Source organism: Denticeps clupeoides, chromosome 3, assembly GCF_900700375.1.
Source record: "Denticeps clupeoides chromosome 3, fDenClu1.1, whole genome shotgun sequence".
NCBI classification, from domain to species: Eukaryota; Metazoa; Chordata; class Actinopteri; order Clupeiformes; family Denticipitidae; genus Denticeps; species Denticeps clupeoides.
Genome location: NC_041709.1, coordinates 8,626,364 through 8,696,212, shown reverse-complemented (window position 1 = coordinate 8,696,212; position 69,849 = coordinate 8,626,364). Strand labels below are relative to the sequence as shown.

Below are 69,849 nucleotides of genomic sequence, written 5' to 3'. Positions count from 1 at the left end.
GGTGTGACTAAAAGATAGAAAAAGCCAAACAACCCAGGTCTGCCAAACGTCTGAGAACCACAGCCTGTAGTAATACTACCTCGCAACCAGGTTTGTGACCATGACCTAGGGGTTAGGTAACTAGCCCTAGGATGGGATTCAGGATAACTATGACTATGAGTAATATTAAAAACATGCAATAGCTTAATAACAGCTTAATCACACAAGAAACATATATTCTACAAATAGTGTTTATATCCTTTTCTCATGACCAATGCCCAATTTAATCGATATTAACTTTCAGGAATGAGCAGCGATCTCTCATTACAATTCATAATATGAACCCTGAACCCTAGTACATCTCATTTGACTAGCTAGTGCTTCTCTCTTCTCTTCTACTACACAGTTAAAATTATCATCATGACCGGGCCATCAAGCTGCTATCTGGGTGCTTGAAATTCCCAGTGGCTCTCAGCAACTCTAAGCCAGCATCAAACTGACAGCACCAGGAGAGACTGTGGACAAGCAGGGAGAGAACATCCTTAAAAAGCCGAGCTTTTGTTTAAAGAGGACAAGCACATCCACTACACAAATAAAGAACGAACTTGTCATGACCATCATCACTATTCAACCTTACATGGTGCCACATGAGGCCTGAGCTTCTGTGCTAATGTTGAATATTGCATATACTGTATATATTATGTTGTTTGCTTGAGAGACACCAATGGCCTGAACCAATTTTTTTGTGGGTGTGCTAACCTGCAATAAACACGATGATTCTGAATATGAGGCACATGAGGAAGTAATGTGGTCAGTAGCACAACTAGTAATACCACAGTACAATTCAATTAATATATATTGCTATAGTTCATGGAAATCATAGATTTCATAGCTGTGTTCATGGCCACAGCTTTTGTTTGACACATATAAACATCGATACACCCAAAATTGTTTTCATGCTCTTTGGTATATTGATCAGTGCATTAAAATGCAGATGCGCAGGTCATCAGTAGGACAGTGCCAGTTACCGTTGTCTGTTGAACATGACCTTGGAGCTGAAGGTCTTTCTAACAATGTCCATCCCTGACTGCACCTCAATGGATATTTAATTCCCCTGGACCACTGCAGTGGGCCTGGGCTCCAAGCTGTGGGAGGATCCTGTGCTGCCTAGATATTGATCTGAATGAGGAGAGAATGAAAAATGTGCTGAATGGCACACACCTGCTTAGCCACCAGTCTCAGAGCAGGGCCCTCATTCGTCTACACCATGTCATGATGCTGACACTGACACACATGCATTTTACAGCTTTGTGCTGGATCAACCAACACAGGCCAACCTGCAGTGCTTCAGTGTATCTGTGAGTCAAGACGTCCATTAATTCATCAGTTTTCCTTCCTTGGACCATTTTTGAAAGATCCTGACCACTGCAGATTGGGAACATCCCACAAGAGCTTTATTTGGGGGAATGTCAAGGCCCAGTTGTCTTGCCATCACAATTGGGTCCTTGTCAGTTTTGCTCCAATCATACACTTGCCAATTTTTCTGCTTGCTTCGCATAATCTTCTAGGACTAAATGTTCACTTGCTGCCGGAAATACCCAACACGCTGCCAGGTGCCATGGTAACCAGATAATCAATTCACTAGTCAGTGGTTGTAATGTTATTGTTGATTGGTATTTTCCCCAATCGTAGTAATGATAATAATGCTGCTAAATTAAAGCTGTAGAATGAACAGGGTTTTCCCCAGTCATGAGTTATCGTGTTTCCAGGATGCAGGGATTGTAGGCTGGTCATGCATAATTAATGAACTTTGGTCTTCAGGTCTGCCTGGCTTCTTATTTCCTGAATGCAGCAGTGGCAGAAGCACCAGACTGCTAAAAATTGCTAAGTCAGCAAATTTAATTAATAATGGCACACATCTTCACCAAATGACTGAAATCATTGGCCCTCGGCTGTCCATCGCAAAACCATGCTTGTGGGGGCTATTTCTCTTTCTGCTTGAATACGAAGAAGGGGGGAAAACAAGCAGCTGCAGGGGCAGCAGTGATCAATACAGATATGACACGTGTGGATGTAAGCATGATGCAGGTGCACAAAGTGCTTCTGAAGGAAAGGCTGAGAATCTTTTGAAAATAATAATTCATGACATCAACCAAGGACATCTTTGAAACTTTTAAAAAGCCCAAACTTATTTATGCTGATTGGAATCCCACAAATATAGCAATATATATTTTTTTCATATATATTTATTTGTACAGCCAAGTACTACATCATGTTGTAACTATATCAAACGTGATTGCAATCACAAGTTGATTGATGTTGATTTTATGATGCATAGTAATTTAGAGAACTTTTCCTTCCTCCAAATCTGCTGTTTGTTGCAGTGGAAATATGGTCAGGACTATGATGTATAGGAGAACCCTTCCATGTTAGCGCACACATTAAATGAAACTATGTACCAAGATGTAATCCAACAGAAATCAGATATAGGAGCTGAGGAGGAACAGCTACAGACTAGTCCCCAACCAGCTCATGCCACCTGACTTCATTGATACACACTTTGCCACAATCCTTATACCAAAAATCGAATTGGGAAAGCATGCACTCTGCTGGCAGTTGCCTTTGTGACTCACTGCTTGTTATGTAAGGGTCCTGAAAGTAGCATCAGAGTCTGATGATCAGAGCAAACACTTTAAATCAGTATGGTAAAACACTGGCCGAATGAAATAAATAAAGAAATCAGAGAAGGGGAAATGTATTTTTGCTGCATAAGATGGGAGATTTTCCAGATGTTTTGAGTCTGGTGTTTCTTCCACATGTTACAACAATGGTCACATAGTTCACATGCACACACCCCTTCTCTCTATCAATATTTTGCTACTGCCATCAGTCCTTTATGCTCCTTCAACCTACCATAGGCTAGGATGCACATAGCTTACTGCCATATGTCCATTCAGACAGGACAATATGAGGCAAAATAAACTCAAAAAAGATATTATTCACGGTTTTAAGCATGGGAACATGCACAACATGACAACATGACAACATGACAACATGCACAGTACAATAATTCAGCAAGAGCCAGTGTAAGCAGAAATGTAAAAATTTAATTAACTATTTAATTGGTCGCGTTCATTTTGTTGGACTGTATTAAGATTATTGTCATGGCTTGAACTGCAATTGTCTCCTTAATTGTCATCACCTGTAGTTGGTTATAAATGTGTGTAAGTAAGTGTTTCTAGTCTGCGTGCCAGTCATGTTTTCATTCTCTGGTATGTCTTCTTCCTGCTCTGTTTCCATGTCTTGCACCGGCCATGACTATTATTCCATGTGAACCTGGAGGAAATACGTTGTGCCACAGAGTTAAGTGCATGGCCCTTTTATTCATCTCATTGTACATGCTCTCTCTTGGAGTGTTAATTCAAATTCCATTTGACTACATCTCAGTTGAGCCAGATTAAATAAAACAATTGTCTAAAGAGTCAGAGCCTGGAGTTACCTGCGAATTCTCATGCTTGATTCAGATAAAGCTGAAATGCTGGTGAATGGTCCTGAATGAGCTAATCATGTATTCGCAGAACAAATATTGGATGTTTTGTCAGTTGTTCCTAGTGCCATGCTGATAATCAGAAGTAATTTACTATTTATATGCCTAAATGACTAATCAGTAATCCAATGGCTGATAATAGCATCTTTGTTTTTCTCGATAGATTTTCAAAGTTATCTCCTTCCTGGTAGTACAGTCACTAATTCAGTGTCACTAATGCAGAGCTGAAGCTGACACTGCAATTAACACTTTATAATGGAAACTACATGCCAGTGGTTGAATATATGGGGTCTGATACAGTCTCGACAGCAAGACTGCACTTGGCAACATGATCATCATGGGATGGATTAGGACAGGAAGGAGCTGGGGCTGACTGAAGCCCTGACAGGGCAGCAGATTTTAATCCCCCTAAACCAAAGGGGAGAGGTGGTGGCCTAGTGGGTAAGGAAACAGCATTGTAATCGGAAGGTTGCTGGTTCGAATCCTGAACAGCCAAGGTGCCACTGAGGTGCCACTGAGCAAAGCACCGTCCCCAAAAAACTGCTGTCCGATCACCTTTCATGGCTGCCCACTGCTCACCAAGGGTGATGGTTAAAAGCAGAGGACACATGTTGTTGTGTCACTTATTTTGCAAGAGGATTTTACAGCTGAAATTGACTAAACCTCCTCAACGCCTACAGAACATGAAAGGTTCTAAATATATAAACATAATGCTTGGGTCAAAATTACATTACAAACAAATAAAAACAGAACCAGATGGCACATTTTTATGATGGCCACTTGAAGTGACATTATTATTGAAGCAGTGGTGCATTGCAGGCTTGCTGCAGCAGAAGACAATTAGATAGCTGAGAAGGGGACATTTTGTCATCTGCTCAAGTTTTGACAGCCACAGCAGAGCAGCAGTGGGAAACTGCAGCCTGAAATCCCCGGACTAATGAAAAGAGGAGGAACAAAATGTGAACATTTGGGAAATAACCACCTTTGTGGCGTCCTTCTGAACTGATCTCAGCTACTCACTATTAATTGTCTGCAATGTGCACTAATTTAAAATTCGGCGCGCGGGTTAGGGGAGTGGTTTGGTTCTTCACCCGTCCACAACGCAAGCAGATACTGAGGGGCTGGAGAACATGTCAGCTGCAGGCAGTTTGTGATGGTCGGCAAGAGTGAAGAAAGTGGATTGCTTGAGACCTACTTAACACACATGGCCAAGTTCAACGGAATAAGGGCAATCCCTTCTTAAATGTCCTGGTCTATTAAAATTCAACACTGTGCAAGATCCTCCCTCTTGTCTTTGCCTTTTTGCTTGAAACTTGAATCGAATTGCTAATGCAAGCTTTCTTCTGGTGTGAGACCTCCTTTTGCATTTCTGGCAACATATCAAATTCTGTTTGTCTGGAATACATGATAAATGAAAGTGAGGTGGAGGACACACAGAACATTGCCAGGAGAAAAGGTGATTATTATAAGGAATCCTTGAAGTTCACAGCCAAACCCCAGGGCCTGTGTGTGTTCAGTCCTGAGGGAGTGTGATGCGCACACAGAAAAAAGTCGTTAGGCCTGTTATTCATGCAAGATTTCAGTGAGGCGGGGTTCTAGAAAAACCATGTGCTGCACTCTGTGGCGGTATCTCATCTTCACCACCCTGGGCAAGGGACAATCTCAAGGAGTGACATATCTGTGGGAGTTTCGTCCTTTCATGCCCTCCATCGTTCTGTGACCCATCTGACACAATCACGTCATTGTCAAATTGTTGAAAATATACTAGATGGCATATCTAGTCTCTCGCTACTGATCACATCCTTTTTATCTTACCTGCATTTAATATGCAGCCTTCCCTTCATTTGCAGACGTGCTCCTTCTCACTGTGGCCTGTTATGAGGCGATTGTGGGAGCGCAGGAGGGGGTGATGGGACAAGGGGGGCTAAGAGGGTCTGTTATAGCCTTGGGTCCGCTGGCTTTAAATAGACCAGGCGATGGGAATGACCAGAGAACGCCAGTGGGCTCAGTGCACGGGGTCTCCCTCCCCCTGCCTCATTATACCGCTGAGAGAAGCAGCACTGGCGAATCTCCATAACCACAGCTAAGTGGGTCCTAATGGCCGGCCTCATATTGAGATGAAACGTGCCGCAGCTAACATCAGATGCAAACTCGCACATCCAGAGAGCACTATGTTTTCACACACACACACACACACACATACACACACCATTGCAATTCAACCATCATCTCAAACAAAAACAAAAGAATGTTTAACAGTGTACTGCCTATGGTGGCAGATGCTGCTGTCTGCTGTACATCAGCCAGTGTGGGGAGGCGACCTAAAGGTCAGGAGAGTTAATGACTCCGCCTGGAATGACATTGCAACTCCGGGCACTGCGGTATGGGAGGTGCAGCATAAACATTTGATGGCAGCCCCTTCTGGGTACTTGTGAAAAGTCAACAGAAACATGCTCACTGTAGGGAAAGCTTGTGCAAAATGTCACAAGGTGGCATTCAGCTGTTCAGGAAGTGACATTCAGGATTTTGGCACATTTCTCTTATTGTCAGTATTATTCTGAACGTCCTCCTCATCAGTCGGGCAGTTGACTAAGTACATTTTGTCCAATATTTTTTGTCCCTTCATTTTTTGAGGATGTGTGAAAATATGACTTTTTAGTTAATATTCACACAAAAATCTTATGAGACCTTAAATGTATTGAAATTTATTTTACACACAACATGCATGCCAGTTAGCTTACACACAACAAAACGTACAATTCTCTTAAAAATTCTAAAATGACAGTGTTAATCCCCAAAAGTAACTGGGTGTTGCGTAGTTTAAACCATTTTTTTTTCTAAATATATTTTCAATTGTTCCAGTAGCAGTTTTTCATACCTCAGCCCCCTCCCCTCCAGTGAAATTCCTGCTCATGCTTCTCTTCAGGACGCATCATGAAAGCATGATTAGCAGCAAGGGAGACAGAAAGCGAAGGAGCACTCGCTCAGCCGCCTGCTTCGCTCGGCTGTGTGAAGATAATTAGCCTGTCTGGCGCGGAATAGTGACGGGAGGGGTGGTGCTGGTGGTGGTGGTGTTGGGGCAGGTTGAACGGCGACGGCTGTGCGCTTACTGGTGATGAAACAGCATATTTGTTTGATTTACCAATCCCAAAAATGAACGGTCTTCGATGGCATTTTGTGCCGTACTGGATCCTTTATAAAGTCACGGACAGATCGTAAAAGGGTAGAAAAACGAGAGACTGGAAGAGCGGAACGATTCTTCTCTTTTTTTTTCCAGAACAGCATGCTGGATTTTACCATCTACTGCACATTTCTCCAAAAAGAACGTTTTTCTAATATCGAGTGACAGCTTGTCCTTATCGCAGTCAAACTGTCAGTATGTGATTGCTTCAGTGGCACGCCAGAACAGATATGCGGTGAGTAATCTGGGGCCATTAAAACAGCTTTACATGAGGAAACAGGGCAGCCACAGAAGGCCATTGTGAGCGTTGAAGCTGTTTTGCCAGCAAGAACCGTCTGGTCCTTCTCTGTGATGTGCAGGAGATGAAGACTGATCTACTCGACGCTGTCTCTATGGCGATGCCTGCCAGTACTTTGTCACTGGAACATGAAGATGGAAAATTCTCAAAATAGCATTTTTCTTGCAGACAATGCAAGAAAAATTTCCATATATTAATACAGGTCCCTATTTTGTCTCCAAAACAGTCCTGATCCATCGAGGCATGGACTCCACTAGACATCTGAATGTATGTGTTTTTCCAACACATCCCACAGATGCTCGATTGGACTGAGATCTGGAGAAAGTCAACACCTCAAACTTGCTGTGTTCTTCAAACCATTCTTCAGACTTTTGGCTGTGTGGACACTGCCGTTAGGGAATTCCATTTTCATCAAGAGGTGTACTTGGTCCGTGACAGTAAGTATGTAATGTCCATATGAAAGCAGGACCCAAGGCTTCCCTGCAGAACAGTGCTCAAAGCCTCATATGGCCTCCATCAGCTCACAGTGCTGATGGTTTCCACCCACAGTGCATCCAATCTTCCACATGAAGGTAATTAATCAGACTGAGGAACCTCATTAATTTTCTCTGTGGTCCAGTTCCAACGCTGACTTGTTGGCGCTTTTCATGGTGGACACGTCAGCATGGGCACACTGACTGAGATCCGCAAAGCAATGTGTGTTCTGACACCTTCTACCAGAACCAGCATGACCATTGTCAGCTATCAGAGCTACGAAGGCTCCTCCGTTGATCTGAACAGCAGAAGTCAGGCTTGTCCACCCATGCTTTGGAGATTCTATGACCTGGCCCTCCAGATATGAGACATTTGTTGTTACACTTGTCATATTTTCTTGCTCATTATCCCACTAAAACTCCAATCAGAACGATACAATTCTAAAATTCAGTGTTGGTGCCTCTTTACACCACATGTAGTCTCGAAGGAGCCTTGAGGCTCATCAGGTTGTGTTATTTTTACCGGGGACCTGACTTGGCTCGCGTTGTCATGGTGCCATAATGACTCATCGCTTGTGTGGCATCAGACTGTGGCTTGCTGCTGGCCGCCCAGCCGACCCAGCCTGTGCCAAAACTGACCATCTGCTCACACCCTGCTCTCTAGCAGGACCCTGCCTGGGCGCTCCCCTGCGATGCTTTCCGACACACACGCACAACAGGTTAACAAGGCCATTTACTAACATCACCATGTTCAAGACCCCGGGCGCCCGTATGCTTAACACCAACCTAGTTCCTCATTAAGCTCATGTAGACGCTTTCAACCTCTGCTCCGCCGAACTAGGCACATGCACGGTACCCGACCGTACCAACGATAGACACGCATGGGGAAAAAAAACACTCCAGACAAGTGTGGCTGTGGTAGCCTGCCTACGAGGTGCCATCTTGTAGGGGCTTGTCAGCGTGTCTCTAATGAACTGGATCTTCAAAGCCTGTGAGGTAGTTAGGAAAGCAGCCCACTCACGGTCCATATGGTATGTTGACTAGACACACAGCGGCGGGTTCAGCATTATCCCCGGGGGAGTTTGCAGTGTGTTTTTAACATCTAGACGATTAACTCCTTTCTTCCAAATCGATTCCTTGTGCCTTTAAAAAAAAAAAAAAGAAAGAGCCTGCTCTTGTCTCCGATTTCTGTCTGAGCAGTAGCAGTGGATGGAGGCAAGAAGAACCTAGCTGATAAACTGTGTGAAAGACCTAAAGGAGATTAAAAGACATGGTGGTATAAACATGGTGACAACCTCATTAAGCAAGTGGGCAGTACATGGCCTACAGAATTATGCTGCGCTGTTTTTTTTCTCTAACTTAATAGGGGGGGGGGGGGGGGGGGGGGTTGACAATACACAGACTCTCAATTACACACACTAAAAAACACTGATCTGGGTTGGAATGATATTAAATCTACTTAAAGCTGGGTGGGAAAAAATATGTATAAAATAATGACAAATCTCGTGTTTATTATTTGGTTGCATTTTGCCTAAAGCCCCTAGTCGTGGTTCTTCTGTAACTGCACAGTTGTCTCTTATGTGGTGCAGTGAGTCACTGTGCACAGCAAAAGTGCTTCTAACTTCAGCTGATGCTGGGTTCTAATGCTGGTGATGTTTTTGCATCAGGCAGAGGTCTTCAGGCCAGGAGCTTCTGCCCTCTGGGGCAAAGTTGCATAACCAGGACGCCTCACGTACTGATTCTGATATTCTGATAGATTTCATTGATATAAAGTGCCTCATATTCTGTGTGCTTTAGAAAACCCCAGGTTGTCTGGCAGCAGGCCGAGTTGTGATCAGCCAGCGTTTGAAGGGGGGGATTAGGCATGCCCTGATCAAGTTCACGGTTATAGATGAAGAGATGAAAGGGGCATTTTACAGCTGTTGTGCTGAAACAAAAGCTCTCGTAACATTCCTAGAAGTTCTCCAACGTCACATATAATTCAAAAATTGTGCTTATTGAAGAGCTCCAAACCAAAAGCAGTCACTCTGGTGTCAGTTTGAATAATTTGAACATTTTGTATCAGAGCTTCATATCAGTTTGGCTGTTCTGTAAATGGTCTGGTGGATGTGGGAAATGTATATCAGAGACATGGAGGTGGCTGCATGAGATTCACCGCCTCGCCTCCTCTCAAAATCATACTGGCTCCCTCAGCTGCCTATCAGTATGTGCCGTTTCCCGGGCAACGGGCTTGCTTAGCCAATCACATTAAACTGAGACCTAAATAACTGAACCTCTGGCTACAGCAGATTCATAAATAAATAAAAAAACATGAAAAACTCACTCACTAAATAGTGCTATGAGAAACGTAAAAAGCAGCCAGAGATTAAACGGGGGCTTCATTAAAACGACACTGAATATATGTTCTTGCAGTGATAAATGAATGGCATGATAATTTTATCATAGAGAATTGACCTTGAAAAATATTTTTCCTCAGAAAACTATAATTAGATATATCAATTTCCGCATGTAAACATTAATCTATTGTATATGTTTCAAGACAGATTTCAGATGGACATTTTAAAATCTATAATATACTGAGATAATACAAACCAATTACATTTTTTTCCTTAACCTGTTGCCTGATATATGTTGATAATATAACCAATAACTCTAACAAATACAAGTTCAGAGAAGAACAGCAAGATCATGTGTTTACAGATGAAGGACTGTTCCAGTCAGTCCTGAAAAGACAAATTAGGCCAAAGATTTCTTCAATTAAATATTTATAGGAATTACGCAAAGCTTGTCAGCCTGTTACTACAGACTGTGTCACGATACAGCCTGCAATATTCATAGATTACGTAAGGAAATAGAAAAAAAAAAAAGAAGAGGGGAAAACCTGTAATGGGTGAAGGCTGACATCATCGAATGATTCCCTGATCACTTGTCCTTGCAGCAAAGTAACACACAGCACTACTGTTAAGGTGCCTAAGTACAGCGCCCCCATGTGTCTGACAGCCGCAACCAGCAGCTCTCGCCCTACTGCAAGGATCCATTCTGGTCTGATGTTCTTTTTGTCATTTGATGCAAATGATTTGTCTTCAGGCAATGAGGTCAGTCATGAACAAGGAAGGGAGAAAAATTGTATGTTTTTATTAGAACAATTTGAACAAACCACCACATACTCACAAATGTAGAAATGGAGGTATACCAAGGAATGTGAAAATAAATATATTTATATATATATATTCTTTCAGTCGTCATTTCTTTGAAAGATGATGTAAAACATAAACGTGCATCGTACAAGGATTAAAAAGGCATCCCGCTTTCAGACATGAAGTGTTACCATTTCCTTCATTCTGCTGCACCGTTGACACATTTCTATTTCACCCTGCAGCGGAAAGGTAAATTAAAGCACCACAGGCAGCCATATAATGTTTCCACACGCACTTGTAGTATCCAGTATAGTATCTAGGTACATGCAGGGTGAAGTTCATCTCACTGACCTGAGACCTACAGACAATCATCCATCCCAACCCTGAAACAGCAGGTGAACCCTATAGAGTGTTTGTTACCAATCCTCAGATAATCATTAATAAGCCCACAGCAATGCAACACAGATGGCAGCTGGGAAATAAGTCATGATGACTGATAAAATATGAACATTTCACTGAAAACACAACTAAAAACCATTGTGGGGGGTCCTTGAAGTAAGATTTGTCTACTGCATTAAATTAAGCTTGTCCAACAGAGATGCTCAAATTAAAAAACAAAACCCTACTGGACAAATCATGACTTCTGGCTAACTGGTCAAGTTAACTGAACTAATCCTGCTTTGCTGAACATGCTATGTAGCAGTCGATATTATAAAAAAAACAAAACAAAAAAAAAACTGTTGGATCATTTACGCTACGCTAAGTCAGAACGGCCCAGTAGGATTGCACCTCAGCTTACTGCTTACCCTGGTAACCCTGCATGGAGACAGACCTAGACCGGGGCCAGTGTGTACATAGAGCACTCCCACAACAAAATCAGAGGTCACATTTGTTTGGTGAAAGTGAGGTGTACTGGTTTCACACTCGTACCGAATTGGAGATACACACAGACAAAAAAATTAAAAAACAAGCATAACAACTGTCTGAATGTCAGGAAGATAAGATGTAGCCTGCGGGGTCATGTTCCTGTGCTGCTGTGACCCTCACAGTGAGCAGGCAGAAACCACAACTCTGTCTTCATTCAACAGATCTTAAGAAAAAGACCATGCCACCACCTTCTCAGAGTACAGAGGGCCCATGGCCAATGACATCAAGCCTACATTCATGGCAGAGTTCTCCATTCCTCCATGGCCTCCGAAGTGAGTGTGTCCAGCCGGGCCAGTCCAGCCTAATCGAGTTACGCTCCATTAAAGTCTAATGAGGGAAACGCTCAATGCCCCTGACCAGCCTGAAATGACACACACACACACACACACACACACACACACACACACACACACCTTTCCAGGCAGCTGCAGTAGCTGATGTTTGCATTATTTAAAAAGAAAAATTATGTGTGCGCAATAATTTTTTTTTACAACAAATACCCTCCAGCAAAGAAGGAAGGGGAAGAAAATGTGGGGTAAAACAAAGCTTGCAAAAATCTGTGCATATTTTGCATTTGTGAATATATTAATGCATAAAATTATATTATGTCCAAAATAGGTCTCAATGGCTCTAAATAAATACCATAAATACATACGAATGGTAGAAATGTGCATATTCAAAATTTGAACTTTAACATATTTTTATCAACTTCGGGGGACAGCCAAATTCTATAATGTTCTAGAAGGATGGTACAATCATTCATCTACCTGAAATAACTTGATTTGGTGATTTGGAGACATATTCAATAGACTAAAGCTCCCAGTCTGATCCAAGAAGAGAGTTTATAGAGTAGAGAATAGGGCTGGCTGATTTTGATGTTTGAATACATCGGTCATATAACAATCAGGAAAAATATTGGACATCATTGTCCAATACATATTGACATTAGCAAATATGGTCATATCACTCTTACAGTATATCAGCCAACCCTACTTCAGACATCAATATAAAAGTATTTATTGATAATAAACAGATGTGGATGCAGGTTCTGTTCTTCTCAGCTGTTATCAGCACTCCTCCTACAGAGTGTTTTGGTCAGTATATATGAGCCAAGCTTCAGTTAAGGCATTGATTAACTGGACAAAATGGAGGTAAATGCGAGTGCCTGTCAGTCACTGCTGCATGGGGAAGTATAGCTTTAGCGTCTTTGCCAGGAAAACCATACTTAAATCACAGTAATTAACATGGGAGCATGTGTTCGGAAGACCTTTTTTCATACATCTCATATTCTGTTTAAGATGCGCTATACATGGTCCTAATCCTTTTCAACATAAAAATACACCAACACACAAACGTCACTAGCAAATGATATTGAATTAGGACACTAAGCTACAAAATGACCACAAAGGGAACATACGTGAAAAATAGGATATGGTTTCTATGACGTATTGGTGGCTGTGTGTTGTGTAATGAAAGGATTTAAAATAGTAAAAGAACCCATGAAATAGGCACCACAAGTTAGGAAAGAACTGAAAACCAGCAATGATTCTGACTGTCGTGGCCACACCCCTGATGCAGAACGGCTTCGGAAAGCTTGAGCCCTGTTTGGATTCATGAAGTTCACAGCTCCTCGTAATCGCCACCTTCGGCTTTCCCTGGGCTGTTCCCTCCTGCCAAGAAAGCTTCCAGGTCATCCACGTTTGAAGGTTTTTTGCTCTTAGATTTCTTCTTTCTCTTCTCCTTTTCATCACCCGTCCCAGAATCCTCTTTCTCCTTCTTCTTGTGTTTGTGTCGTTTCTTGCTGCTTTTCTCATCCTGTTGAGAAGAGGGGTGGGAGACCGAAGCTGAGCCACATACTTCATTTTATACAGTGTCAGAGCTTCTTTTAAAATGGAGCTGGACCACATTAAAATTGCCAAAAAATTAAACTGCAATCAGACGGTGGAACAATATGCACTAAAAATATTCAGATTTTTAAGTTATATTTTGATGCACAATATGTATTTTGAAATATTGAAATTCTTATAAATCACTGTATAAATGCTAAATTCAGCTAAAATGACACCAATATAATTAATTTAACATCTTAAATTTCTGCTGGACACAGATCTGCAGTTGTTGAAAAGTGGGTTCCATTTGTTAACTGATCAGACACCTTTTATTTGACTGAAATGAAAGAATTCTTAAATCAGGAAAAAAATTGCGATCCGGCAGTTGATACTTTGGATGAAGTGATTTTTTTTCATTTGGAGATATGTTTGGTTAATGCAGCCGTGATCTTGTTCCATTTTGTAGTTTTTGGTCATATGGGATTAATTGAGCAATCAAAGGTTCCTTTATTATTTGGTGTAGGTGAACATCTTTGTTTTGCAGTGGATGGTTTAAATGTCACAAAAAGTCTTCTGGCTGAGCTGTTGGCGTTGACAGGACAGAGAAGTGAACCTCAAAAATAATATCCTGTCTGTTTAACAATAATGTCAGGATTTATCCTTAATGTTCACGATATAGTCATTTGCTACATTGCATGTGGAACAAATCATGATACATCGAGCATATTGGATATATATCACTCACCGCTAAAATCCTCATTAATCAATATTGCTACAGATCAGCTTAAAGTTCTTTCACTAAAAATCCATCTGAACAGACTCCTCTCCATACCTCTTTACTCTTCTTCTTTTTCTTTTTTTCTTTTGTGGAGTGTCTGCTCTCATTGTCTGCAGAAAGAAAAAAATACAACCAACAACCATGAACAAAGGCTCAGCTATTATTATCCAGGTTTACTTTTTCTTCGCTGCTACAGCTATGCGTGAACAGAAAGTGCTGATGCTGACCAACCTTCCTGGTCCTCACTGCTGTCCTTGCTCTTAGACACCTTGTCCTCAAAGCCCAATCCAAACAGGTCAATGTCGCTGTTCGTAAAGGCAGGGGCATTGGGCTTGGGCGGCTCAGGAAGCCCTGTGAAGACGAAGCCATCATCTGACCTGTCAGAGAGGTCATCTCTCACTACTAACGACTCCTGACCAAGGGAGGGGGTAGAAAGACAGAGGAAATTCAGTAAATGTGTGTGGTAGTGCAGTGGATGGCAAAGTCCAAGAAAGCAAAAGCACCTTTCGGATTGATCACCATCGGGTGAGGATTTATTTTTAGTTAGCTTTTATTTGAGGAGACCAGGGAATTTATTTAATTACAGAAATGTATTCTTTGCACTTAAAAGAGGTGCCAAGGAGAAATGTCTAACAGCACTGCATGGTTTGCTAGGCAGAATGAGAAGAAAGCTGCTTTGGAGACTGGCAAGATCACCTTCTTTGGCTTTGAAATTTCCTGGTCCTCACTTTCAAAATCAGGGTCATCTATGACAAACGAGAGCATCTGCTGAGCAACTGGCCCTTCCTGGTCAGAGTCTGATGATTCTGGCTCCACGATGCTGCCTGACTTCTTTCCATGTCTCTGGGGTTGCAATGGGGAGGAGGTCTTGGTTTTCAGGCTGACATGCCTCTCAGAAGCTTTGGACTTTGTTTGATGAGACTTCACAGAGTTTACTGTGACTCTAAAGAGGGAAAAATGTCACCATGGCATCATTAAAGTTAAGAATTGTTTTTTTTCAGACAAATAAAGACTAGTGTTACATTAGGGATAAACAAGTCATCTTTGAATGTCTTGGACAACATTTTACCGTTACCAAAGTAAGCAGTGAGGTTATGTATTTAGGATGAATGTTGCCCTATCCCTCCATAAGAAAATATAAGCATTAGGCATGTGTATTGGCAAGGATGATATGATAGGATAGGCATCTCAATATACAGGTCATTATACAATTATATCACGATACAGTGGTGGCCTAGTGGGTAAGAACTCCCACTCCCACTTCACTTTCAATTCACTTATTGTGTTACTGTACATATTGCATTGCGATATTCTACAGTTCACTGAAAATGTAAAAGCAGAGCTTAAATACAAGATGCTGTGATCAGTCTGTCATTGTGATTTCTCGCTGCCTGAAATGCCAGGCAGATATTCAAATTACCCAGCTGTACAGTGCCATCTTCAGGAGTGGAGGCTGAGCAACACAGATTCTCATCTCTGCTGATCTCACTAAAGAAACTAGTGGATTTGTATACAAAAATATCGCTATTTGATCCCTCTGTGTCAATACAATATAATCACTTAAAATATTGTGATGTATTGTTGTAGAGATATATTCTAACACCCCCTAATAATCAAACTTCTTTCTATTCAATATTAGGTCTTACGTATATCTGTTGTGCTCTATAATAGGAAGCCTGGAAGACCTGTAATTGCCAGTTCGAATCCCTAACCGCCAACGTGCCACTGAGTAAAGCACCGTCCCCACACACTGCTCCCCGGGCGTTTTTCATGGCTGCTCACAGCTCACTTAGGGTCCCAGGTTAAATGCAGCGATCACATTTCATTGTGCATCATAATGGCAATCACTTTCACTTTTTTATGATACCTACATCGTACTTCCTGCAATCGCACTGCAGTCACTTTTCCTTTGCACTATTTATTGCTTCTGGAGAGAGTTTGACCTATTGACTCCAACTCTGCCTGTTTATGTTCTCTTTAATAGTCAGCGCTCTATATGTTTGCACTGTCCTGTAAAACAACTCTTTACTCTTACCCTGAAGTGAATCCAAATTCCAGACCTTTGTCTTGGGAGTTTTTTTTGGGGGGCTTGCCTTCATCCTCCTCGTCACTGGTTAGTGTCACACCCATACTGGGCACTGTTGCTTTGGGAACTGGCTTTGACAATGTCGCTCTGTCATCAAGATCCAGGTCATCTTGGAAACTGGACACCAGAGGATTGCCCCCTCTTCCTTCCCCATCACTGCAGACAAAATAGGGGGTAATCTAATTTTGGTCAGAAGGTCCAAAGATTTTTTTTTTTTTTTAAATAATCAGTTTCTGGTGCAACCTGGTGAGGTTTTAAAAACCACTGGGCTAAAAAACACAAAGAACTAAGAGTCGTGAAGGTTCTGAGCATACATTCTTCACAGCTCAGATGACTGAGGTACCAGTATAAAGGTTCTTAAACATTTTTACAAAATAATTTCCATTACTTTTCAATACACAAATAGGCAAATTTTCATGACAATATGTTCCCTGAAATTTCTGTGAAAATGAGTGGAGAAAAAAGAAAATGTAAAATTTACCAGAAAATTGTTAAACTAAACTTATGACAAATCTGAAAAGCTTAACTTAAGCAACAGTATTTCATCCTTCAGGTTCACCTGAGCCCAAATAAAATGGGTCCCCATCATGTTCCAGTTGTAATTTACATGACTTAAAATGAGACGTGTTATCTATGGATGTGCTGGACTATGTAGGGCCCTATGATTTCGGCAATGCGGAAAACGAGGACTGAATCACAGAATCCAATAAATAAAACTGAATCCACTATAAAATGCTAAATTGTGAATAATTCATGTTTTTCAGTTCATTATGCATGTAGACAACTTTTTGTATTCCAGGTCTCCCCAATGTTTATTTATTTGCTACGTTATGTCAAACTTGAAGCACTTTTATTTTACAAAAGGAAGAACGCATAAATTAGTTCTTTGCACATATTATTTACATGTAAATGTCTTACAAAAGCAAACAGTAAATGCCCAAACACTTTGTTGTACAGTGATTAAATGTGACTAGTCATATTGCAGGTTATTTTTTTCCCCACCCACTCCATAATCACATAGTTTTTAGGTGAATAAATTTGTTTATAATGGAAAACACGGAATTCAGAAAAATTCAAATGGAATAACAGATTTTATAGGGCCCTAAATATGGAAGCAACAAATGCAGTACCATGTGACATGGTTCACTAAGTAAAGCGAGCTAAGATATAGGCCTGCGCTAGTTTTAAACGTTGTTGTAGTTGTCTTACAGGAACTGTGTACTTAATTATAAATTCATGTCATACATTCATATCAATCAGATTTAAATGATTGTCATAACTTCCATGTTTCTTACATATTTCAAAACTTTTCAAGACCTGGAAAATTCATGAAATTTTAAAAGAGAATTTTCCAGGTTATAAATGACGGTAGCAGACCTGCATTATTTAAAAACAAATAATAATAAATTAATCATAAGAAGAATTTAACATGTAAATCCTTTGTAGCAAGGGTTTCTCAGATCACATTACACTCCTACTTAAAGCTAAGCTAACAGACTGATTGTTTCTGCTGAATGCTGGGCTACCTGTCGCTGTCCTGACGCTTTGCCTTCTCCTTTCCTTTAGCTGCAGCGTTTCCTCCATCCTCCAAGAAACCCCGATCCAGGCCCACCTCTGGAACAAAGTCATCCACACTCTGCACCTTCCCTGAGGGTCTCTGGCCATCAGAGCTGGCTGCATCTGAGGGCAAATACAATACAGACAGCTGAAGTGTGGAACTGTTTACATGGCTGTGAGAGAGGGATGATGGGATTGTTATTTCAGTGAGTGAATGATCTTATATAACTGCACATCTTCAACAAAGTACGCTGCACTAAGGATGTATAAGATGACCAATAAAGGTCTCTGTACCATGTCTACACTGTACATGTGTTTACTGCATGCTTGTGTGTGTGTGTATTGTGGATTATGGAGTAATAGTCTGTAACCCTGCCAGCCTTTTATCCTTGGCCCTGCTCCCCTCCCCCAAAACCTGCAATGCAGCAATGTGTGCAGTGGTGCAGGACATAGACAAATGAGTGAGTGTGTGTGTGTTTGTCTGCCTTTTATACATCATGGCATGTGTCACAGTAGATGGGAATTTACTTTTGTCCATGTGCATGCTTACACGCATCTTTGAGAGTGTGAGTACAGGTTGTGTGCAGCTGTGGTACGGGGTCAGTGCCAATTCCAGTGGTGGCTAATGGGCCCAACAGCCCAAATGAATCCCCCCCAACACACCCCCACTGTCTCATCCATTACCCAGAATCCTCTCTCTCTGATTGTTATGCAGCAGGTGGCGTGGATCTCAGTTACCTGCCAGAGCATTCCCATCTGCACTGCTACACACACAGGATTTAAATGTGGGCGACAACAGAACACCAGAGACCCTAGTCCTGCTACTTCCCCTTTACACACTACAACATGACAACCCAGCATAGACCACCCGTGCCTACTGAAAAGCTGGTCATTCTCTAGTGTTTCCAAACCCTGGTCCTGGACTGCCAAACAGCCTTCACTCCAGCCCTACCTTAATTAGGCTCAGATGTTAATTAGTGGTCTAATAATGAGATTAAATGAACTTGTTTTATTTAATTTAAAACCAGTCAATATTTCCAATCATCAAAATACACTACTCACAATAAGTTAGGGATATTGTGAGAGATGGTCATACATACGATGTTTGTTTCACTTCAGACATTTTTGGGATAGGGAGGCAATTCTACTGGGGTGATAGACACACCTAATTTTGTGTTTATAATGGTCTCATTGTGTACATGTGTGCCTAAAATTGGGGTCGAATACCAAGAGACAACCTTTCTCAATGTGGCATCAATTTCAACACTCTGTGGGTATAAAAAGCTGGTATTTCAGTAAGTTCATCATTCAAACAGCCATGAACACACAACGTCACTTAATGGACTAGCAGAGTTACCTGGCCATAACATGCCTTTGGGTTGGTGGCAGGCCGACTCAACTTTCTGTTCATGGATGATAATGCTCCACCACCACATTGTGGAAGAATTGTCCCAGCTCGACTTCACAAAGTTGGGAGTGCCTCATATGGCCACCAATGTCCCCTGACCTGAACCCCGTAGACTCCATAGGGATAAGTTGAAGCAGAGACTGAATGATCATGCACGTGGCAGAACTGCGTGTAGCACTTGTGGAAGAGTGGAATGCATTGCCTCAGAACATCATGAGAGGAGCATGAGACGTAATTGTGGCAAATGGTGGAACCAACCGCTCCTGACATTAACCCTTTTTGTTATTTGGGGCTATCCCTGTTATTGTTATTTTTGAGCTAATAAATATTAAACTAATGAAAATGGTGTTTCTTCTCATACATTACTAGTAATATCAAAGTGAACTTTTACTTATTTCATTAAAATTCAGAACAAATAGGAAAAGCACTCATGTAAATAACAATATCCCTAACTTATTGTGAGTAATGTATATTGAACTTTTTAATATAAGGGCATCTGGATATCCTAGTGCATCTTCAAAGACACAAATTCTGAATTTAAACTAATTAAACTAATCAGTTAAAGTGCCTACACACCTGGTTTGTCTGTAGACTGGTCCTGGGCAGAGCCCGTTCCAAATAGGCGAGACATGAAGCCCCGCTTCTGGGCAGGGGGGACAGGAGTTACAGGAGGGTCGGGGGTACTAGGACCCGTGGGCAAGGAGATGGTACTAGGTTGCTCTACAGTCTGAGGGGGTGGCTGTGGAGGTACAGGCTTGGGTGCAGCTTGAAGAGGAGCACTAAGTGCTGATGTGAGGGGCACTGGAACAGGTTGTGCTTCAGGTGGGTGTGGCAGTGGGTTTTGGGGCGTCCCGGGACTGGAGGTACTTGGGGAGGCTCCGCCAGCAGGAACAATAGGTGACTGGGATCCTGAGGAGGGGCTCTGTCCGTTGGTCGAGCCTTTACCGCGAGCCTCCAGCATCTCTATGAATCTGGAAGATCGGAAAAGGTTCCACAGTTAAGGATCTCAACTTATGTTCTGCTTCATCCAGCTGTGTACTATGACCGGGTGATGGAGATGTGATTGGTGATTTTACATAGTTCTGATGGGACATTAAATACTGCACAATCATAACAAAATGCTTAAAATTATGTCATAGTTTACAGTATTTTATATATCCACTATATATTTTAAATGACTGATACTACACTAATTTAGTCCAATGTTTGCTGTAGAAAATGCAGCAAACATAGGTCAATTTGAGTTGGTACCAACTCAATGCATTAAGAGAAAATGGAGGACTACTTTTGTTGAGCATACTTTATGAGTGTTCACGTATCAGAATTATTGAATAAAAGTGCTGCATATTTGGTTTGATAGCAGACGTACTCCTGAGATGTTTATAGCTGCAACTGCATTTGTGATGGCTGCTGACAGGGCCATGATAAAATGGTATTACAAACAAAGAAAATGCAGTGGGATGGAGGAGGAAGAGAGGAAATAGGGGACTGTTGCCAGATAGGGCAGCTCAAGTGCTGGTTGAGAATGGGTAAGACTGGTAAAGTACTGCTAAATTTGTACTTATTGAATGGAAATCTTTATATTAAGTGTGTGTGTGTGTGTTCCCTACATGTCATAGTTCTGATCTTCTGTCTCCTGCTGCACGTTCAGCTCCTCCAGTGTGGCGTCTATGTCGAGCTGGTTGGTCTCTAGTTGTCTCAGCAGAGTCTCTCTCTATGGGAGCAGATGCACACATGCATATTCGATACCTTAAACTCTTCAACGACCTGGTCCACTGCACTGGGGTCATTATACCCACAACTTCAAAGGTCAAGCTTTGAGCATCAAAATCAACAGATAACTTTATTAAGATTTCATGCAGTATGTCCATTGCATTTATCAGATGCCCTGATCCAGAGCAAATCAGTAGTTACAGGGAGACATTCAGGGTTAATGGTAGTAGGGGTTAGTGGGGTTTGAATCTGTGACTTTGTGTCTTACCCACTAGGCTACTACCACCCCATTCAGCTACTTTGCTGTAAGTTCCTGTTTCTACTTCTCTTGGAAAAAGAATGCAGTGAGTAACAAAACAGAGAACCCGCTGCTGCGCTGAAACTTTCATGAGTGCAGGGTTCAATCATGCCTTCCGACGAGGCAAGGATCAAGGGTAGCGAGAGGGGCAAATAACGCTTCTAATTCCTTTGTTTGGACTTCCACCAGCCAAATAATCATTAAATCTAATTTGGTCATTAATTTACTGGCAATTTATCTGTCAGGATAGAGTAGATTAATGAATGGATTAGAGGATATAACACACCGAGTTACAGAACAACAGTGTCACTGCTGACAAATGTCACTTTGCTTGAACTGAAAGAGGTTATTTATGATATTAAATGCTGAACAAACACAATCAATAAAGTTAACATGGGTTAGTATCATAACTTAATTGCCAAAGAGGAAAAGGAAGCCAAAAAAAGAAACTATGGCTGGTTAATTAATAATAATAAAAATAAAGGAATTTTATTTTATTAGTAAATAGTAAAGTTGTATAGTATATTTGAAAAGACACAGTGTTTTTATTTTCTATTCTTGATAGAAAAGTCCATAAACATGCCTGTTGGTGGCATGCATTTTCATTACACCTTTCATAACGATAAAGTGTTTAGTCCTAATTGATGATAAAGTGTAATGTCATAATCATTTGAAATGCTTAATGCAATTTTGGTTCTTGTTCATCATTTCATCAACCTGGCCAGTATTATACTAGTAGGTCAGAGAAGCATGGTTGTAAGTACTATGTAAACACAAAGTGGCGATACTGCACTGTCACTGAGAACAGGAGAACAGTGCAGTTCAAAAATAGACCAGAGCTCAGTGGTGCTTCTAGTGTAGCATCTCTCCGAGGACATCGCCTACTCTTTCATCACGTTACTAATTCATGGAGCAGACAACTCTGCAGACACTCAGAAAAGTAATATATGTAGAGAACCCTAGTCAGGGCTACAGCGCCCTTTACAGAGAGTATAATGACACTGAACAGCACAATCTGAGTTACACTCCATTCATTTCAGTGTCATTTGCTTTATATTGTGTGTTGTGTGCATTAGACAATCTGGTTAAATGGGTAACACTTTTTCAGATTCACAATATAAAACACAATATATTTTCTGAATTATGGTGGATGTGGTGATGACCCATGATCCTGTACTCTCTGACCTGTAGCTGTAGGAAGGGGATGTTGAAGAAGCGATGCAGGTATTTCAAGCCAAAGCCATTCTTCATGGATGACTCTGCATAGTGGATGTAAGAGGAGCCTGGGGGCCTTTAAAAACCAACAAACAAACAAAAAAAGTCAATGATTAGATGAGAAATGGCCGATATACACATTGAAACTCATCCCAGAAGTTCCAGAAAGCTGTTCTTGTGCACTGAAGTTCCTGAAAGTCAGCTTACCTGTTGAGGCTAGAGACGAAGTCTCGGATATCGTCAGGCAGAATGACTCTGTGCTCTCCCATGTCACGGTGGTTGCCCAGCACACAGACAGGCACGTGGGTGGGTACCTTAGGTAGCTCTCGCAGAATGTAGTTAAAGGTCCTGCAATTAATTCATATCAGCATATCAAATGTAACATGTTTGTGCTTTGTGCTACACACAGATAAAACATAAATTACATTAGAATTTTACATTAATATCATAAACATAAATGTTTTAACAATAATCAGAATTACAAAGTACATTTATTCATGGAAGGAAATTTTTGTTCCGAGTAGTTCTACAATATAATAATTCTATAAGTTAGTCTTAGTCCTTTAGGTAATGGATGAATGATGAATGAAGAGTAAAGAGTACAGTGCTTCTGTACTGCAATCAGCATCATGGGTACCTGTTGTAAATCTCACAGAAGTTATTTGATGTAGACTAGAGACAAAGGGGGAGCAGGAGATGATCCTTACCACTGTTTTGTGATGTCAAACATCATTATCACTCCATTACAGTTCTTATAAACATCCAGGAACTCAGCATCCAAGGCCATCTCTGTATCAGACTGAGGGGGACAGAAACCCAGCTGCATTAGGATCTTGCTGGACCCAACAGAGCAATGCAGTCAAGTAGCACCAGTCATCATTACCTCTTGAGGTTCATTCTCCAATTTGAGATTTTCTCCTCGCTTCTTACCCTTTCCTGCAAAAGGGAATTTACAAATTTACATTTGCTAAATAAAGGATTAAAGTAATATGGAGGAGAATGTTTCTCTTGATTACATTCAACACACACAGAAACCATTCATAATTACATGTTATTATTTTACTTATTTGACACACCATACTAGGGCTGTGCGGTATAAACGATGAGATACAAATTTGGCCCATGGGAGAGATTTTGATACCAGCCTACTGCCGAAATATCCATTCCAAAATTACAAATTCACATCACTAGTTCGAAGGCATGGATTGGTTCCGTGCCTGTGATTGGGTACTGACAGCACGCATGGAAATGACCACGGACCATTGAAAAGTCATTATGATTTTAAAAATCACAAAATAAAATCGTGGAATCCTAGAGGGACTGCATGATAAAATATGAATAAGCATAGAGTTATTTAAAAAATTTTATGTAAACTCTACAGCTGAATACAGAAAATCCTAAAACTCTATATAAATCACTTGCATACAAATACCTGGTATTTCACTGGCCTTATGGGTGTGATTTCAGTATAATTTACCAGATATTGTTTTATCTGGTATACGGTTATGCTGTATGTTGATGTGTCTGTTTAGTTTATTATACAACTTTCTGCTGCTTCCTTCCTCCTTTATGTATACATGTTACCCTTTCAAAAAGTTACATTTAAACATACTTATCAAATTATATACCACAATATACATGGGTGGTAGTAGCCTAGTGGGTAACACACTCGCCTATGAACCAGAAGACCCAGGTTCAAATCCCACTTAGTACCATTGTGTCCCTGGGCAAGACACTTAACCCTAAGTTGCTCCAGGGCGGGACTGTCCCTGTAACTACTGATTGTAAGTTGCTCTGGATAAGGGCATCTGATAAATGCCGTAAATGTATACACAGTCTACTTTTACATTTATGTCGCAATATAAATTTTATGCCATATCGCACAGCCCTGGACCATACTAAAATAAGTATAGGCACCTGAAAGAGGCTTATCTCAAATATTAATGGTGCTGAGTTCCACTGGTTAGAGTCACAAACACAACAAGTATGTCTACTGCACAGCAGGAAATAGGAAGAGGGAAAGCACTACAAAACACACAGTGCCCATGGGCTGAGCACTACCGCTGAGGCCACTCTCACCTAAGCCCTCAGGGAAAGGAAGCTTTTGGCCTGAAGGATCCAGAGCGAGGGAGCAAGAACAAGGTTAGAACCAAACAGGGCATCATCTTTCGAGAGATGAAAATACAACTTGGTACCAAATCCAATATCAACTGTTAAGTCGAACAACTAGGTGTCCTCAATTTGACCTGAAACATGTTGTGATATCCAGTCCATTTCTACATTTTCAAGAACACATGCCAATCATATCCTCTGCACTTTACAGTCCTTTTCATCAGCAGCACCAATAACCAGGCTTTTTATGGAATTTTTCATACCTATGAATATGGTATAAAAAAATGAAGCTTACCTTTGTCAACCACATCCCAAACCTCTACTTTCACCACGTCGTCGGTTGCTAGGGCAGACAACATGAAAAGACAGATACTATTTATGCATTATTTATTTATGCATTAACAGAAGTATTTCTAATTATCTTTACAGGACAGAAAATTAATCTTCTGACTGCAGCAAATCTTAAGGGCAGCAGGGTAGACAAACCTCAGAAAATAAAAAAATGTTGGTCTTAGTTGACTTTGTGTTCACAGGAAATGACTGTTCATCAGCAACTGTTTAGGGTTTTGCCTGTGGCAACTAATAGGGAGCCGAGGGAGAGTGTAAGTGACTTTAAGCCAAGCATTTAGCAGATGGGGGAAAGAGCAAAGAAAAATGCACATTTCAGGCTACTTCTTCAGTTTCGTTTACTGCAGATGTCTATTCACCATATCACAATTACAAATGTATGCATTTGAATCCTCAATTTATTAGTAGCAATATATATATTAAGTACCCCCACAAATTAACTAAACCACAGCACAAGAGCTGTAAGGAAACTTTGGGGGGTTCCAGAGATGCTGGTAAACCTGTACAAAGAGTGGAATTTTTATTTATGACAGATGTAACAGGGTGCATCTTACTTTTATAGTTCCAGTGGATGCTGGTGACCTGGATTTCCTGGGTAGGGATGTACTGTTCTACAAATTTCTTGCCTTGAAGGCGGTGCCACAGGGCACTCTTGCCAGTGTTCCTGTCCCCACGGATGACAATTTTCACTGAAGACAGACAAAAAATAAAAGTGAACTTTTCACATAGACAGATCAAGACAACCAGACAATCTGAGAAGGGGCAGTGGTTGGCCTATCGGGTAGGGGAAAACAGACCCATATTCTGAAGGTTGCCAGTTCGAATCCTGAACTGAGGTGCCACTGAGCAAAGCACCATCTGCTCCCCAGGCAGCTGTCATGGCTTGCCCACTGCTAACTAAGGGTGATGGGTTAAAATCAGAGGACACATCTCGTCGTGTGCACTATATGCTGTGCTGCAGTGTCTCACAATGGCAATCACTTCACTTTCACAATCTGAGAAAAGGCCATAACATTCACCTACTTCCACTATTCACACATAAGACACACATAAGATATTTGAGGACATAGAAAACCTGTAATGGCATATGTGTAAGATAAGTTGTTTTAGTGCTATTGATAGTCAATGATCATCACAGAGTTGAAGAAATGTGTAACTTCTGAATGCAGCTGGTATAGAGCATAAATAAATCTAGGTGTACAAACACAGACTAAAGCAATGCGTCCCTCCAAACAAAACAAATTCAGATTGCACTGGAAAAATAGGCCAGTAGGTGGGTGATCATGTGTCACTCATGAATATTTAATGCCTCCTGAGATAGTCTGACTGCCGTGTGAATGATAAAGGAGGATCAATGGCAACACACAGCCAGTAGGACAACATGGTAAAGCATAAAACCAACAGGAATAGACTATCACGCAAACAATTTTACATGGTGCACAAGCACAACTGCTGCATTGGCCGGTCCAATGCCAGGAATACTAGGTTCAGTTCATGGTTACTTAATTCGTACCATCTCCTTCAAGACAACAGAATGACTTACTGTTGTACTGTACACCCTTGGCAAAGCGCCTCTGCAGACTCTGGTTCATCGACTGGAGGCCTGCAGGGATGTTTTTGTCCCTTAACTGCACCCCCTCGGAGCCCACGAGCTTCTTTAGTGCAGAAAACATCTTGGCTTTGCAAGCTTCAGTGCAAAAGCTGAAGTTGGGAAGGTGGATCGCCCTCAAGGGCCGGTGCTGTGAGCCATCAGACAGACAGACAGACAGACAGGTGGACCTCGCTGCAGTCAGTCACCCAGTCAGGGTTTTATTGAGATTACAGGTTAATGGTGTCCCTTCGTCAGAACTCAGTCTTCGGTGGAGACATGCTTGGTCTAATTAAAAAAAATGAATCACTGAATGAAGCGATTATTGTAATCCAGCTGTTTGGACGATTACCATCTGCAAAGAACAAAAAACATACAATGAGCACACAATACTGCGTTCATACACTGCATACAATAAAACCAGTGCCACCGGGGAAAATAAAATTATATAATTATATTATATAATAAAATAATAATTGTAAATGCAGTGTCAAACACGCTACAAACATTTTCACTATTCCGAGGGGGGTGATGACTTTACTCCATTTTTACTCCATTAGAAGGTAACGCTTGCTAGCGCCATATGGCTCGGACTTGTCGGCTAAAACGCCAGCGCTACGTGACGGGCTCGGCAGAAACGTTGCCGGAGCTTCTGTAGCCTCAACACGCCGAGCTGAGCCTGGTCAGCTCGCTCACGATCGGCTAAACGCGAAGCTCAGTGCTGGGCTACGTGTCATTTTTTTTTTTTCTAATCCCGACAACGGAGATGAAAGGCCGCCGGGCCCTGCGTAAAAGAGAGACAGAAACGCGGTTACCTCGCCGACTCGCCCCGCCACGGCCACCCTGTCCCCATTCCAGTCACGGAAACGTCCCCGGCATCTCTTCCCCCGCGACGACACCAACCATTTTGCTAGCATCCCTCATCCCGACTGGAAAACAGCGCGGAGGGGACGCGCCAGCCTGCTCAGAGCCTGCGGCGCCCCCTGGCGGCAGGAAGAGGACAGGCCGCCGCTGGCGCTACAGCAGGGAGGCAAAGGTCGGTTTTCAAACGCGATCAGAGGAGTGGCAAAATGTGACGAATTAATCACGTTTTCAGCGTATGATTCAATTTCTAAATGGGAAGAGTTTCCACAATATCAAATAAACATAACGAGAGGTTATAGAAACCGATACAACACGTCCGTCCGGTATCGAGTAGTTTTAAAGGCGCAGAGCACATATCGACTTTCGCATGGCACTTTTTGCTTGGTACTATCGCAACAGACCAATGTATGATACAAATATTCAAATATATATATGAATATTTGTATCATACATTTATACAAATATTCATATACATACATACACACACATATACGTATACATAGATAACTGCTATATATACATAACAAATCAAGCCACAGTCTTACTGTCTAAAAGTTATGGCTGCTATCACTGTTCTCCTGTCCCGCTATTTTGCACCAACCCTCGCACAAATTGTCCAGTGCGGGTGTTTTTTTTTTTTTTTTGGGGGGGGGGGGGGGGGGGGGGGGGGGGTTATTATGTGGATAGTACCAGAAAAGTACCAGGACTGCTGCTAGACTTACTATATATTCTATGCGTTTTCTGCAGATACCTCAAATCACAGGTTTAAATGCCGATAATTCTTAATTAAATCCATTAAGAATGTTTCTGGATTTCTCTGAACTAAGAATGTTCCGTTACTAAACGCCCAATACGAGCTTTCCTACAGTAAAGTTTTCCTGATTTTGTAGGTTGTTCTCACCAAACCACGTGTCTTTTCATGACGGTCCCTAACCTGCGTCACTGGCTACGGGACGGAACTGAAATGGTTTTTATTTTCTCGACTCCCGTTTGCCGTGAGTTTTCCACACCGTAAAACCCGTATTAACAATTTAGTGCAGTATATTGCTAAAGTAACTGTCGGAAAGAATCGACTGCCCCGTCTGTAAATATATGTCCCGGCCACACTGGCAGACTTGTTGTGTTTTCTGCAGGAGTGGACACGCCCCCACGATGACGTAACGCGGGAAGGCGCAATCACGGTTCCTGGCACAGACACCAATCAACACGTCGCGCCGCGCGTTTCGTCTGTCATTCAGCGCTGGCTTGTGGCACGGGGCTTCGGCCAGCTCCTGGCTAATGGGATCGGCGCCGTGTCTTGCGCCATGGCGACTGAGATCCGAGCCTCGGTGAGTGAAATGATTAAGGGTTTTTTTTATCTGGAGATTGTTCGCTGCGCGTCTCATTCATCCGACGTGAGTCCGAGGGGCGTGGCCTTCCAGATCCTGTACAGTTATGGGGTGCAGAGATGCATATAAAATCACCCTTAAATCGGAGACGCCCGCTTGATATGCGACCAGAGCGGCTTGTCTGGTGATGTGTCCCGCGACCAGGTGACAGTCTGCTGCGGGTGTAAACAGTGCGCATATGGATGCTGCCGAGGCGACATCACAAACAAAGGGACGCTGAGCGTGCGAGGACGCGACGTGAACGTCGCTTAAAGACAAATGCTGCCATGCATCCACTTCGTTTTTTATCTGGTATCTGAACACACTATTACAGGTGGACCGTGTTAATGAACTGGGCTTAATTGCAGCTTAAATCTTCTTCATATGTATACAAATGTGTGCAGCAATAATTATCTGAGCGGTGCCGAAATAGTATTATATCTGTGTGTGTTTGAATAGGCCATGAGTATGTAGAGGAAGCTATGGCAACCCAAGAGCCCTCTCCACCATCATCCATGGAGAACAATAAGCCAGGCTTCCCCAGGAAGATCTTGGCTAATAAGCTGGAGGAAAAGCACTTGTGCAACTGCTGTCAGAATGTCTTGAGGAGACCGTGCCAGGCCCAGTGTGGCCATCGTTTCTGCTCCTTCTGCTTCAACAGGACTGTGGGGTAAACAGTACATTCATATTTTTTCATTATGTGGCAGATGCTTCAGAGCAACTTCCATAGGTGCTTTAAGATGTCTATCATCCCTAGAAACCATAGAGTGAATTGACTCTTTTGCATTGTGGCAAAGCAGGGCCGTCTGACTAAATCATTGCTTCATCCATCATCATGTGATTTTTAAAGACATGATCAGAATGAGCAAAAGGGGACTCTGCTCCTTACTGAGGGTTCACATTATTTTGCAATGTAGCCAATACATCAGTGGATTGTGAGGTAATAATTGAAATCATGTGCATCTGTATATTCTATTATTAGTAAACAATAACTTTTTGATATTCTGAATGAGGAATCAATTACATTTGCACAATTTTTTTTAAATGAAAGTTATACTTTACTAATGGCAGGCATAGGCAAGCATGATCACACATAATAGAGTAGACTTTTTATACACCCATAAGTGTGCCCGCAGACCAACCAAACTGCCCAATTTGCTGCTTCAGCTCTTTTCTATGTAGAGCCCATGCCAACTGGAATGCACTGTGGGGGTGGGGGGTTGGGGGTGGGACACCGTCCTCCCAACAACCCCTGGCTCTTTATTGACCTTCCGACTACCCTGTGCTGAAGTCATGGGCCATTTTTTTAGATTGATTTATCACTCACACAACAGCCTACATGGGGGTTAGATCCACTGATGCCAAAATCAGATCAGAAACCAGGCAGGGTTAATAACGTATTTGTTTGTTTAGGGAATGATCACGTTTGATAATGTAGACAGCAGGGATTTTTTTCACTTGAAAATGAAAAATATTTCCAGCAGTATCATAAAAGGATATGTTAAATGATCAATCATATTATTTAACATTTAATCATTATAATGTTTCTTTGTTTTCAGCAATGGACCACAGAAATGCAATGCTTGCATCAAAGAGGATATTTTTGAAGAGCACACATCTATTCTCAAACAAGGCTGTGTATGTAAATGTTCTACTGCAGTAGAATACAGTGCTGTAAAACACCAGAATCAATCACTTTCTTCATATAAGATGTGCCTGTGTGCGCAGGCCTTTCCTGACAATGCTGCTCGAAGGGAAGTCGAAAACCTGGCCGCAGTCTGTGTCAATGAAGGGTGCGTGTGGAAAGGCACCATTAAAGAATATGAGGTATGATAGTTTCATAAGCTCTTAAAATTCATTATCTGCAGTATATTGATCCAGTGCCATAAAGTGACACTCTCCCTAAAAGTTTTGCGAGTTTTGAGCAAATCTCCATTGTGATCGTGGGTCAGGCGCATGTGTTTTTGGCAACATTTTCCATGGGGAAATGCATCGGCTATGTGTGTATTGTGTGTCGTCCTGCAGATGAGCCATGAGGGCAAGTGTGAGTTCATGGTCATCCCCTGCCCTTCATGTAAAGAGCGCATTCGCTTCAACGAGCAGGAGCGCCACACCGAACGCGAGTGTCCGGAGAGGACGCTCAACTGCAAGTACTGCAAAGAGCCCTTTCACTTCAGAAACATCAAGGTAAGAAAGCAATAAGTCCCGTTGATGTCCTGTGGATGTCCAGAGTTGTCAGTGTGACAGATGTAGCTTTGTTTCCAGGCTCATGATGAGATCTGTCCCAAGTACCCCATGATATGTGAAGGCTGTGCAAAGAAGAAAATCCCGAGAGAGAAGGTGCGTATTTGCCAAGGAATTGTATATCCTGTTACGTTGTTGCCCTAGCAACTGCTGGTGGTCCTGCTGTGGTGTTTGTCTGTCCTGTTCCTTGCCCCACCTGTGCTTTCATAACTTACAGAAGCTCCTCAACATTAACCTACGTCTATGCATTCTGCATCTTGTGGCTTCAGCCCCTCCTGAATCTGGGCTTTGTGACAATACTGTAGTAAAGTCATTGATGGCTTATGGTTTTTTGTTTTTTTTCAGTATGTGGACCACATTAAGTTCTGCAGCAAATTCCGAACTCCGTGCAGATTCAACGTTGTTGGCTGCGATATGTTAGTGAGTGGATATTTCTGTTTTAAAATTCATTGGACCTTTAGAAGATGTTCTGAAAGCTCAGGTACTGTCGGCCTTTATATCGTCAAGACTGCAATGATATGATGATGATTTCTTTATTATTTCATAACTACACTGTATTAACGCTGTAACTGTGAAATATATATACATGGAATAGGTTCTGGGTACTTTAACAGACCATGTTGTGCTCCAGACACTAACATTTGGTTCTGTATTGAGGTGGAAAAGGAGAAGATCCACGAGCACGAACGTGCCTGTGCTCATGAGCACCTAAACCTGATGCTGCACTGCATCATGGGTATGAAAGTGAGCCTAGAGGGCCTTCAGCCCCAGGGCCTGGAGCTGGCCGGTCACAAGGCCCACGAGCTGCACCAGTCCCTGCGCGATCTGGAGGTCAAGCTGAACCATCTGTGCAACACCTCAGGGTCCATCAGGCCTCCCGTGCAGGGGGCCTCGTCTTCCTCCTCGTCATCCTCCTCTGCCACCACCGCAGGGCCTCTGCCACTCCCTCTCCCCACCACCACACTGACCACCTCTTTCACGCCTCTGCCCAGCTCGGTGGGGGCTGCCCTGGAGCTGCAGCTCCACAGCGAGAAGACCAAGGTTGTGGAGCTGGGCCGCCGCTGCCAGGAGCTGGAGACCAAGGCAGGGACGTTTGAGGATGTGGTGTGTGTCCTCAACCGTGAGGTTGAGCGCTTCGCTACCACCATGGAAGCGAGTAACCGCCAGCATAGGTTGGACCAGGACAAGATTGAGGCCCTCAGTAACAAGGTGAGACCTTTCAGTATCACGTAGACATAATAACTCACGATGAAACATGCTTGCATGTCAGGACAAAGCAGTTAATTCATTTAATTTCAATTTCTAGTGGCTCAAATTATATTATCAGATTCATATCTTCCTAACAACATTTCTTGAAACCTCATTATGAGCTTCCTGTTTGTGTCTTAGGTCCGGCAGCTGGAGCGGACAGTCGGGGTAAAAGACCTGACCGTTGCAGAGATGGAGGGGAGGCTGAGGGAGATGGCCGCCACCACGTTTGATGGCGTGTTCATCTGGAGGATCTCTGACTTCACTAAAAAGCGCCAGGATGCCATTGCTGGACGCGCCCCTGCCATGTTCTCTCCTGGTACCATGAGTTCCAGGATTTATACAGGCTGATCTCATTGTTATAATCATGAAGCTTTTTGGGACATATTTTACAGATTAACAGATATTCCTTCCCTTTTGTTTTTGCTCAGCATTTTACACAAGCAAGTATGGTTACAAGATGTGCCTACGCATTTATCTGAACGGGGATGGAACGGGGCGTGGCAGCCACCTCTCCCTGTTCTTTGTAGTCATGAGGGGTCAAAGTGATGCCCTGCTTAAGTGGCCTTTCAATCAGAAGGTATGAGCTCCATGAGGGTTATTGGAATTACTTATTGGAAGACTTTTTGGAAGTACTTAATCAAATCAAATCGAAAGATGGACCCTAATTTTTAAGAAAAGCTTGTTGGAATTCAGTGTTAAACAAAGAAGCACCACTAGATGAAGCTGCCTGATTTTATATTTCATTAGTATATAAGGTGAATAGATTTGGTCTGATGCCCACATTGCAGGCTAAATTAATTGAATGTTTAAATAATGAAATGACCAAAACTGAATGTACACATATTTTATGACGTTATTATTATGAAGTTTCTCTTTTGGAAATTGTACGCTTCCCAAAATCTGAGGTGTTGCATCAGTGGCCTGAATTTTTTCCCCTGTTTGTGAGAAATGACCTAAATCAAACATTGTATTACAGCTGAATGATGGACAAATAGTGTGACACATTAGGAGCTGTAATTGTCCTCCCTCCTGTCCCATCCTGTCTGCTGCAGGTCACCCTAATGCTGCTGGACCAGAGTAACCGGGAACATATTATAGATGCCTTCAGGCCAGATGTCACCTCCTCCTCCTTCCAGAGGCCTGTGAGTGAGATGAACATTGCCAGTGGATGCCCCCTCTTCTGCCCACTCTCCAAGCTGGAAGGCAAGAACTCCTACATACGGGATGACACCATCTTCATCAAGGCCATTGTTGATCTCACTGGACTTTAACTCTCTGTGATCTGTCTGTAAGACTCTGCTGTGCCATTTTGCTCAGAAACACATCTGCATTATCGCAGTCATCATTTTCAGGGCTCGAGTTGCACATATACGTAAATATGTTTGGGCTTAACATATCAGGAATCAGCACCATAAGCAGCTCCTTTATTCACCACTAATGCAGTAACTACATGGCTGTCAGCCACGGCTGTCAAGCTGTAGTGCCGTTATGAAGGTATGGGCCTTCAGTGTTGGTCTTATGGACATTTCATTTCAAACCTAAAACCTATTTCATTTGCTCTTCAAATGAAATAAAACTGAAAGGCTGTTTTTCCAGCGTTTCTTTACTCATGAGTCTGGTGTGAAGCATTTGTGGTCTGTCACAATCATGAAACTAGCTGGGACTGTAAATGCATTTAAAGAGCCCCAGCTCAAACTATAGAATTTCCAAGCAAGTACCAACCATCTGTGTGGTATGCACATTGTGGTTCATTGTACAGTAACCTTTGGAGGTAACCTGATCAAAATGATTCAATGATTTTGACACAGTGGTGGGTCTTTGAGGTTGTTACGCTGCATGCTGTAACTAGTTTACTGTCCTTCACAGTAAACTAGTTTTTGCACCCACACAAGTGCAAGCATGACTAAGAAGTGGGTTTTGCTGACCCAGAATAACACTAGCCTTATGCTCACTTATTCTCTGCATAATGGTTTACTCAGCTATCATGCCCACAGTTGTTTTTGAATAACGCAAGATGAATCCTACTTCAGAGTTATATCAGTGTTATCAGTGAGGCTAATTTCTCTCAACACTCTTTTTCCTTCAAGACATACACTTTAACAATTTTTCTCTCCCTCCTGGGATGTCTGTGTATTGCTGATATACATCAGAGTGATACTGTTCAGATGCTGTTTTAATTGTGTATTTGCCATTACAGTTATGCCTTTGACAAGTGTGAAATTGTTGAAAATAGGTTCTTGCTGATCATTTGCATGTTTGTCTATGCTGTACCGTCATTTGGCTCCAGGTCAGTTTTGCAGGTAGATGGCTTGGCTTATGTGTTTCATCTAATAATAATAATAATATGAGTGGTTTTGGATTTGAAGAGTTGTTTGTTACATCTGTGGAAGATATGGTCAAGTAGTCCAGTGGTTCAGTGGCTGAGCAGTAGTACCTAAATCAGATCTGATGTTTATAAAAGTGTGTCACATGGACTGTGGATTGGATTGCCGTGGGATATGAGATTGTGATGTGACTTTTTTTCTTCTTCTCCTATTGATCTTGAAAATGGTAGCATTTAGCTCATCAGTGGTTGAAGAAGTTAATGGTTTTGTGATGAAGATGTTTGAGGATGGAACCTCACAATATTGAAATAGAGAAAAGTGATGTCTGATCAATGGTGGAATGTTTTATGACTGAATGGACTGTGGAATTGACCAGATTTTCTCTTACCCTGGTGTTATTGGTTATTTTTAAACCAGCCATGACAGGTCTCAGAGCCTCTCTGTGTATGGGAGGCTTGAGTAAATATAATGCTTTTATTGTCACTTTATCACTATGTGCCAGTGATTTTAAAAAATATATATACCTTTATATATATGCTACTTACAAATATATATTATATAAATATATTAAAATATATAATAAATATACCTTAAATATAATGATGATATACTTGCCTAAAACACAAACATGGTACATTTAACAAATCTATTCTGTGAAAATGTTGTGATATATGCTTTTATTATATATAGTTATAATCATAGTCATGGTGGTTTAAAAAATTGAAATTCCACATCAGTAAAAAAATCTTGCAGTTTTGATAGGGTATGTAAAAGTACACATTAAACCAAATTTTTCAAAGAACAGAAATTGATGACAATGGAAGTGATAAAAAAAGGAAAGTTAAGGATTAAACGAATATACCTGCTAAGCTTTTAACAAGGGTCTTCCATCAAAAATTCCATCAAAATATGCTTTGCATTAATAAACGTCCTATGTTTGTCTTTTTTATTGTTGTGCCAAACATGTATATGATTAGTAAGGTTTGAAAAAGCTTGAATGTAGTGCAACATTTTGCAACATTTGCATTTTCCTTAAGGCCGCAATATGTAGCCTTTTATCTGAGAACTATAGTCTTCATGTAATTTAATTGTTATGAATGTGAAATGTGTGCATCAAAATGAACGCTTTGTTTGTCAGTCTGTTGTTTCAGCCATTTAAATTCATATTCTTCAGTATACTCAATGGCTGTAACAATGATCAATAAATGCTTTGTAAACACACTGTGAATGTTTTGGTGTCCAATATTTCCGCCGCATAAGAATCAGACACAAATATATAAATATATATTTGTCAAAACAAAGTATTTTATTTTAGTAAGGGATGCAGATATCTCAAGTTTGAAGAATTTACTCAGTGTTCATTGCCATAGGTCTACCATGCCTACAGAGATTACTCTCTGGGACAATGTTCTTCATAAGATATACCCATATTTTCCATCTATTTTAAACATAAAAAACTCTTTAGAAAACAATATTCTTCTTTCTTTATACATTGTAACAGCTTGTTGATTTTACACAAAGTTCATTCATTATTTGAGTTATTTTTTTGTCCATATTTAAACCCAAGTTGAACTCCAAAATGTTGGATATTAAAGTAACACAGCGAAATATACGAATATTTGGGGGAAAGGTGGGATATGATAGAATGATGTGTGACACTCGGCTCACGTTAACACAAACACACACACACCCACAAAATGCAAAGGCATTCGTCTAAAAACTGACATTTACTAGAGTCCTTGAAAATTAGTAAAATAAATTTTTATATTAATCAACCCAAGTGTACATCTACCACTCCATTGATTTGCACAATTTCAGTATAAATCTCTCTCCCTGGTACTGTAGTTCTTTGGCCGTTTTTAAAGTCAATGTTTAGAATTTGTGGGCCTTTTTTGACAGGGAGTTGTCAGGCCAGCAACGTTGCCAGCTTATGGCTCATGGAGATGAAAAAAAAGGTTTTTGTTTAGTTTTAATTCGTTTTAAGGGTGAGCTTTATGATCGTTTCCTTCTACCCTCCAAATTCCTGAAGTCAACAGGTCTGATCTTCATCTCTGCGAAAGGAATGGAGTGCTCGTGGCCTTTCCAGTGGAACCAATTGATGCCCTATGAAAACAAAAATAATGTGTCAATACATGCTGATCTACATTCATATAGCAGACACAGCAATAAACATTTGTAACATGATTGGCTACTGTGTGTAAATGGTGAAAATGTGATTGCTTTTTAATGCAAATGTTGTATTTTATATGAGGAATAATAAACCACAAGAAGAACAGATCAAAACAAAATAAATGTTTTCCCCACCTTGCTGTGACTGTTATCACCATATCTACCCATGAGGTTGACACGGTGACAGTTCTTATACCAGAAGGCACCCTTGTATGACAGTGCACAGTTGGTAACAGCAATGTCATTATCATTGTCATAAGTGGAGAAGGGTCGGTTTTGGTGGTAGCTCATGGAATCTCCTGCAATCGCAAAGGTACAAGTTACAAAATCAAAAATCTCTTTCATTTTGGGTGGACACATAATACCTACATAAGCATTTCTACACTATTAGCAACTAACATTCTAAAAGTAAAAGTGCCTGGGGAGCAGTGTGTGGGGACGGTGCTTTGCTCAGTGGCACCTCAGTGGTACCTCGGCGGATCAGGATTCGAACCGGCAACCTACTAATTACGGGGCCGCTTCCTTAACCACTAGGCAACCAGTTATTTACTTTGGCCACACAGGGGTGCTATAAGACTACAAACATAACCAAATACAAACATAGAACATAAAATTGCACGATATAACTTTTAACACTTGTGTATGATCTGTGCACAGATCCAGGGCTTACCCGCTGTGCCACTGTATGCCCCAATCTGCAGCTTGTAACGTGTGCGAGGTTCGGCAACATAGAACTTGTCGTACTGAGCGTACACGGTCTCTGCCCCGTCCCTCAGGTCCACCCGCAGCTCATAGTGACCCGCCGAGGTGATCTTGTGAAGACTTGACAGGCCTGACACAGAAATCAGCAGCAGACAATTCTCACCTTGATGCTGCAAGTGCCTTAATAAAAAGATCAGGAGTGGAAAGAGCAACACATACCCAGCCAGAACTCATCCTTCATGTCACCAAATCCATTTGTGTAGTTCCTCCAGTTCCGGAAAAATTCAGTTGCTCCATTGAGGCGTCTTAGAATGACCTGCCAGAAATGTGATGATTTTTAAGGTTAGACTGCTTTGAGTTGGTTGGTTTTCTCTTTAAGGTCTTTGTCTTTACTCTAATCGCAAGTGTTGTATTGTATTGAAATGCTGAGCTACACCAAATACTGACCAGCCAGCCACCACCATCGGAGGTCATGTCGCAGTACACCTGCTGAGGCTGGTCCTCCTTCCCACCCAGATAGATGGTGTGTAGGCCAGAGGTGGGGTCACCGTTCAGCAGAGTCTGGGAACAGTCCTTTGGATTCCTGTACAACATCCCGACTATAAAACGGAACATAGAGCAACAAGAATGAAACTGATCACAGATTTAAATCTACCATGACCTAATGTCTTAATATCTGCGTGGCAACAATGAGCAATTTCTAACTGTGAATTCACACATTTTTAACAAACAGCACAAAGGCAAAGAGGACCGGAAGACACCAAGAATATTCTAGCCAGTTTGTGATTATGGTGTGAACACCCACCGGTGGTGAACACAGTGTAGGTGGACCGGCTTCTCTGGGCGCCAGCGACAGCTTGCAGGCGGACATTGTGCACTGTAGAGGGACTGAGTTCGGCAAGGTTGTAAGATGTCACGGTGGGGTCTAGGACAACCTCCTGTAATACACACACAAACAACATTGACTTAGATGATAGGAAACTAAAGTCAAATAGTTTTTGCACACCTTTGTATACAGTACACAGTAACTTGTTACTGAGTTACTGTGTTAATATAAAATGTAGTTACAGATTAATAAGAAGAGTGTTCATTAAACCAACATGTAAAAATTGGATGTGAAGATGATTCTCTGAAACCTGTTCTATTCAGAGCAGTCAGACAGGATTACCCTGAGCGAGCCGTCAGATGACTCGAAGTACAGGATGTAGCCCGTGATGGTGGCACGGGGCGGTTGCCAGGTAAGAACTGCACTGTCTCTCTGAATGTTGCTGGCTGCTAGGTCCCTTGGGGGATCCACATCTTTTAAAAAAAAGATAAAAAAAAAAAAGGCAAATTCAATCAAAGCTTCTGGCATGATGCTGCAATTCTAGTGCAATGTTAGTGCTAACATTTTTAAATAACAATAATGATTTATCAAAGCACATAATGGCACCATGCATATATTCAAACCAGTTTCTTTATAACGTTTTATACAAACAACCTAATGTGTGTATTATTTAGGGTTGGGTTTTCAAATTCAATTTTAGTTCCCTGAAATAATTAAACAAAATCATAAGATCAAATGAAAACATTACCACATACAAATGCAACACATTAAACAAATTTAAAATTTATTTGTTTAAAGGTTTATTCTGCATTAGCCCCTAAACATTTGTCTCAGGTAAACCTACTACAACTTAAATGGAGATAAAATGCACTGACCTGTAGTGAATTCGGTAGTGGCAGACGGACTCTTCAGGTCACCTTTAGTGCCATAAACATTGACAATGTACTGGGAAGCAGGAGTGAGGGAGTTCATCTCAAACTCCACTATGTTTCCAGATACTCTCTCCACCATCGGTGTTCCTAATGCCACAAAGGAGGAGAAAGAGTCACCAGAAATCTTGTAATTATAGTGGATACGTTATATTTTCAGTTTAGTAATACTAATGATGTAATAATTAAAGTATTATATTGCTACATTAAATCATTACTACATTTATCAGTTCAACATTAGGCCTTGTTGCTTTTCTCAGTTTGAGCTACAACACCATGTGCTGGGTGTGTGAGCACCTGTGTCTGTGGTGTATGTGATAACATAGCCATCCACAGTTGCAACAGAGGGTTGCCACAGTAACAGGGCATCGGAATCGGTGATGTTGACCGCGGTGAGACTGCGGGGCATGTCCAGAGCTGCAAGAGGAAACAACCAGGTCACTCTCTTTTCGCCTCTTGTGCTCCACTTTGATACTGTACTGAAAATTGTATAATGCACCTTTTTTTTTACATTTTGAAAATAATACTAATGCTGCTGTTATTTGCTACATACTGTGCATATATATTTCTCATGAATATTTGTCTTAGTCAGTTTTCATTAATATACCTTCACTTTTACTGAAGTAAAAAAAAAACATCGAACCTGTTGTCAGTGTATCAGTCACAGGGTCACTTTCCTCTAAGCCTTTGACAGCAGTGACTGTCACATGATACGTTTCCCCAGGAATCAGGTTGGGCAGGATTGTCTGAGAATCTGTGCCATCAACTATCACTGTTGTTGGATTGCCTGCGGACAAAGGGAATGGCACTTATGAAGGATTTTATTTTATATTTCTGACCATTTTAATTACTAGAATTTCTTGCAAGGTTTGAACACAGCAGCCATATTGAGCAGTCCTTAATTTACTCTTGTGCTCACCTTCCTGAAGAGGCCTGTAGGTCACACGGTATGTATCCACTTTGGCATGAGGAATGGTCCAGTGAACCCTGCCCGACGTATCCGTGATTTCGGAGAAGCGGATGCCCCTGGGAGTTCCTAAGCCTGTTGAGCAGTGGGGTAGAAAAAACAGCTTCATTTTTGGGAATCAAGCACCCAACATTCCTGTTAGTTATGTGGATAGGCCACCAGCTGGAATGGGAAAGCCCAAGAAGATGCTGGTGTTCAAGATCACCTGTAATATTGTGAGTTTTAGTGTTAGTGCCATCATGTTGGATTGTACCTGCACACCAATGTTTTAGACAGGTAGGAACATAAGACAAATCATCAAAACAATTACCCATAACAGTAGCTTGGCATGCCGGCATGAAAACATACACTTACAAATACAGAGCAAATTAGATGCATCAGCCTGGATGCAAGACATCCTGGAAGAAGGGTCTAGAGCATTATATGCATAAGCACATTATGCATGTCTAGAACAAACCATGTCACCCAATATTAGTTTTCAAATCATGCTTGGGGAAAAAATTAGATTAGGGATCCCTGAAGGTAAAGAAACAACATGGGTTGATTAGTTGCCAGGTTGATTAGGTAAAACACACAAAGCACATCTGACACTTTTACACACCCTATAAAAGGAAACATTTCCATCTGAAGACACCAGGAGCATGCAGTGTTAACTGACAGGTAAAGCTGTATCTCAAGTGATGCATTTTTCATCTCTGACAGGAAACTCAAGACAGAAGAAATTTGTTTACACACACAACCATTAATTATGACATTAATGTGAATGCCACGGTGAGGGACAAACAGATGTTTACTGAGATGTAAACACACTCTACCTGTTCTGGCAACCGCAGTGATGGGTTGAGAGCGATGCTCAAGAGTAACACCATACAATTCAATGTCGTACTCTGTGCCCCCCATTAGGTTGGTGAGAACTTTGGTCCTTTCATCTCCAGCCACGTTATATTCTTGGGGATGAGCAAGCTTTCTAGAATCTCTAACTTTGATCACGAACCGATCAAAGACGTCTTCTTCGGCAGTCCAGGCCAGTCGGAAGCTTTCTGGTGTCACGTCTGATACGAAGAGGTGCTCAATCTCTGGTTCAGCCTCTGATTGACAAAGTATTTTTCTTTTCTTGTGTTCCATTTCAAAATCATTGCAATGATACTGGACGAGGCCGGTTAAATTGTCATGCTGGATAATATGCTTCAGTTAGTCACGGTAATCAGATTGAAAATTGTTATTATTGAAATATTTGTTTGCTTATTTTCATGGTTTGGATGCATTCTATGTCATGCGGTTTTCCTATTTTTTAGTTAAGGATATTGAAACACTTGTTAGTGATCAATGCTTGGGTCAAGACGTTTTGTCATACGATATCTGTCCATTCAATTTTATTTTAGTCTAGTGCATTTAGTCAGTGTCACTCATGCTCTGCTGACATAACCATGTTTATGGAACCCTGAATATGGAAGTTTTTCACTGTCTTATTGACATAGTGCATTTTTTAAGGAAAACACAGTTCAAATATGGCAGCGGATTACATTTGCTCATATTTTGTTGTTTTGGTCTGTGAAAATGCATTTTTGGTCAGAGGCAAGGCACGCAAATGAAAACATTCCAGGAGACCCCAAGAAAAAGAAGTAGAAAAGAGTGGGGTTCTGAGGCTTCTCTACCAAAGCACGGTGTCTGGATATGCTTACCCCTGTACAGGTAGAGGATCTGAAGACTCCACATTTGTACACAACGGTTTATTAGGAATGTGGCCAACTTTATTAGAATGACTGTTGCTTTTGCCCCAATGTGTAGCTGTGGTGGAGAAGCCTGCTTGAGGTAAGGATGCTGTAAAAAGGGGGTACCTGTCACAGCCACCGTGGTCAGTGGTCGGGAGCGCAGCCCAGACACTGTCACCCCAGTCAGTTTGACCTCATAGCCTATGCCAGTGATCAAACCCCAGATGTCCATGGAGGTCTGGTTTCCAGGCACTGTGTATTCCTGGGGTTCCAAGAGCCGGCCAGAGTCTGACAGTTCTATGTGAAAGTGGCTGAATTTCTTGCGAGCAGGTTGGCCCCCATCTTGTGGTGCCCAGGACACTCGGAATCCATAGGCAGTTATGTCTGATACAGTTAGGTTTTCCACTTTGGGTAATGATGCTGAGGAGATGGTCAAAGTTTTTTTTTTTTTTAGGGAACAAAGCATAGTGTAGGTGGAGATCGGGTATTGGAGGAGGGGGCAGACAGGATGTGTGCAGTGATTGCAAAATTCTTATTACTGACTTGCTTTTGTGTTACTCTTGATTAGAAAAAAATACGACCAACAGCAAGGACTACTTATTGATTAATATGCATATTTTGAATACATATTTTTTGTGTGTGTGTGTGTGTATATATATATTTATAATATATTATATTAAATAGTATATTATATATATACTGTACATGTGTTTTCCTAGCCTGAGCCTGCATAAGAAAGTATTAACAGGCAGAGTCTTAATAGCACATATCATAAGGTGTCTCTCAAATGCCAAATCATTAATGTACATGCCTTTTGGCCCTGCATTTTGGTCATCGGCAGTATACCTTTAAATCAGCAGAATGAATTGATGCAGGAAAAGTTGGTCACACTTGGAGCAAAACTGGCTGCACATGCTTTAGTTATGGGTTTGTTTCATGGCATATGTTAGCAATTGCAGGTAGCTAATGACATTCACAGAGGCAAATTAAGGCTTAATGTACTACCTCACATTAGGTCACTTAAAGTAAAGCACTGAGAGGAACTAATTTTAAGTTAATAGCTGTATTACTCATAGCATATGATGGACTCATCTGAGTAGCCAAAAGAAAATTAGTGGTCCTGAAAACTCAGTTGCAGTACTAGATGTCGCATGCCTGTTATTCAAGCAGGTGGGTAAATCTGTGCATTTTTAGTTTAGTATTTATTCTCCTTTCTGTTCTACTGAATACAATTTATTAATCGTAAAATAAGTATTCCATGCAAATATGAAAAAGAATTTGATCCCTTTCGGAATATCTAGATTGTAAAATCATTCAAGGAATTTTTGTGCCTCCTTGCCAACATCCAGTTCCTCTGGCTGCCAGAGGGGGCAGCATAGCATGCAGAAATCACTTAAAATATTTCTGTCACTCAAAAATAGATAGCCAAAGTTTATACAAAAGTTTCTTTTTCTATGTAGGTGTATCTGGGTATTTCCTCACCGCATAAGCAGCTACATCTAATGACTTTTGAGGGGGATGAAAAGCAGGAAAAAGTTACGCAATACCTGTGGTAGTCTGGGTTGAGACCATAGGTGTACGGCGCCCGTGAGAGAGGCCATACAGCTCAATGTCATATGTTGTGGAGTCAACCAGGCCTCCGACGACAACCTTACGCATATTCCCTGAGGGCCTGAGCTCCACAGTGTCATACAGCATGTCACGGTCTGTGACACGAAGGTCAAAGCCATCAAAGTGACCCGACACAGTTCTCCACGCCAGGGTGAAGTTATTTATGTTGATTTTAGACACTGATAAACGGCCCAGTTTAGGTTTGGCCTCTGAACAAAAGAAAGTGTACACATTTTTAGAATGGCAGCATATGACATACACCCAACATTTGCAAAATAAGTGCAGGCAGTGCCATACCTGTGGTGGCTACTGCAGTTAGGGGTGCTGTGTTCTGTCCCCCGGAGTTGGCATAGAGTTTGATGTTGTAGCGGGTGTTCCCTTTGAGCCCGGTTAGCACTGTGGAGCGCGCCCCACCGGGCAGGGTGCGCCCCATGGCCTGCGAGGGCAAAGCAGACTCTCTGACCTCAACTATAAAGTTATCAAAAGCCTTCTCTCCCGTCCTCCACAAGAGCGACAGTCTGTCTGAAGTAATGTTAGAAACAACTAGCCCGGACAAGTCAGGCTGTGCCGCTACGGAGGAGAGAAAAGTCAGCGTTTATTTTTCCCTCTATCGCTTTTGCTTTGGGTTTTTTTCTCTTCTGCATCCAGTATCAGAGACGTCACTTTATCCAACCCAGTCACTGAATGCTAAAACTAACAAAATACATACATTATGTACAGACAGACCCAAATTCATGCAGACATGGCAGAGACATGCTGGAATAAAATGAAAGGGCTGGGAAATACCTGTGCTGGCCACAGTACTGACAGCAATGGTTCTCCTCCCCTGCACCGTACCATACAGGTAGGCAATGTAGTCAGTGTCGGGCAGCAGCCCTGTTATGTCATGCGATGTGGCATTTTGTGAAATGTTAAATTCGAGGGGCTCCCGCCGCCAGCTGGAATCAATGATTTCCAAGACAAAGCCCTCAAACACACCCTCTGAGCCATTCCAGAAGACAGAGAAGCTCTCCGACGTTATGTTACCAACATAAAGACTGCCAACAACAGGCGCCTTCACTAAAGAAAGAAAGATTTCTGAGTAATACAAAATCTATACAATTATACAACTAATTTCTATTAGTCATCATTTTGTAAAAAGACAATAAAAACTGCAGGGGTAATATATTAATATACCAACCAATAAGTATTGACATATTCACAGAAAGCAAGGTATACATTTAGATAACAATACCAAAAGGAGCTGTCCATGGTACCAATTTCTGGAATTTATAGTCCAATCCTTACCCTAAATTTAACATAAAAAAATTATTCAATATTCTGCTGCTTTTAGATGTCTAACCCAAGTTTTCCGAATTTCCTTGCTGAAATGTGACTGGAATTGTAGTGGAGACAAAAAGTCATGAATATGTTATAAAGCACTTCAATAGCCAGATGATGGCCAGATCATTTACAAAGGTCCACTCATGATGTTTTACAGTCTAAGTCCAAAAGTCTAGAGTGAAAAAAAAACTTTATTATTCTATCAACTACCTGCCCACTTCTTCAGCCATATTAGGCAGGTTTCAAGTAGGTTGTTATAATTTCTCATGTCCTCTGGCAGTGACAATTGACAGCTAAATTCTGCAAATTAATGTGATTCTTGTAAGAACATTTTCCTCCTGCTGTCTTTTAGAAAACCTGGGTTATTTTCAAATAATTATAGGTTTTAGTGGTGTAAGTTAACAATAAGATAACCCTTAACCGGAATACCCTAAGTCATCACAGCAATTCTCACTTCCAGTGGGAATTTCACATAATATCCAATATTATTTTCATATTTTCAGTTAATAGCTGTGAAAAATGCTTAAGTCCTGCCAACATCAAAAGAAGACTACATACTCTTCACTGATCTATTAACATTTGATTGGAACCAGAAATAATGAATTAGAAAACAGAAGAAGCTTGTTTGTATTGATAAGTACATACAATATCACATGAGTGCAAGAAGGAGAACACATTACACTTATGAAATTAGTTCACTGTAGTGTCAAAACAGGTTGGATAAAATTTAGATTTAATTCTACAAAGTCTGGTTAGTCTGTGACAGGAAATGAAGGGATGAATTTTAGTGAACAGCATGATTATTAGTGAACAGTTCATGGACAGAGATGTTAATGACACAATTATTCAAATGGGTTTTTGTTTTGTTCTTCCAGCACAATGCACTGACTACACATCTCACACACAGACAAGATTCCAAGCAAATAGTCAAATCCAGTTATGGTTGAAAGTATGAGGATGAAATGAATGTTATTCATGGTCATGTAATGGAGTCTTTATTTCTCTTGATTTGCAATCACTGCAGCACATCAATGGGAAACTCACCACAATGCAGGTAACAATGTGCCATGCACTCTGGTGACAGGATGGAATGTGAGAGGAGTGGGAAGGGAAGGTCAACTGCTTGGTAGGAGTGGAGGGCAGCATTTGGATGTTAAACTGACACAGTGGCTGGAGGGTAAGAACAACACGAGGGAATGTTAAAAAGGGGTTGTCCATAATCCACAGATACAAGACTCATATTCTGGGTCATTCATTCTGACCTCCATCGTGCAGGGATAGAGTGATGGAAAGTATTAAAAAGAAGCACCTGCTTGACACAACAGATCCCAGTTGAAAAAAAGATGGAAAGGACAGAGAGAGAAACAGAACAGCCTAGTGCAGGTACCTGTGGTGGCTTCGGCAAACAGAGGCCCCAGGACGGAGCCTCTGTAGACCCCATACAGGGAGATCAGGTAGGTGGTGCTAGGGCTAAGCCCGGACATGAACAGACTGAGGGCATCACCAGAAAGTGAAAGGTTCTGCCTCTCCGGGCCACCCTCTGCGTTTTCCACCTCTATCACAAAGCTCTCAAAGTCATCCTCCTCAACGGTCCATGACACGTTGAAACTGTCCCATGACACATCAGACACTGTCAGGCTGCCCATCTGGGGCACTTTCTCCTCTGAATGACAAACACATCAGAGCACAGTGAGTCATATGTGGCATAGGCTAATAATGAAAATGCACACACAGACACACACATAGACACAAAATGCAACACATGAAAGCGGAGCATGATTTCTGAAAATAATGATGCAACTATTGGGATAGAAAACTGACGGCCAGAATGCAGCATAACAGCACAATTGCGCTAATGATTTCACACAATTACGAAAACAGGGTGAGTCAGTAGAGGCGTGAGATGGGGGGAAAAATGAATTATTTTTTGACACGCAAGAGCAGAAATAGAGGGGGGAGGCCAGACATGGAGGGATGAAAGCCGAAATATTTAAAATGTCTGTGAGGGTGGTACTAAATGTTTGAACACAGAACACCAAAAAGTTTGTCTTTGAAGTGCAAGCAGTAGGGATCAGTCCACGTATAATATTATTTATCATTCTATAAGAATGAAATAATTCCTCTCATGCCGAAATCATGGTCTAGATTAGAAAAGAAGTTTTCAGATGAAATACAAAGGTATGAATTGAAAATAATATCCTAGATGGAAAGAGAGAAATTAATGTTTTGGTTAAATGATATGGATGCATGATGAACGGCTGCAGTAGGGGATTCCATTGTACCTTTCGTTGTATTGGCTAGAACAAGAACCGGTGGTGACTGTTCTCCATCCACCATTCCATACAAAGACACCTCATATTGCATCCCAGGCTTTAAATCCCCTATCTGGGCACCCTTGGCCCCTCCTGGCACCAGTTTTACATTTGCACTTCCATTATTTGATAAATGCTTCAACTCAACCCGGAAGCCATCAAAAACCCCGTCTGGGGCCGACCATGTCAGCGTCAAACTGGTATTGGTGGAGTTAGAGACACTGAGGTCCCTTGGGGGGTCCTGACCAGAGCCGTCAGGCTTAAAACCCAAGGCCCCGGTCACTGGACCTTCAGTTTTAAAAGGAGACAAGGTGGTGGTCGTTGCAACCTCAGTAAATGGAACTGCCTGGGTGGCTGGAACACTTTTTACCCTCAAAGCAACAACATCTGCAGAGGCAGACTTGGGAGCTTGGGAACAAATCACAGATACAGTCACATTAAGATATACCAGCAGATAACAAAAGTCAAAAGGAATATAAAAATGGCACTTTAATCTGTTGGGAAAGAATCATTATAAATATTAATTGTTAAAAGACAACTTATAGTAGAAGTAGGTAGTAGTTCCCCATTGCAAAGTAAACACTACTTTTTTCCTCATAATTTTCAAAAACATGGTTAAAAAGCCAATGTAAGCAAGGATTTGGAGAAGTAAGACCTTGAGAATGTCCGGAATGTCCTGTGATTACTTTTCCAAAAGGTTTTATTATTACAAGCTATAAAGTATGTCTGAATGACCTGTTACGGTTATGGTCAGGGTGTTGTTATTATTTTGTTTTAGAGAAATGTCACCAAACTTTGCCACTGTTTTTTTTTTTTTACCAATGAAGCGATGGGACATTACTTGTTATATGGGTAGCAGATGCAGTAGTTAGTCTTAGTGATTCTGTGCAGAAGATGTTATGGAACATTCTGCCCAGTTTTTAAATCCTTGCTCACCTCTAACTATGAACGTGTGGTGATTAGTCCTCAGGACGTTCCAGACATTTCAGACCCATCAAAATAATCAGTGAAAAATGGCAATATGCATTTCATATCTCCATTCCAGGGGAATGTAAACACTTACACATGCAGCTGTGAACTAAACAATGCTAAACAGCACTTAACGGCCAAGCCATTAATGGCTATGTACAAAAGCCATTAATAACTGAAGGTTTTGCGTAGTCTGCCAGAGCAGAAGTACACAGCACACTTCAACTGAATGAGAAGGCCATGCACTGCAGAAGAGACTCAATGTCTCTTCCTTTTTTGGACCCTGACATGCTGCAGCAGGTGGATTTCAAGGCAGGAACTGTTCCTCCCCGTGTGCGTATAGGGATCACAGTAAACCTCCATAATTCTGACATGATCATGATATGACATCAGCATGCCCAAGCATTTGCACTGTGAAGAACTATGCAGTCTTTTATTGATTATTTATTAGATCGTGGCTGATGCCGGGGACTTGCTTGAAGGCTTCTTTACAGGATCAGCCTTTCATTATAAACAGTCAGGAGTTTATCTTGTGTGTCATGTCATGTTTATGATAGAATTACAGATTTGTTTCCAGGTGTTAAGTGTTACCCAAAAATGGTGTTGAGGATGACCAACAAGCTGTCAGGTGAACTAAATGGCTTTGTTGGCACAGTCCTACGTAGAGTAAACTGTTTTCAGTTTTTTTTACACATTTCAGTGTAAGTCCAAAATAAAAGGAGAAATATTTCTTCAAAATATTATGTTATTTTCAGTACTAGTTATTAATCATGTGGTCCTGGCTGCAAGGAGACAAAACCTGATTCTACTGAACAGGACTGATGACCAACGTAGCATAATCCTATAAAACTGTTTTTGTTCTGTCATGCAAGTAACCACAATATCTGGTCATGCAGATGACATTCCATCCAAAAATCCAGCGGCACAAATGGCATTACTCGTGCAATCGATTTGGCTGCAGTTTGTCAGATTTTCAGATGCAAATACAATGATCTTTTGTGAGTCATGCAACTCAAGGCAAGGTTTTATACCTGTTACTGCCACTGCTTCAAGAGCCAAGGACCTTTGGCTACTGCTTACTCCGTAAAGCTTTACTTGATACTCCGTGGAGGAATTGAGGCCATGAATTCTAGTACCTGTTGTGTTTGCTTGGAAATGGAATTCCTGGATTCCACTCTCGCCCAAGACATCTTTAAGTTCTACAGCATAGCTATCATATAAAAAATGTCCTTTTGTTTCCCATGACAGAATGAATCCATCGGATGTGACATCCGAGACAGCCAGCGTGCCTGTCTGATCCTCAACCCCTATCCCAGAGAACTGGGTATCAGGGTTGTCTATAGGCAGAAAGCTAATGATATTTTCATCCACGCCTGTGACAGCTGAAAGTTCAGGATTTGACTCTGCTAGATAGAAAGTGAAAGATGCTATTGGAAAAAAGAGAAAACAAATAAATTATGAGGGAGGATTGTGGGGATTTCTGCAGGCTCAAACAGGAAAGTTAGCGTTTCGTCCCTCCAGTCAGATTGTCAGTCTTGAAGATCCCTTTCAAAACTGCCAACAAATGTGCAAATCTCAAACTGAACATTAATTTATATTAAAAAAAAATTGAAATGCATTCAATTCTGCTGATAACACAACAGTAAAAACTGAATAAGATGTTATGATAGATATCTTTACCCATCCAGGTCTTCATGCACAGGAATGATATAAGGCAAATTTACAAAGCTCTCACCTGTAGATGCAGAGAGCATGGCTGGCTCACTCTTCTTTCTGCCCCTCTCGGCTGTCAGGCTGATGGAATACCTCACGCCCGGGGTTAGGTTGTTCAAGGTGTAGGTGGTGGCTGCACTCGGCACATCTACCTCTTCCCGTCTCCCATCAGCGGACACAAAAACCAGCCTGTAGTTGGAGATCTTGGCCCGTGGCCTCTTCCACACCAAGGTCATTGAGGTCTCAGTGGAGTCAGCAACTTCTAGATCCCTAGGCGCATCCAAATCTGTAAAGGCACCAGTTGTGAAAACAAGCCCACACAAGCCCACACAAGCCCACACAAGCCCAATACAGGTTCAGTTAAGGATGTTCCTGCTCTGAATGAAACCAGAAAGCCATTATCACAAATGGGTCACATAATTGTACCTATTAGTCTGAATTATAATGAACTACAGGGCAAACAGAACTTGTTCATACCAGTCACCGCATTCGCTGTAGCTGGCAGACTCTCCCTCTCCCTCTTCACACCAGTGACTCCAATCCCATACTCCGTCCCAGGCTTCAGTCCTGTGAGGCACACATATTTACAATTAAAGCATTTATTCAGAGTGTCTTACAATTAGTAGTTACAGGGAGAGTCCCCCCCCCCTGGATTTTGAACCTGTGACTGTAGTTTTGTGGTTCATAGGAGAGTGTGTTACCCACTAGGCTGCTACCACTCCACACATGTGATGGTGATGTACCTACAGTTACAGATATTATGAAGACATTACAATCTGTTAGTTACCTGTTAGTGTGGCCCTTGTTGTATATCCTGGTCCCCGAGAGACCTGATCTTCACTATGGGCACTCGTTGAGACTGGACCATACTTGAGTCTGTAACCATCTACAGGAGCCTGACTGTTCATCCACTCCAGAGTGATGCTGTTTTCTGTATGGCCCACCACCTGGACGTCTCTAGGGGCATCGAGGTCTGGAGCAGACCATCGTGGAACAGAGATTTTATTTAGTAAGTCCACAGAATTTAAGCAACATTGTCCCAATGGTATCTGTCAGACCTGTGATGAAGTTCTTGGATGCTGGCTCACTACTAACGCCACCCCTGCGAGAGACCAGTAAGACCTCATACTCCGTGTCAGGGGTGAGTCCATCCACCTTGTACTGGGAATCTGAAGAGGAAAGGTGCACTACTGTCCTGTCAGAAGAATCTGAAGTTGGGCCAAAGGACAAAGTAATCCTGTCGATCTCCGCCACTGGCTGAGACCAGGATATCAGGCCAAAGGTATCAGTCACGTCCCGGACCTCCACCTGCTGAGGTGCATCAATTCCTGCAGTTGGATAAAATAAATACGTCTTCATGTATACAATGTAAAAAATACTGTAAATGTTAAAGTAATGTGTCGCACCTAATAATTTAGCATTGACATAATAATAAACCAGTCAGACCTGCTGTGACCTGTTTTTTTGCATTGTCAATTCTAAAATATTAAAACTTAAAAATACTAAAAATACTAAAACTTTTGTAGGTTTAGCCAGTGTTCTTTTTTTCAGTGTAAAGATAGACTGTGAAGGAAACAAATGTGTTTATTGTATGCTTGCCAAATGACCTGTGGCATGGAGAAAAAATTATCTTAAGTATCTGAAGGTATTTAAATAATGTGGAGCTTTATGTTCACCATAATATTATCAGGACATTTTAAAGTTGCTCTAGACCTGCTAAAGCCCTAAACTCAATTTGTTACATTAGACCTAAATTATTCTGTTCAAATAATTTAATTTACTTTTCAGTAACATATGCATACGTGCACACAGATTGGTTTTTGTAACAATGCAATGCTACCCTGCTCATTCTTCGACTCACTGGTAATTTAACACACATATTACCTTTCTAAATAGGCAAGCACATATAACTTTGCATTTATTTAGAGTGCAAGTGAGTCTCCAAAACACTTTCCGAAGGTTAATGTTTAAAAAATATTGAGGCAAGGCAATGAGGTAAGGCATCGAGAACTGGAAGGCAAATTTATTTTCCGTACAGAACCCCTGCTTACCCTGGCAGCTCAGCCAGTCTTCATAAATTAATTGACCTGAATAACTTGATGGACAGGATGATGAGGTACAATAAAACTGAAGTTAAGCAACATTAAAAAGCCCATAGTCAATAAAAAGCCCACTGGGATGAAACCCGTGTTCACAGAGCAGAGGTCTCAGCAAACCATTCCTGTCCTCGTTTATTATGAAGCTGTATATAATAAGTAAGATAAAGTTTTTATTCAAAGTCCACCCTCTGACAAACAGTCAAACTGGGCCGTTGAGACCTATGCTGTCAAATAATTGGCCCATTGCCTTTGTTGAATGTTTTTAACATATAATGATGCACAGAAGACTGCTTCATTCTAATAATGCAAAACTAAGAGCTTTCCGTTTTAGACTGGTGATAATGTGCAATTTAAATCAATTTCTATAGTACTTGGCATAATTACCACTGGACATATATGCACACAGGGCATTAATTTTAACGGTATTAACAGTGTTTATGCCATGTGAAGTCAAAACCACTAGGACTAGAACCATTATGACAGTGTCCAGTGTTCCCACACAGAGATCTTTGCAGCTCTATATAATGCATAGCAGAAAGTAGCTAATGAATAAATAAAGGAACTGGTACTTTACTTGTGAGAACAGTTCTGGTTACAGGGGGCCCTCTGGTGTTGTTTTTGACGATTCCCACTGAAACCTCGTACTCCTGACCAGGGCCAAGGCCATGTTGAGTAAAGCTTGTGTCCTCTGGGTTCAGAGTGTTTACAATTTTCCCGTTATCCTCATCCTGGAATATATTTTTTAAAAAGGGGTATTATAGTACCTTTAGCAACAGCATGTGAGACTTTACAGGGTTAATGTTACCGGTTTAGTTTAATTTGGATAAAATTAAATTTTAAAAATACATAGAGATTTGGGGATTGTATAAGAATTCTGTTCTAGAAAGTTAACAATTGAAATGTCTTTCAATAACCACTAATTACAGTTCATTACCTTGTAAGCAAGCATAATAATAGCAGATTACTAATGTTTTTGGAGCCTAGATGAGTGCATGATGTCCTTACAATCCATTGAAAGACAAGCAAAGCTAGACAGCAGGGAACATTGGCATGAGGTGGTGAAGGATTTACAGAAAGTAAATGAAAAGAGACATGGCTACAGCTGAGAGCAATGTCTTCTGCTAAACCCCAGTGACCTCAGCAATGGTTCTCACACATTTTGTTTTTAATGTTTTACATCATTTGGTACTGCAATTCATTGTTCCACAGAGGTCTTGGAACAACAAAAACACAGGCAACAATCCCACACATCTACACTAGACGAATCCAATGGACAAGAGGGTGAGAAATTTTATCATGAACGTTTCTTTTGATTTATGGTGCAGCTACCTAATGGGATATGATGCTGACGTATGCTACAATTTGATGTGTCAGAGAAGCATAACTGACAGACATACCATTTTACGGAAAGTGAGCTCCCATTTATCAAAAAGATTGTCTAACTGGTCCCATGAGACTTCCACTGAAGTCTCCCTGACAGACTTGAACTTCAGGCCATCGGGCTGTGGGAGATCTGAGATAAAGAGAAGAACAAGATGAGGCTCCGACCTCTTACACAACTGATACATAATTTTAAATCTATGCGGAAAGTCTGAGGAAAAGTTTCAACAACCTAACTGCTGCATTCTCCTTAGCACTGTTTAATGTTTTATCTGCACACAGACATATACGAGTGCTCAAGATGAGGTCTACCATCTTGTAATACTGCCCTCTGCTCACTAAGGGTGATGGGTTAAAAGCAGAGGACATATTTTGTTGCCATCGTGCCATTTATTTTCTTTTATAAAAAATTTATTGAGCATTTGTGCTTAACAAATTTCAACTATGACATAACACTGTACATGCATTTTATGAAATGTGAATGATGTAAGTACGCACACGTGGCCACCCGAGCACTGACGGGAATGCTTTTCTTGTTGTTGAGGACAGCGTAAACGTTGATCATGTACTCTATGCCTGGCTCCAGTTCACCAATTGTAGTAGCCGTGCGATCTCCAGGCACAGTGAACTCGTGCCGCAGACCTCCAGGTGCAGTTGGGGCATAGGTGACCAGGTACTCTGTCACCAGCATCTCATTCATCCATGTCAGGTTCACAGACTTGGCATTCACGTCAGTTACGGTTAGGTCTTTTGGAGCAGACACTGAAAAACAAAGAAAAGACATTAATGTGGATTCTACACTGTAACAAAAGTGGTACTGTACTCTAGTGCATGATTAAGTTCAGCTTATGTTATGCCGTTCACTGGCTAAGTACCTGTCTGCATTTATTTGTAACTATGGCAACACATACGTAAATGAAGTTCTTTAAACCATTGCAAGAGAACAAACGCATCAACAATTTCCACAAACAAATCTGATGAATCCACCATTCGATGCATCTGGTTTTGATCAAAAGTGATCACTATTCCCACATATTCTGGTACCAGGGGCCAAATGTAAACTTTACCTTGGGAGCAATCATAGCCAACGTAGCCCTCGTCGCAGACGCACTGTCCGTTGACACACTGACCCTGGTCATTGCAGTTATTAGGGCAACTCAGGTGTCGACAGTCTGGCCCTGCATAGCCTGCATCACACACACACGCCCTGTTTATGCAGCGTCCCCTATCATTACAGTGTGCCGGGCAGGTTTCCTCAGAGCAGTCCTCTCCAGCATAGCCCTCCTGGCAGACGCACCGGCCATCGACACACTGTCCTCGGCCCAGGCAGCCATTAAGGCAGGCCTTCAGACTGCAGTCCTCACCGGCGAAGCCCATGTCACAGACGCACTGGCCTGCGACGCAGCGGCCGCGGTTCTGGCAGTTGTTGGAGCAGCTGAGCTGGCTGCAGTCTTCACCCGTGAAGTCAGGATGGCACAGGCATTGGCCACCCTTGCAGTGTCCTCTTCCACTGCAGTCGTTGGGACAGGCCCTGATGCTACAGTCTTCCCCAGTATAACCTTCATTGCAAACACACTGGCCGTTGACGCATCGTCCGCGGTGTTGGCAGTCATTGGGACAGGACAGCTCGGAACAGTCTTCACCTTGGAAGCCTGCATCACAAGTGCACCGTCCATTGATGCAGCGCCCCCTGTAGTTGCAGTTGTTGGGGCAGGACAGCTGACTGCAGTCCTCACCATGGAACCCGGCGTCGCATATGCAGATGCCTTTGGCGCAGCGGCCTCGGCCGCTACAATCGTGGAGGCAGGTCAGCTCAGAACAGTCCTGTCCAGTGTATCCGGCGCTGCACACGCACCGACCCTCCAGGCAGAATCCTCGGCCCAGGCATTTCTTCGGACAGCCATATTCACTGCAGTCCGCTCCGGTGAAGCCTTCATCACATTCACATGTTCCATTGTTGCAGCGGCCGCGGTCGTAGCAGTCGTTGGGGCAGATGAGTTCGGAGCAGTCAAATCCCGCCCAGGGCAGGTCACAGACGCAGTCACCGTCCTTACAAGTCCCACGGCCCAAGCAGTTGTTCAGGCAGTCGGTCTCGGAGCAGTCATGGCCAGAAAAGCCTTTGGCGCAGACACAGAGGCCATCGACGCACCTGCCGTTTCTGCCGCAATTCACCGGACAAGTCCTCTGGCTGCAGTCGGCTCCTGAGAATCCAGGAAAACATTCGCACTTGCTGTCCACGCAGCGACCCTGGTCAGAGCAGTTGTCCGGGCATTCCTGCTCCGTGCAGTTGGGTCCCCTCCAGCCCGGCTCACAGATGCAGCCACAGATTTCTGTGCTGAAGTTGCCACGCCCATTGCAATATGGCTTCGTACCCACCTCACCTAAAGGCATAGGCGAACAGCAAAAATGTATGGTCAGCCAAATGGAAAATTAAGTTTAAGGTCCAAAACCCACGTTTATTTGCCCATGAATTGGGATAATTAAACAAGTTTCGCGGTTCATACCTCTGACCTGGGCGGCGCAGCAGCCACTTTCTCCAGAGCACTGTTCCCTCAGACTCGAGATTTCTCCCTCCAGCACCTCCAGACGACTCAGCAGGTCCTTGAGATCTGGAAGGCCATCGGAGCAGCCACAGGCCTGCTTGGGGATGTTTATGCGATGGGTGAACACGATCTGGTTCTCCCCATTCAGGGTGGGTTCAGTAATGCGGGAGCCGTAGGGTGCGTCTTTCGGCTCCAGCTCAGAATCTCCTGGAGAGTCTAGGTCCACGGAGCAGAGAGAGCCTGCCGGTACGTTGATGTTGTAGACATGATTGAAGACCACGGGAAGGTCAGGGCGAGGAAGGGTGATATTTTCCCCAATAGCAGAGGTTAGCGTTTCTCGCCGGTGTCTGAGCATTTTTTTCACCAGCCCAGTGTTACTTAAATCCAAAATAGTGACAACAACAAAAACTGCTATAAGCCAGCAGCTTGACCCCATGATTAAACAAGGACACTTCTGCTTCACTTATAAAAACACGTTTTTAGTGGAAATCCTTTGATACCTAGAAGATGAAAAATATTTCCTTAAGTTTCCATACACAGATATGCACAGAAAATCAATAACCAATTAGCAAAATATCAGTGAGAAATGTGAAGATCAGCATTTACAGGTATTGAAATAAACTTTTCCACACAATTAATGGGAAATGAACAAAGACCAGGAAAAAAAAGTCCATGAGGTTTTCTACAGTGAGGTTACAAACACGATGCCAGACTGTGCAAAAAAAATGTAAGAAATTAATGATATAGAACACCACACAGATTGAACAACATATTCACATTTCATCAAACATCCACATAGATACACAGCCCCTCTGATTTCACGAATCCTCAAGTGACCAGGCAGTTCACTGCTGATAAAATTACTGCAATCGTGGTCAAATAAACGTTCACTAGTGTGGAGTCGTAAAATCAAGATGACCTTTAAATCCTCAAACACAACACTGTCAGCAATTTTGAAAAAGGCTGATCTTCTGTCACTTTTGTTCTTACAGGGCTGCACTGCACTGAAGAGAGCCTAGCTCCAAGTCATTTAAAATCATATCAAACCCAATAAAAAGTAGTAAAATGTAGTCTGTTTCCTTAACATTTAGGGAATTTGTCGTTCCCAATGTTAGTTCTTTCCTTTCAGGTCGACGGGCAGCAAGAAAATCTCTTAGAAATGTCAAGTCATGCAGTCCTTGAGTTGTCAGAAGTTATATCTTATTCTGCAATCTAGCAGCATGTTTTCTCTGCACTGGGAAGACTCACAAAACCAGCCTTTGTGTGAGAATATTAACATTTCACTGTGGCTTTCTTTAACCACTGGTCTTTACAGAGATGACTTCATATCTGGAAATCAGAGCTGTATAATTTGTGGGAGGTGGACTGTGGGAAAACTGCTGCTTCCTTATAAACCTAAAGCCTGTGAAGCTAGTCATTTTTCTGATTAATCCTGTCCTCGCTTTGCGTTCGTCACTTTGAACACTGGCACTAGATGGCTCTTTTTTCTGTGAGGGTGAAAAAATGAAACTTATGAAACCAGATCTTCTTGAAATCACATATAGTGTGAGGAGAAATGATGGTCTTTACGCATGTGGATCATGTGGTCATTTTAAACGATTCCGTAGTCATTTTAGTTAGTTTCAACAGATTAGATTTTTACGGCTGTTGAAATTAACATGCTTATTGCTATTAATGTACATAAATACCAAACATATCTTCACATGGTATTTTTACAGACCTTCTCACCATCTGAGTCTCTTTCATGATTTTGTCTCTGTAATAGCTGTGAATTTTCAAGCTTTAGTCTGAAGAAATAATCACAGTTATTGCAACTTAAACACTCCCGATGGAAATTTGCCTGGAATTCTGACATTCCAGCATTTCATACTCAGCAATACTGAGCCCTCTGTGCTTTCTGAAGACAACCCTGTAATGAGATCCCCTCTGACCATCTCCTCGTCTGAAACATCCCTACCTTATCATTAGAGCGATGGACAGAGCGCTGCATTCCTCTCGTTCCTCATTTTAAAGCAATGACCCCATTGAATAAGCATTTTAAGTCTAATTACACTGACCAATTAAAACACAGGTGTGTCATCCTGGTTTATACGTTATCCTTTAGACCCCGATCAGATCTGCTGCACTATGCGCAAAAAAAAATGAAATAAGTCTCCCAGTTTCAGCATCAAGCTGAAAAAAAAAAAGAGACTCTGTCCTATGTGTCTGCTCATCTCATCAGCGATGCTCTGCACACTTCTTTCAGTGGAGTTGCTAACCAGAGAGAACGGCCACAGGCTGCGTTCACACAGAGCTGCGGCACGGCGGAGAACGGGAGCCAATTAGCAGCGTGCTGTTTTGGCCGCGGTCCCGTTCAACTAATTTCAGCACCCCACCCTCCGACACAGGAAGGTCTAATTGATTTTGGTTAAAAACGAGTGGGATTTGGGTTGCTTTGTACCTGGACTGTGAATGAGATGCGCTGGCAGGACATCCTGTTCTCGCAGCAAGCTCTGGATTTTTTAGATGCTACCTTCACTGGTTTTTAGTTCAGGCGAAACATTTCAAACCTGAATATTTTGCTGAAATGTCTCTGGCTATGGGACTGAGTTTGACATATTTCATGGCTTTGTGTGTGCTGGTGAGAAAAAGATAAATACAGAGCGATAAATTTGGGAGCTTTTGGGCCTAAATCTCAGGATAGAGTGGAAAACAAAATGAGGTATTTTGAGCAGTTGTATTACAGTGTCTGTAAATGTGATTTGAGAGACAAGGGAATTTTTATTGGCTTTTGGTTGAGTAAAATGATACCCTACCCTACCATTAATTAGGCATATCTCTAGAGGCCTTCAGAAAGGATGACATGTGGATCAGTCCAGGATTAACTACTGACATGATAGGCTTAACTGATCAAATACAAGGGCCCTCTGTCCTGTATTAGAGTCGATGTTCAGAAAAAAACGATCGACCTTTGCTACACAGACAATAGCTTTTAATGAATAGCTTGGGGAAACCCGGACAGCCTCTGAGACTTGTTGTTTTCCGACCTGCTTTAGTGCTTCTTAGAAGCTTGGAATTGAAACACCAGTTGATATGATGACTCCAGATTTGAGTGGGCTCATCACCTGGATGAAAATGGTCCCCTCTGAGAACAGACACTGCAGAGTGTGTTGATGTTCTGGGCAATTGGCGGCTTAAATATATTTCACACTCTTAACGCTCCGTGTACATTTTAAATAAAAACCTGAGATTAGAGTCGCGGCCGGTACCTCTGTCCAGGTGTCCATATATAACTTTTCAAGTGTTTGTAGTCCAATAAATATTCCTTTAAACCCCTCTACACAGTGTGATGATAGTAATAATCTATGAGCTAAATGTAGGTCAACAGGCCCAGTCTTATTCTACTATTGCTCCTGTTTTTCTTTTTTTTTTTTTTTTTTTTTAGAAACTGATCATGTGATTTATAATTACACGGAGTATAATGAGTCCACAGTAACAGAATGGTTAAGGAGACTCATTAGGTGCCCGCTCCTCTCCAGTTTCTTGTTCAGTTAGGAGATCACTGACCTTTTTAACCTTTTTTTATGAGGGATGACCTTTCACTTTTATGGTAAGTAGAAACAGACAAAGCAATAGCAAAAGTTTCTTGACTAAAACAGGTCAATTAGATGTTCAAAGGCTGCAAAATAGCGTTCTGCTAAAGTGAGGTAATGACAGGCTATTCACAGCTATGGCTCCAGTTTTCTGGGAAGAATATGATATTAGTTCACTGAAGACTTTGAAAGGTTTTCAAAGGTGACTTTACTTATGATTTCAAGTCTATCTCATATGTAGACTATATAGATTATTTAGTGATAACATGCGGTTGGTCTTGGTTTACCTGGAGGTTTGATATTTTTAGGAAAAAGGCTGAAACAAATACTTCTGTGCTTAAGCTATAATCCAGAATTACTGTATCTCTATTTCTTTCCCTGTGTCCTGGCAGAGAGAGGGGAACTTTCCCACATGGAAAAGGGGACTAGGAATGTTGGCTTAGTGTTCAGGCCATCTGTTTTGCCTGGTCCATGGCAAAGGCGTTAAGCGTGTGTCGTGCACTTAGGCTGGGCGAGCACTGTGTTCAGACATTTTCAGGGTAGACTAAATGATTTCCCACCTCCCAGGAGACATTTTCTGCCTTGATGGGGTCTGTAGGTTTATATATATCACTTATTTCCAAATTAAACAAGCAGCTGTTCATATACTATGCATGGATAAAAGTAAATTATTACCAAGTATTACCATAGACTTATGTCACAGGAACACAACCGTGAAATTCATATTCCTTTTTAAAACTGATGTCATCGTTTTTCAAAGGCTCATTTCACAGATTTTTATTTTTTTAATTAGACGCGGGGTTCTGTGCCAGGAAAAAATTATTCCTGAATGTTAAATCAAAGGAGGATCAATAAATTACATTAACACAAAGACATTATACCCCAACCTTTCTTAATGTTACTTCGTGTTCACTTTATAAATATTTATTGCCAATTTTCTCTAAAGATCAGCATGCTAACAACGGTTTCCAAATTAACCCTGGGGATGCAGTGACAGTCAGTTCTCAATGCAGAAATAATCTCTGCACAGATTCCTGAAAATAGCATGCAGCACTGCTTACCTTCCCACTGAAAACAGCCTTCTTTAACCATTGACAGCCCCACACATCTGCTTGTTTGCTTGGTTCCGTCTCTCAGAACTATTTTCCACACAATATAAATCCAAGGCTGATTTTTCCCAAGTCAAATGTCATGGAACAGCTGTGATCTAGGAATTGTTCCCTGTAATGGAAAGTTGTTACCTGGTGTTCCAGCAAATTTTCCCTGCATCTCCAGGGACAATATCAAAGCTGCAGGATGGCCAAATCATTAAATACTTGTTTAAATGTGGCTTACAGTCTGTACAGTTTATTTTTAAAGCTCAGCACAAATTTCGGCTATTAAACACTAAACCACAGCATGAACATATAGAATTAAATGATTGAAAAGGGTGATAGTAGCTTAGTGGCTTACACACTAACCTATGATCCAGAAGACCACAAATTCACAAGTACAACCCCACTTACTACCATTGTGTCCCTGACCAAGACACTTAACCCTGAGTGTCTCCAGGGGGACTGTACCTGTATCTACTGACTGTAAGCCGCTCTTGCTAAGGGCTTCTGATAAATGCTGCAAATCCAAATGTAAATTATGTAAGTTATGATCCTTAGCACAACTACCAAATTGCTTTCAGCAATGTTAACATGTTCATTTTTACACCGTTTTTGCCAAAAGAAGAATCCACTGAACAGCATGGAGAGATTCCTGTAATATTTCTTTAAAGATACATTAAAAGAAGAGTGTAGGCGTTATGCATGACAATGAAGCAGTGATGGTTTATCAGATATTCACTGGCTGATCTCCAGGTAAAGAAGCGGAACAGAAGCAGGCCATCTGTATCTTGGTCCCACATGGAGTGAACCGTCTAGACACACAGGGAAGATTTATAGGTGCAAAGACTCAGTTCCCAAAGTCTTAACATAGAGACATGTGTATTGAATGTAGTGGCCATTTCCCATTGCATGCTACTGACATGACTCCACTCTACCAGTCTTTTTTTTTCCAAAAGACAAAAGTTAAATCAGGTACCACTGTCTAGCATCATTTCCTTTAGCAAGGCCTCTACCAAGATGTGTTGTCAAAAAGGGGCATGAATAGGTGTCCCTATTACTGAATCATCATTATGAACGATGAAAAAGTCAGGAAGGATCATTTGGTAGATCAGACGGGATCACTACAGATCACTGCGCAGTGTACACATTAATGATCTTTATTAATGGCAGCTTAAGTTCATTAATAAATTTGCAATGTTTCAAAGCACAGGAGTGGGCACTTTATTTGCAGCGAAACACCTGGCTGAGTTGAACGTGGTACATGGTACACTATGTCATCATGTGCAAATATCGCTTGCACCTTCCCATTCTGCAGTATTCGGAACAGCAAGGAGGGGATGTGGACCTGGCCTGTATCTCCAAATGCAAGAACTGAATAAAAAGATCTTTGTTTCGTCAGGCTTACATTAAAAAAAATCTCAGATTTTGTGTCACACTTTAAAATGAATTACCCAGTTCTTTATATTTTACAGAACACCAAAGTGTGAAAGTGTAATGGTGTAATCTCATGTTCTTAAAGGACATTTTTACTGTCCCTTGTAATTTACTGAATATTATTACATGCAAAACTACAAAGCTGTCATTAACTTGCACCAGTTCTTCCATCTGCCTTTGTTTCTGCATGTTAACAAGTCTTAAATGTCAATCAGCTGGGTTATATACTGTCAGTGCGAGCAAGAAAGGGCCCTGGGGTGGGGTGGGGTCGGGAGGCGGTCAGAAAAAAGCAGCTGTCCTGACAGACTTCATAGCATCATCATAAAGCTCAGTCATCATAAACCATACAGAGAACCGGCATTAAAAGCAAGAACTGGAATACAGTGAAGCCCCCGATTTTACCTAAAAAAAGACAGTTTCAGATGTACGGGCCCATAACATTTAAAAAAACTGAGAGGGTATAGCTTTCACTCCTCTGAGGAAAGTCCATCATTCTTTCAAGTCTTTCTCCTTATATAATATGATATCTAAGTTCACAAAATGAAAATTGGAAATATTCTGTTAAGGCTCTCAGAAATCAAAGAATATTATACAAAACCTATGAATCCACGTATTACTTAAAATGGTATATTTGACATTTTTTGCTAGTATTAACAGCCTGGATCTCGTTAAAAAATGTGATCTAAAGCCATGAAACTCATAGATTCTGGCATCCATCACAGTGTGACAAAATTGAATAAAGTCTCTAAATTCTGTTAATTATTTTGATGCAGGAGACACAGAGCTGGTGATTAGACATGTTTTTTCCACTGAGATGTCTCACCTCTCCCACAGTGCACTGCTGAAAGGATAGCAAATATGAACTCAAATCATAATTTTGTCATTGTGAACCAGATGACAACTCTGCAGGTGCCGAAGACTCTCTTTCCCCTCAAGCTACACACAAAGAACACACACACACACACACACATAATACTTCCTTTCGCCTGGGGATATACACACTGCCTGATTACTTTAACACTGACCAGGTGCTGACTAACAGACTGTCAGAGTGAGAACAATTTTTCCTGGGGTCAGCAATCAGGCAGCCACCCCCTATCAGATGTCCCAACACCCCTAAGTCCACCAGCCACCTTCTCAACGCCTCTCTCTTCCTCACATCATTGGATAGAACTGGCCACATGAGAACCAGAAGTTGCAGCATGCACTAAATATGTTAATGTGCTCCATTATGACACATAAATGTTCTTTCATTCAACTCAGCACATCACAGATTCATAAGAACTAGAACCAAATGAACTGCATGTATTACTGTGTCATCAAAGAAATGGAGCATCACACAAGTAAAAATGAATCCTGATAAAGCAATATGGTACGAATGAGGCATGACATCACATGGCAAAATTACCTTTTTTAAATCTCACAGAGTTAATTGTAAATGTCAGCAGAGGACACTGTATGAATGCAAAGGATTAATTTAAAATTGGGAAAAAAATTACCAAGCTTACCCGTGATAAACTGACCTGGCAGAGCAGATGCACTCACTGAAACAAACGAGGAGCAAAGAAGAGACAAGAGGAGAAGATCTTTTTCTTCTGGGAGTCAGTGTCTCTCTCTCTCTCGCTCTCCCTCTTTCTCTTTGTCGAGTCTCCTTTGACTCTACAGGTCTGCCAGCTCTCGCTAACTACAGCTGCGGAGAAGTGAGCCAGAAAAAAGGAGAGGGGTTTCAAGAATTGCCCCCCTTTTTTTAGATCGGGAGAGTGTTGGTCAGGCACCCGTGCATTAGTGCGACTGCCCTTATATAACTGACTCTCTCTCTCTCTCTCTCTGCTCCTCGCTCTCCTTCTATACTGGCGGTTGAATTTGCATATGGGAAATGGAGTGAAGGAGTCAGAAAGTGTGAGAGAGAGACAGACCAGCAAGAACAAAGGAAATGGAGACTCGTTTTACCACCTACCTGGCATTTTTTTAATGGTGAAAGCAGAAGAATCCATCCTATAAGAAATTCATTATTTGTCCTTTCCTATGAGCTTTCGGGTTCTTGTCCCTACAGAAGCATTCCAGACTACAGTTTGTTCTGTCATGTTCCTCATTATCCATCATTAAAAAAAGTGACCTGTTTTCCTACCTGTTTTTTTCGATCCCCCAGCAGCCTGAGCATCAAGCCCTCTAGAAGGGTCCTTTTGTGTAAAAACCTTTCTAATGTGAGATGTTTATTTGTATTTGATGAAGTCTAACTGTAGTTGTTATAAGTAACTAATGACATGTAGCAGAATTGATTAATCTATATGAAGATATGTTTTGCTGAGGAGGGTTCTTCTCCTTTGGTTAAAGCATTTGAAAAGCAATTTTATGTTGCCTGTTACCTCAGCAATGGACGTGGTACAAAGCTTTGTCTGTCGTAAATACAAACCAGACCCTGTCGAGACATTTTCCAAACTCAGTCTCAGTAACAGATGGATGCAAATAACAGACAGAGGAGCAGAAACCGGACACGTTTAAGTGGAGGTGTTGCGCCATCAGGGAACCGTGTGAAAACTGCGTCCCATCAGTTCATCTGTTCTGTCTGTGTATCGCATTATTAAATTCCGAAACTGTCAGGATGGATATGGATAAACTGTCACTGTTGGAATGGGTTTCCTAGGAGCTTGAATTCATGATACATACTATGATAACATGGTATTCTGACATAAAAAAAAGAGTAAAAAATTACAAATATTTTGTAATAGTCTAATATAAAATGTGTGAAAAAAATATGTTTGTAATATAACCATCTTAAAAGACTTCCCTTCCCCTTGAGTTTTATATGTTGATATGTTTTATGTTAATATTTTTTTTATCCCAATTTTTTAAAAATAAAATAAAGTTTATTTTCCAGACGGATTTCTCCATAAATGCTCTCATTTGCAAAACCAACCAGTCAACCAACCAGCACATCGTGTGAACAGACACAGACCTTGTTCAGCCAGTGCAGATGTCCTCTCAGGTCAGGCAACGTTTAGTTCATATTTAATGCAAGTGTGTAATATGTCTTAAAACTGGAATTATTAAGCCAGGCAGGGCAGAGACCTCACATCTACAGCAGGCAGTCATGAAAGATCATTTCGAGGCATTAACATTCACACAATCCTACGCCTTAAATTGATGATAAATTGATGTTAATTTAGTATATTTTATCTCATTACTAATTAATAGAGTAAGCTTTACAAATTTGTGATTGCCTTTCCCTTTTATGAAGTGTAGCTCTAGTTATGCATAATGCATGATCTATTTCCACAAATTAGTCAGTACTTACTGATCATTGAGGCTCATTAGGATTTCCAAAAACCTGCATCTGGGTTCAGTGCTGCAGATAAGTCAGCCTTCGTGGCATTAAGTTGCAGAATAAAGCTAGATTCTTGTGATGGTCGAAATGCTGAAAGAGCTTAGAATGAAATAGTTGAGCTTCAGCATCATGGAGAAATGCCTCTGTCGTCAACCACGACTCCCCAAGAGCATCTGTTTAAGAGCATCAACAAATGAAGCTGAGTCATCAGCACCTGAATGCGAGCGGTTGAGCCGAATCTTTCCATTCTTTCATCTACACATGACAGGCAGGATTTGATCAATCAGCTGTTGATATTAATCTGGTCAAACAGCTACATTTTGATGGGAAAAAGAAATGGCACATCACCACAAAGTTTGGTTAACCATCCTGTGCCAAGACCAAAACAGTCAAACCCTCAAAGGAAGCAGGACTTCGTCGTTTCCAAACAATATCCTGTGTGGTCGTTCGAAATTTGATTTCTGCTCTTCTTAACAACTGAACTAAATCCAAGTTGTGAAGACATCTGAGATGAGCAAATGCAACATTGGAGCAACTTTAACAAGAGCCAGATTAAGATGGCTTAACAACTGCATCAGAATATCTCCAGCGTAGCAGGCCCAATGGTGTGTTTTCAATATGTAGTTGTTAGCACCTACCAAATTGGTCCAAGAAAGGACAACTGGGTAAACAGGGACTGGGTCATGGGTGCTCAAAGATCACTGAATCATGCGGGGAGCAAAGACATGCCTGTTTAGATTGCACAGTAGAACAACTTCAACAAATTGGTGAATGACAGAAAGGTTGAGTGTTGTGGTTTTCACCACCAAGAAAACCTCCAACAGACAGTCAGGGCTGAGCCAAGAAATGGCAAGAACCAAGAATCTTTTTCTTATTAGATCTGAAACATTAGTTATAATGTGACATCTGCAGATGATGGAGTCCATACAACACATGCCAGTATAGTGGTAGTTCATAGACTTGTTAAGTGCATGTTGATGCAACTGAAATGTTACAGAAAACATTAATACAGCTGGCACAAGATGGATGCTCACTTCCCACAATCCTCTTTTGCAGCCTAGTTCATTTCCAGATTTTGGACAAAATTTATTGCCATCAAGGTACGAGTGAGCCGAAAGCTACACATTTCTGCAGCCAGACACAATCTTGGGCATAATCTGCCAAACAGATGTGAGGAGGGTGGAGGAAACCCCACTAAAACCTTGCACAGGGAGATAATAAAAGCCTAAAATGTTCCTTGAGGACTACACATGCTCCCTGGTATTTCAACTTCCCTAAATATTGAATTATATTGTATATTCTCAAAAGTCAATTAACATTTTTGTGGTAAGTACTTAGCCTTTTATGGTTGGTGATTTTAGGTTGCTTATCCGGGTTAGATATGTGAATTGGCTTTGATTCCAAGCCATCAATGGACACAACGGTTATGAAAAATAATATTGCTTCATAGTTAAAATAAGATATGCCTCAAAAATGTGTAACCAAATGGGTAAACTGAGCATGGAAAGAAGGGTAGATTAATATATTGTAATAAATCATTAACCTGCTGTACCCATATGATATCCATCAGAACAGATTGACCAAGACGCAAAAATCGGATCCAGATCTGACAATTCTATGCATATTTAAAACATGACAGGACAATGTCCGGGAATAATGTGTGTATAAGGCAGGATACGGAGACAAAAAAATCCTGTGGACAAGCTCCAAATCCAATGAGGTCAGTGCCGACTCCTCAGGATTCCTCTCTGTAGATGCAGAGCAGATCTGCTCTGCCACGCTAAATGTAAACATGAACAAATATGGGATTAAAATCCTTGTCATCCCGTCCCTAAGGACAGCCCACCTGTGCCACTGCCACGCTCGTGTGATGGAAGACCCTTCACGATGTTGGCAGGCATCACTTCCTGGGGCTTTGCCTTCATCAGAAGCTCACTTGCGATTCGACGCGCTGCGAATCCAGACACAGCTATGACGACACTGCGGTGATTACCTGCTTCTCAAATGGCAACAGTTTACACACCCCTGTGCTGTGCACGCACGGGCCTTTTGTTGGCTGCTTGTCACACGGGTCCGATGCATGATGGCAGCACATGACCAACATCTGCTGTGACCCGTGTCATGACAGAATGGGGCAATTTCCCCAATTATCACCGCACGCCGTGCAGTTGTTATGCTGTTGTGGTGTTTGCCTTGCGGCTCTGAGCTCACCGTCGGAGAGAGTTTACTTTTCCACAAACTCCTCCAGATGTACACTCATTTGTGGCTCACTGGGAGTTTAATGCTTGAGGAGGGTTTTGATTTGGGGGTTTGAGTTGAGGGTTTTTGAAATGTGTGTGTTGTTAACAGACCCTGGAGGCTCTTTGCATGTGCAGTACTCTCACAACACTGCTGCAGCCTAGTCTATGCTGGAAACTGCACATCATTCAGTGAAGTCACTTGTGTGCTTTAGCCAAGCGAACTGGCTTGATGTGGTTTGGGATGAGATGCTTTTGACCGACATGTTTGTGTGAAGTGGCTTGGAGCCCCTCACAGGAAGAAGGCTACCAGTTATACAGTGATTATCTTGGCTATGATGTAGACCAGAGCAGGTTTATCACAAGTCTCAAACTATCTATCCACTGTTTTAACTAGAACATTTTAAATAAGTATAAATTATTATTTGTGATCATTAGTGATTAGATATCACTAGTCCTATAATGGTATTAGAAATAAACAACTTAAGAAGCTAAAGGGAACTGACTAACCAGGGTATAACAAATGAAAGGTCAACTGACCTGCCAGTAACATATAATGCACACAATTATATGCAATTAAACACTGAATATACATTTACATTTACAGCATTTATCAGACGGCCTTATCCAGAGCGACTTACAATCAGTAGTTACAGGGACAGTCTTGCTCAGGCACACAATGGTAGTAAGTGGGATTTGAATCTGGGTCTTCTGGTTCATAGGCAAGTGTGTTAACTACTAGGCTACTACCACCCCACAATATAACGTGTCTTCCTGTGCAGAATGATGGATCCAGCATTTTGTGTTGGGATACCTATTTTCTTCAAGCTGACACAATTATCAGGGGCCAGGGGGGATGTGTCTGAAGGGCTAACCTCTTTTCAGCCTCTGATCCGCCTCATCGTGGAGGTTGATGGTTCTGGTGTTGGAGTGGAGGTTACCCCAAATGTACAGCACATCACAAGATGATGTCCTTCAGAACAATGGAGGGTGAATAGGCTGGCTCAAGGTGTTCCATTAATTTTTTCAGTCATAATAAACGGATGTAGGTTTGCAGTCGATAAAACAGCTAGGTAGATCGTTGCAGCGCCCACCATCTACGCTCCCCAGAGACAATCAATTTAAATGCTCCCAGTGCAGTGTTTCATCAGGCCTTCTGCACAGAAAATGGCCTTAAGAAACAAATCTTCTATTTTCATTAACTGTACACAGGGTCAAATAAAAAATCAGGGTCAAATTCACTCATATTCTAATTTATGACCAACCACCCTAGCGATGTGTTATTATTTCAACCATTTTGTACTCATATATCATTTCGTTGTTTATTGTCTCTCATGAAATGTATCTGTTGTCATGAAGGCAGCACCATACACACCACAATTGTTTTCTTTTGTTGTTTTTATGATGTCTCACATTTAACGTTTTCACATTTTACCGTTTTCCAGAGCTGATGTGAACTTGTAGAGTGTTTGTGGAGGGTGGATATCTTCAGACTGCAGACAACCCTGACCATAAATTTTGTGAATGCATTCAAACAAGCCTTCGTGCTACCCAGCTACAATTTATGGGATGAAAATGGATGTTTCCAGAATAATCAGGGGTTTCTACACAGCTGCTTTCTGATGGTAAATCCTAAAGCGGCATCTGGATAACAGTCAGGGACTGTCCCACTTACTGTGGGAAAGGGACTCCTTGTTTCTTTTCTTTTTTCTTTGATGCACTGCTTTTTGATCTTTTAAGTTAGTATTGAGCCTCATGCAGGATTTATCAAAACAGCTCCAAGTATTCCATCCCAAAAGCCGGGGTAATGGCACAACTCAAACTCATGATAATTACCAATCAAACTTTAAATACACATAAAATTGTACAAATTCTGAAATAATCAATTTATTAAATGAAAGTGATGTGATCGTCAGGGGTGAAACACTGCAGCACAGCACACGGTGCACACAATGAAATGCGTCCTCTGCAAGTAACCTTGGTGAGCAGTGGGCAGCAATGACAGGCACCCGGGGGAGCATACTACCATTGTGTCCATTGTGTTAAGACACTTAACCCAAAAATTTCTCCAGGGGGGACTGTCCCTGTAAGTCGCTCTGGGTAAGAGCGTCTGATAAATGCCGTAAATGTAAATGTAAATCCAGAGTGCCTTACAATCAGTAACAGGGACAATCCCCCTGGAGCAACTCTCAATGCTTATTGAGAACACCAGTTTGATTTAACTGTTTCCAATATTGTAGGGTTCTGAAATAGATATGGATTCATTGTTTATTAGGGGTAAAAGTTTCTGACAAGGTCACAGTGTGGTTTGAACCACTCACAAAAGGCATGTGGATTTCAAGGGGAAATGATAAATCATGACACAATGGAAGTGTTGTTTTCATAGAGATGTCCACAGAGATGTTCCC

At 41.6% G+C, this 69,849-nt stretch overlaps 3 protein-coding genes across 6 annotated transcripts; 1 reads left to right on the top strand and 2 right to left on the bottom strand.

Annotated features, from left to right (window-relative positions):
* Positions 1-10,592: 10,592 nt before the first annotated feature.
* Positions 10,593-27,433, bottom strand: rabl6a (RAB, member RAS oncogene family-like 6a). Of its 3 annotated transcripts, XM_028974707.1 has the most exons (17): positions 27,290-27,433; positions 26,430-26,829; positions 25,441-25,575; positions 24,834-24,881; positions 24,506-24,535; positions 23,310-23,362; positions 23,134-23,225; positions 22,634-22,774; positions 22,397-22,502; positions 20,811-20,914; positions 19,777-20,171; positions 17,762-17,915; positions 16,185-16,391; positions 14,846-15,092; positions 14,381-14,561; positions 14,204-14,259; positions 10,593-13,357 (listed from the first exon to the last, which is right to left on the bottom strand). In XM_028974707.1, exons 2-17 carry the CDS (start codon positions 26,557-26,559, stop codon positions 13,163-13,165), a joined length of 2,274 nt encoding a protein of 757 aa, XP_028830540.1. In that variant the 5' UTR covers positions 26,560-26,829; positions 27,290-27,433; the 3' UTR covers positions 10,593-13,162. The 3 variants fall into 3 exon arrangements, with proteins under 3 accessions (XP_028830540.1, XP_028830541.1, XP_028830542.1); XM_028974708.1 differs by lacking the exon at positions 24,506-24,535; XM_028974709.1 differs by lacking the exons at positions 24,506-24,535; positions 26,430-26,829; positions 27,290-27,433 and having other exon boundaries at positions 24,834-24,910; positions 25,441-25,507.
* An 856-nt stretch (positions 27,434-28,289) lies between these two features.
* On the top strand, positions 28,290-35,582 carry LOC114786063 (TNF receptor-associated factor 2). Its single transcript, XM_028972855.1, has 12 exons — positions 28,290-28,333; positions 28,472-28,666; positions 29,165-29,375; positions 30,265-30,343; positions 30,434-30,532; positions 30,731-30,892; positions 30,971-31,045; positions 31,295-31,369; positions 31,607-32,158; positions 32,339-32,516; positions 32,629-32,777; positions 33,253-35,582. Exons 3-12 carry the CDS (start codon positions 29,188-29,190, stop codon positions 33,469-33,471), a joined length of 1,776 nt encoding a protein of 591 aa, XP_028828688.1. The 5' UTR covers positions 28,290-28,333; positions 28,472-28,666; positions 29,165-29,187; the 3' UTR covers positions 33,472-35,582.
* A 225-nt stretch (positions 35,583-35,807) lies between these two features.
* Positions 35,808-63,670, bottom strand: tnca (tenascin Ca). Of its 2 annotated transcripts, XM_028974519.1 has the most exons (29): positions 63,388-63,670; positions 55,741-56,279; positions 54,304-55,617; positions 53,735-53,998; positions 53,254-53,369; positions 52,431-52,584; positions 50,816-51,085; positions 50,545-50,730; positions 50,235-50,324; positions 49,780-50,043; positions 49,076-49,471; positions 47,046-47,483; positions 46,151-46,426; positions 44,227-44,499; positions 43,738-44,010; positions 43,377-43,649; positions 41,956-42,249; positions 40,933-41,205; positions 40,070-40,192; positions 39,794-39,937; positions 39,448-39,567; positions 39,097-39,240; positions 38,564-38,694; positions 38,201-38,333; positions 37,843-37,994; positions 37,615-37,711; positions 37,364-37,525; positions 36,829-36,992; positions 35,808-36,627 (listed from the first exon to the last, which is right to left on the bottom strand). In XM_028974519.1, the coding sequence occupies exons 2-29, from the start codon at positions 56,213-56,215 to the stop codon at positions 36,517-36,519; spliced, it is 7,110 nt and encodes a 2,369-aa protein (XP_028830352.1). In that variant the 5' UTR covers positions 56,216-56,279; positions 63,388-63,670; the 3' UTR covers positions 35,808-36,516. The 2 variants fall into 2 exon arrangements, with proteins under 2 accessions (XP_028830352.1, XP_028830353.1); XM_028974520.1 differs by lacking the exons at positions 41,956-42,249; positions 43,377-43,649; positions 43,738-44,010; positions 44,227-44,499 and having other exon boundaries at positions 63,388-63,669.
* Between the last annotated feature and the right edge of the window lie 6,179 nt (positions 63,671-69,849).

Bases quoted from the DNA above. Each gene is read 5' to 3' on its own strand.
- rabl6a (XM_028974707.1), bottom strand. From the start codon at position 26,559: ATGTTTTCTGCACTAAAGAAGCTCGTGGGCTCCGAGGGGGTGCAGTTA. The intron at 24,882-25,440 runs GTAAGATGCACC...TGTCTGCCCTAG, and splicing joins CATCCACTGGAACTATAAAA to CAACCGACGACGTGGTGAAA. The intron at 14,562-14,845 runs GTGATCTTGCCA...TCCCTTGGTCAG, and splicing joins AAATTTCAAAGCCAAAGAAG to GAGTCGTTAGTAGTGAGAGA.
- tnca (XM_028974519.1), bottom strand. From the start codon at position 56,215: ATGGGGTCAAGCTGCTGGCTTATAGCAGTTTTTGTTGTTGTCACTATT. The intron at 50,044-50,234 runs GTATGAACAAGT...GTGCCTTTACAG, and splicing joins TACAGCGAATGCGGTGACTG to ATTTGGATGCGCCTAGGGAT. The intron at 40,193-40,932 runs GTAGAGTGTGTT...ACTGCTCAACAG, and splicing joins CACTGCGGTTGCCAGAACAG to GCTTAGGAACTCCCAGGGGC.
- LOC114786063 (XM_028972855.1), top strand. From the start codon at position 29,188: ATGGCAACCCAAGAGCCCTCTCCACCATCATCCATGGAGAACAATAAG. The intron at 29,376-30,264 runs GTAAACAGTACA...CTTTGTTTTCAG, and splicing joins TGCTTCAACAGGACTGTGGG to CAATGGACCACAGAAATGCA. The intron at 30,533-30,730 runs GTATGATAGTTT...GTCGTCCTGCAG, and splicing joins GCACCATTAAAGAATATGAG to ATGAGCCATGAGGGCAAGTG.